Raw genomic sequence first — 61,378 nt, 5'->3', positions numbered from 1 at the left:
GAGAGGGAAAAAGAAAGAGAGCGGGAGAGAGAGAGAGAGAGAGAGAGAGAGAGAGAGAGAGAGAGAGAGAGTCACGAGTAGCTCTGCAAAATGCGAGCAACCCTTGGTGACTGAGAGAGAGAGAGAGAGAGAGAGAGAGAGAGAGAGAGAGAAAAAGGGAGAGCCACAGGATTATTAAAAATAATCATAATATCGTTAAGAATAACAATGTTGAAATAAAACCGGATCAATCGCAGATTTTGCCAAAAGAGAAACAAAAAAGGTAATTTCTTCTTATTAAATATTTTCGTACTTGTATAATTATATTCCTTTTATGCTACTAATGCAGAAATATGTACACGAGCATAAATTTAATATAGTTTTTTATGTTTCGAAATTGGGAACATGAAATGAACTTATATGACATGAAGCTCAATTTGTCTATTACTCTACTCTATCCTTGGATTTTCAAAAATTCTTCTAAATTATTGATTATATCGAAAGGAACATATGGTAGGAGACAACATGACGGAACATGTATAGATGTTAAAAAAATGGATACGTATAAGATTGGAAAATAAATATTTTTTGGAAGTTTAAACGTGATTAATCTTGATTATCATAAAATAAAATCTATATATATATATATATATATATATATATATATATATATATATAGATTATATATTAATAATATTATTAATAATATTTATAATAATTATTTTTGTACATATACATATACATATAAATGTATATGTATATTCATAAACACATTTGCGTTTGTTTTCAGGTTCAATTTATGTCTGAAGTTATATACTCTGTTGTTCATCATAATGGGAATAAATTTGTTCACACTGATAGTCTATGTGTACAATTTAATGGATTTTCTACTATATTTATTTTTTTTGACGGAGACTGCAAAATATCTGCTTCTTTATTATCTTGGTCTCAAATTTTATTTTTGCCAAAAAAGAAAAAATTTTAAGAAAAAACTATTTTCAAAAATGTTTATATTACACATATATATAATATATATATATATATATATATATATATATATATATATATATATATATATATATATATATATATATATATATATATATATAATATTTAAATAATTCAATGACAATGATAATAGTAAAAGTAAAGGGTAAATCCCACGCAATGATCGCATAAAACACTTTTCTTTTTTTTTTTGTTGTCTTACGTTTCTTTGTAACGAACTGAATTGTCTGAAAAACACAATTTACACATCATAATTAGCCACAAATAAATAAAATAGATAAAATCACAATGTAAATGCACATTAAAATGTTAAAATGTTTGCTTTTAAGCTTTTCTCAAAAGTCCACTTTATAAAAATAAATTTACATTTTACATAATACGACAAAATACACGATTAAACTATCATGAAAAATATTTTAATATTTAATATTCAGAAATTATCATATATTTAATACATACCATTATGTACAGATACGATAATAGCAATCTAAATATTAATTTAATTGCAAAATATTAATTTCTGATAAAAAATATTAAAATTTAATTATTCTATAAAATTTATAGCGTGTTATATTATAGCGTGCCTTATTGTTATATATGACAAAAAGATAAAATATTAGGTTCATATAACGTTCAAAAAAAAATTTTAGGGAAAATCAATAATAACAGCAATAGATGCAAAGTTATTGACAATAAGTAGAAATACTGGCAGATATGAGCCAACGCGCGAGTTTTGGTGCGCCTATTTATTATTGTTAAATTTTATAAACAATGTGTATTAAAAATATACGTTTTGAAACGTTTTTTGGTGCATTTTTAATAAAAATGTAAAATATGTAAAATTTGGTATAAAAATGTAAAAATTAGATTCGAGGTTTAAAACAACATGCACATTTGTTGTTGCAGTCCAATTTCAAAGATCGTCATTATATTGTAAATCATCGATATGTACGACATGTGGCGATGGCGTTTGGACGTTGTTCACTAATGAAAATTCTACATAGATTTTAATGAGCTTTCCTTTCAATTATTAATTTTAATTTGAAATTTGACTGCAACAACAAATGTTGTGCATACCAAATTAAAAAAAAAAATTCCAATTCAATTTACATGTAAATCAATGATATAAAGGTTAGTTAAGATAAGACAAATTAAAGATAACATAGATAAAGTAAATGACAGCTTACCTAAATGTCCACCACATGTTGATACTCATCATAATTAACCAGAAGTGACTCACCGAAAGAAATAAGCCATATATGACTAAAAACGAAATAAATAACATATTAATCATTGAATGCGCGTTAAAATGTACAAAAAAGGTTTATAGTTACCATTATGTTTTTCTGTTTAATAATATATTTATTCTAACTATGTGCATTATAATTATATAAAAAAAATGATATATTTCATAAATATATGCTAATAGTAAATTAAGTAAGATGTCGATTCGAGATCTAATTCTAAAAATTCAAAAACACAACGAAATATATTTATTCGGACAAATTTAGATTAGTTTATATGTTAAAGTGTATCTAAGATTTATCATGCATTAAGTTTTAATTTTTGCATTTTCAACAAAACGTATATTCAAGTTATTAAAAGTAATACGCGAATATATACATTACTATGAAATATATGTACAGTATAATGATATCATAGTTATATAATAAATAAAATAAATACATAATATACATATAAATAAATAAATACACTGTACCGTCTAAAATACATTCCAAATAACTATCTGTTTCGATTTGAATATACACAATGTAAAATGTGTACGCGACAGACATTGTACCGCAATAATTGCGCAACATGAAACCGTGTACATTCCGGAACTCAGGCAATACACCAGAAATATTGACATCAAAAGTAATATAAACACTATCATTCCTATACTATCAGATCCTATATATGACAAGAAAATCATTATCAATTATAATTAAACCCTTGTCAGCAACTTCTAAGCAAATTCATTTTATACTCATTCCAGTCTATGGCAAGGTAATATGATGTCGATATATTAAAATCATAATAAGGTAAATATATAGAACCATTGGAAAAAAATATGTAATTTTTCTCATACATAATGTGAGCTTTAATCTTGCATTGTTCGTAGACGATCAGCTGAGATAATTCATTCAATATTTTATTTATACTCTGCAATAAATCGTTTATGTATTTGTGTACGTCCGGAAAAAAGTATTCATATTCTTCAGAAAAGCATTTATTATCAACCAGACGGTCGCCTAAAGAACAACAAAGCTGAAGTCAGGTACTATTGTAACACATTTTGTATGGAATAATATTACATATATTGTTATTTTTACTGGAGTGTTTTCATAGAATTCGTGCGAATCATTTTTGTCTTCAATGTTTATCAAGTTTTCATAAATTTCGGATAACGTGAAGTTGCTTTTATGATTGCCATTTGTTGAATTCATGCGCGGTTCTATCAGTATTTGCTCATCATCCACATAATCCTGTATAGTTTGCATGCCAAACTCAGACTGTATCTCATCATTCTCACGATCATTGTTCATGATGATGATGCGAGATTCATAATGCATACTGTCATTATACTGTGTATTGTTGATAGACTGTTCGTACAAATGATATTGCAGTGTTTTCATTTCGTTGTCATAGTTTGTCGTAGATTCTGCATCTGGTTCGTATTGTTCTGTCAAATTATCATTTTTCTCTTCATTATTCATGGAATTTTGCTGAGATTTTGTCAATAAAACGGCGAACAAAAAAAGCATACAAAATGTGAAATTGTTTCTACGCATCGTCGATCTTGGACGTGCGGATTTGTATCTGAAAAATAAGTATTTGATTTATTTTTACGGTAATTTCATATTTAGACATTTAATCGTGACGTATGCAAACTGTGGCTTGAAAATTATACTTGTATTGTTAATTTGCGATGATTTGATGATGAATTTTTTGTCGATAGAATAGCACCTGGATAAAATGAGTTACGGAATGGTCAAAAACATATGGTGATGTGATAGAGGTGGTCATTACGCGGTTTGAATGGTATTGTTTTATTTTTTTTTTTATAATATATATGTTATATAATATATATAATATATATAATACATAATATATATAATAAATATGTATAATAAATTTATATATATATATATATATATAAATTTTGTCTCGTGATAATCATTAATTATTTCGCTTAAACTTTTAAAAAATATTTATTTTTTGCTCTTATATGTATCCATTTTTTAAAATCTTCCACATATGTCCCTTTCAATAATCAACAATTTACGAACAATTTTTGAAAAAGGATATGCAACGTAATAAACAAACGAGCTTCGTCACATAAGTTTATTTTATATCCCAAATTTTGAAACATTAAAAATTTTTGTCAAATTTGTGCGCGCGTACATTTGTTTTTGTATTAGTTTCATAAAAGAAACATAAATACAAATATACAAATATTTAATAAGAAGAAATTACCTTTTTCCTTATTTTTTGGAAAAATCTCTTAAGAATGATCCGGTTTTATTCCAGCACTGTTATCATTGACGATATTATGATCAATTTTATCTTGCTAGATTCAATAAAATTTTACTACTGGTTTCAACTTCTTTTCTCAGTCAAACGAGAAAAGAACGCGGACGAAACATGCCCGCACAAATGAGATGATGCGACTACCGAGGATAGCGAGTTGTTGATAGTTTTGAGAATACATTCTATCTACTACTATAAAACTATACACACATAACAATTACACATACAAGATAAAATTCCATTAGCAAATTTCCACACACGCATAGCCTAATCAAGCAATGGAATAAAGTAAACTGATGATTGTTTTTTTTTTAATATTTAATGCTTGAATAAAATAAAAAGCCATTGTATTTTTAAGAATATGTAGTGCGCCCAATTATAGGCCATGTAATGCAGGTTTGCTATTGAGCTCATCTCAATGGAAAACATAGAAAAATCGGAGGGAACAGCAAGAGAAAAAAAAACATAAATGCGGCAATGAGATTAACTGAGAGACTAATGAAATATTTAATAATTAAGTAAACATTGTGCATATTATCTTCCGATTATAACGAGCGTGCTACAAATACCACTAAAATGGAAAATATAATAATACAGCAGTAATAGCGAAATAATGTTTTTTTTAGCTATACCCTATTTTATAAATTTATATTATATTAGATTTTAGTTATTTAAATATTTAATTGGAAAATTTCTATTGGAAAGCATTTATAATCGAGAACACATCCTTAAGTTAAATTTTACTTGTATCACTAACAAATTTATATTTTATCTTTAAACTACACAAATATTCGTCATTAAATAACAAAATATTTTGAATATACCAGAAAAAAAAAGAAAAAGAAAGAAAAACAGAGAGCTTATCGCCATAATTCGTATTCCATTCCGCTAAGTATGGTGGTGGTTACTAGTATAAAAACCGGTTTGGACGCCAAGTTCTTATTTTAAAAAGTAACATGATGAATATTTATTTGATGGGAAATTAAAAACATTTATAGGTCACACGGTGTTGATATAATTTAATTTTATATTCGATTCTGATTATTGACGACAAAATTTTCCGCAAAAAATTGCATTGAATTCTTCGAAATAACATGAAACTAATATTATAATATAATAGTATATTATAATATAATATTATAAATTGTCTCAGAGAAAGTCTATTTGATTTTTGCAGTATTGTTAATCTCAAAGATAAGAAAATTTTAATTTATCTGCTTTAATAATATCTGCTGAAAATTCTTTTTTCGTACAAAGATAATAAAGAAGTAGAGATCGTGCAGATTTTGCATGAAAGCATAAAAATGTATGAAAATAAAATTCATTATATTGCCAATTAACAATTTCGCTAATATTACTGTCAAGAAATTTATTCTCATTATGATAAATAACAGGATATATAACTTTAGATATAAATTGAATACATGTATATATATATATATATATATATATATATATATATATATATACATACACACACATATATGCTTATATGTGCAAAATAATAATCATAAATATTATTAATATTAATCAAGTTATCTTAAAAAGTAATGGAGTAGATATAGAATTATAATCTTAAGGAAAAAGAAAGAGGTAGCTGTAAACTTATTTTAAGAAATTTTTCAAAAATATAATTTTTTTATAAAACAAATTTATTCTTGCTATTAGCCACATTTCAAAAATTGTAGATTTTCCCAAAAGAACATGCAAGATTAAAGTAACAACAATACACTATTTAAAAAAATAGCAAAAATTTTTTATACTATAAAAATTGAGTTATTTTTAAACCGCTAAAATTCTACGAAATATCATTGTAGACAAAAAATTTAGAAAAAACAGTTATTTGCTTGAAGTTTTAACTTGAATTTTTTATTAATAGTTCTAAAAAAATTTTTTATCTTTTGTATTTTAAAAAAGATCCCATTTTTTTGTATCCTAAATTACGTACGTTTGACGTGCACTTTGTAGATCAATAAAAAAATTTCTGAGAAATTTAAGTCAAGTATCTTTCTATTTTCTTAAATTTTCATACAATTTTTGTTTTTTATTAAGTTTGATGACTTTGAAACAAAGCATGTATTTTCCAGTCACCAAGGGTCGCTCGCATTTTGCAGGGCTACCATTCCAGCCACCTTCCACCTACCACCACTACCACTCAGCCATTCCTCCATTCCTCAAGTCCAGTGTCCATTCCATTCTCCATTGATTCAATCTCTTTGTGGATTCCATTCTCACATAATTCATTCCTATAATCCTCAAATGCATATATAATAAACTAATATAAATTAATACATATTACATCGAATAAAAACCTATCAGAAAAATATAAGATCGAGTATTTAATCTAAAGTCTAACGATTAAAATAGTGAATAATACTATGCAAGACTAAAATTATTTTCTCTTCTTTAAACAAATCCCAAGAATTATTTCGGATTTCCTTATATCGCCAAACCGTTTTTTTTTATTTTATTATTATTATATCCTCCCTCAGTGGAAGGAGTAACCCGAAAGCGATCCTCCCGTGCGTCGGCAAAACGCGCGCGTAACCGTCGGAATAGACGGCTTAGGAAGAAATTGGCTCAGGCTCAAGCGGAACCACTTGAAATTAACATTACAACGACACTAACGTTAACATTAACGTTAATATATCTACAGTTGACACTCCTCACTCCCCGATCCCTGCTACTTCTCCTCCACCTTCCCCTACCCGCTTAAGATCAGAGTCACCCACCCCCTCTATTATCATTTTAAGCGACTCCCTCTATTCTTCCCCTCATCGTCCTCTTTACCAAGAGGACCCCCTCGAAGAACTACGAGACACCAACAACGAAGGCGAATTACTTCTCTCCCCGGCTTCCCGATTCAACCCAAAGGAAGTATCCTCAGAGACCGAGGACACGTCTCGATTCGAACCGGAACCGCAACCCAACCAACAAAGGTTGTCCGAGGATTCCAGTTCCGCTTTTGGATATTGGGCCAGTTTCCTCCGATCTACGACCCACTTCCAGACGAAATCGTCCGCATAGGATCAGGCCCGGTGGATCTCAAAGAGTTGCGGACCGCATTGATGGAGGGCCTACCCGACAGCGTAATCCTGTGGTTCGTCCCGGGGTGTAAATATCTCGTCGCCGTCCCTATGGAGGTCCTTTGGAAACAATTTCCCCCTTTTACATGCATTATAGAAGAAATTCCATAAAAGACACACAAAAAAAATACATAAATAAGAAATAATTAATAAGTAGTACATACTAAGTAATGACGTTAACCTAGATAATCCATATAATTTTGTTTTTTCTTATTTCTTTTATTAAATAAATATAAAAATTTGATGTCTTTAAAATTATAAATAATTTTCTTTTTCTTGCATTACAGGTTCTCTACCTCATATCCCGAGATCGCACAAAGTCCCATCCTGTATAATCAGGATTTAGTTCCTTACCTACCGAAAAGAGGACCATCGAACCAACGACCTACTGACAGAGTAAAAGCGACCCTCCCGGTCGTTGACCTGTCTCAGGCCCCGGTCAATTCGTTCATCTCCGAGAGACTCGTTGTCTAGCGTTCGTCTAGCGGAATTAGATAGGTTACGCCCTCCCGCTGGCTCTGACTTTAAAGAGTGTGGACATAACACATGCAATTTTAAAGTTTCACAGTTTTAATGTATTTTCTGTTATAAAATAAAGAAAAATAAGGTTTGTTTACGTTGTATTTGTGTAGAGTGGAAAAGGTGTCTGTTTACAGTTTCAGAGACAAAGCTTTTTGAGTTTTTCCACTTTCCACGCAAAGCGACATCCAACGCAAACAAATGTGTCTAATTTTTTGATAGTGGAGCCCCCTCGCAAAAGGAGGGGCAAAACATACTGCTTCCACTGATATACTTTTTAATGCAAAGTGAGATTCTACATGGGTTTACAAATTTCCATGCAACTTTCCATGCAAATAAAGGTTTAATTCAAATCTTTATATTGATAAATTCTGTGTTATATAATTTTTCGGTAAATATGCATAAAATGGAAAATTGTAAACCAATGTAAAACCTTATTTGGCATTAAAAAGTATATGCGTGGAGCCAGTATGTTCCTGGCTCTGACTTTAAAGAGTCTAGACGTAACAGCGGCATCCTGCGGGTAAACTCTCGCCAGCATTTTATTTGGTACGTAATGCGTGCCCTCGAATTTATAAAAATAACGACCTATTTCGCCATTATCGATCTATCTCGGAGTTGTTAAAGTTATAGCATCTAAAATAAAAAATGCAAATATAGAAAAATCATTAAAAATATTACAAGCTAATATTTCTAAAACTGTACGAGATCCTTATTTTAAATCCTTAATTTAAGATTCTGAAATTCTTGTTTTACAATTTCGCATATTACAATTTTGTTAAGTGTAGTGCAAAGTTCCATTTTTACGTCGAACGTCCGTTTCATTATCAATTGCGAGAAAATAGGAGTTTCGTAAGTTAAGTTTTAAAAGTATTAGCTTGTAACATCTTTTTAATTCATCCTATAATGCAAAATATTACAAGATAGAGCATGTAGCTCAATGCTCAATGTATTAAATAATCTTTTATTAGAGTAAAAAAAAAGATAATTGATTCAGATATAGGATGCAACATACACACATATAGTACACACACACACACACACACACACACACACACACACACACACACACACACACACACACACACACGAACACACACAGAGCTTTAAAATCAGCTTTAAATCTCTGTAAACTTTATAACATCAGACAACATCAAAAATTAACATTATAATTAGAATATATATATATATATATATATATATATATATATATATATATATATATATACTATGTGTATATAATCTTTTGGATTGCAAAAGAGATTAAAAAAGGCCTATAAATAACTTTTGAGAAATAAAAATATTTCATAACGAAATAATAAAACATGCTTTCCCTTTGTAAAGATTTGAAAAATTATCAATTCAATCACCAGGAAGTCCAGACACAGAGATAAACGCAGAAATTATTATATATTAGAAATCTAATATTAATTTTTAAATAAAAAATTTAATTATAATATTATAACTCAATCACTGATTTCTTATTTAGATAGAATCTGTTTGTTGCGTATATTACAATATAAATTTATTAATCGAACTAACTGTTTGTGTAAGTTTGTTTGCCTGCAAGAATTTATATTATTTTAACATAATAACGCAGATATTCGAAGATATGGTAACTTTTGCCTGCTGAGTTTCTGGAAAGGCAACGAAATTTTGATCTACCGGTCCCTGCTGAGTCGCAAACGTTTCTACTATAAAAATATTCTAAGAATATTTTGGCCGTACAATAGCAGCAAACTATCAAAATTTAAGAAAAGAAATATATATTTCTTATGTTTATATTGTTTGAAAAATCAAATAAATAAATTTGGATTATAAAGAAAATGAAAGTATCACAAAATAATATGGTTTTCAACGTTTTCGTAAAAAAAATATTTGTAATTAATATTTTTCTTACTTTATGACAAAAACTTTTAATCATGAATACTTTCTCAAATCAATCAGCAAGAAACGAATAAAAAGGAATAATTTGCATAAAGAAAGAAAGAAAGAGATAAAATTTTTCCACAATTTTTGGTATATAACTTTTAAGTGATCAAGTGAATCTAATTGTAAATCAAGTTTTGCACAAACACTTATTAGAGTTTTCTTAATATATTTTTATTTCGTTGACAATATTTTTTCTTTGTTAAATTTGACTGTGTTCCAATTTACTGCCAACAAATTAAATTCTGTAAAAAAAACGTTACAAAGGGGAAAAGAAAAATACATTAAGTACTTGCTTCACGCATTTAGCAATAAAATGTTACGATAAATCATAATTTCTAAATAATTATTCTATCTGCGTAATATATACTTGAAAATATATATCTGTGTATCTATTCTATATATTTATTATATACATTTAATATTTTTGAATACAATTAAAAGCATTAAAGATGAGAAATTTAATGTCACATACAAGTAATTAATAATAGTTATATATGTGTTTTATCTAGAGTTGGTTAAGATTAAAATTGTCAGTCACAATATTTTTATGATATCATTGATAATAACTTATAATAATTATTATACAAAAATAAAATTGATACACTTAAATCTGAGATATAACATAAGATATAACAATTGATACATACGCTTAATACAATATGTTTTTATTACATTACTAACACGCGAATATAAAATAATTCAATAATATTACTACGTCTGTGTAAATCAATTCAATTTATCAAAAGTTTTTTATAATGTTAATGAAAAATGTCACAAATTAAGAACTACATCATAAAAAATTATAAAAAGAAATCTAAAAAAGTATATCATTAAAGCATAAAAATTGAAGGATAAGAAAACAGACGATAAAAAAATAAAGAAAAATATTTAGTTCTCGAAGATGCATCAATAGTATTGCAACGTTTCAGTTATATTTCAATGTTGCAGTTATAGCGGCGTCCTGCGGGTAAAGTCTCGCCAGCATTTTATTTGGTACGTAATGCGTGCCCTCGAATTTACAAAAATAACGACCTATTTCGCTATTGTCGATCCATCTCGGCGCTGTTAAAGTTATAGTATCTAAAATAAAAAATGCAAATAAAAAATAAATTTATGATAATTAAAATGAACAAAATAAAAGAAATGAAATAAAATAATAAGTAAAATAATTAATTTTAAAGAGCAACAAAAATATACCAAAATAAATCAACGTAAAATAAAATAATATTTTATTTTGTGTGCAAAAACATCGATACGTTTGCAGAACAAACAGAATATAATTTTAAATAGAAATAGATCAGCTGATATACATACCTTCTTCTACGTAACACATTTTATTATTTTCGGTAAGAATTATGTAATTTGTTTGTTTCTTTATAAAATCAGTATTACGATAGTGAGTCAATTCACACATGTGCATACAAGAAGGACCGGGCAGACACTTTATTGAGATCGTAACACGATGTCTATCAAGATGTTGATGCCATCCTACTATCACGCCGGCACAATTTGCAGGTTGATGTACCACTATCATACCAACTGCAAATTTTACGTCTTCTGGTCTTGTATATAGCTTTGTTTTTTCAACGCTAAGTTTTAACTGAAGAATTTAAAATCAGAATTTAATTGATATTTCTTATCAAATAATTCCTACATAGATTTTCGTAACAAATTAAATTGCAGCTAGTTAAATAATAAATAATTATAATTTATATGTGATTGTGCATACGTGTTATCGGAGAAACTTTAAAAATTTTTTTATGTTATCATTTTTTATATTAATATGATGTATATATATATATATATATATATATATATATATATATATACATATACATTGCTAACATACCGCATTTGTCTTGTTGTTTTCAATCAAATGAATCGATCCATCTAGCATAAACCCAAAATCTAACCATAATAATTGTTTCCAAAACTGAAAAAGAGGAATTAAACATGAGCGAAGATTAAACGCGTGAACAGAGCTCTGATTACAAATAAGAAAAAAATGAAATATTATGTAGTTTTTTCTATCTACGAAGCATAATTTAATAGCATAGTTTAATTGATTTATCTTTGCCAAGATTACAAGTTTATTGATTGGTATTAAAATTAATGAAAATTATGTATGAGTAGTTGCCAACCTGTCCAGTTCTTAATTCATCGATGTATACAAAATTTGATTGTATCGATGTAGGTTCTTCATCACGATATTTGATACCATGATAAAAAGGACAAATTTCCTTAGAACTTATGTTAAAACATCTCATATTTTTTATACTAGACGTGATACTGTAAACAATAAAAATTTATATACATATAATGCCAAATGTTTCAAATATAATTTTAAATTTAATATCACACTTACTAGTTTGGTTTCCAAAGAATAAAGAAGTGAGAAAAATAATAACCCAGACGTATTACATCACAACGTAGACCAAGTTTTCTGGCCACACTGTGATAAATTATTAATAAAATTAATTCATGACCACATTTATTTTTTAATACCTATTATAACAGAGAAATTAATTAGATCAAAAGTATTTTTTTAAGTTATAAAAAATATATGATTCATGTTCACAGCCTATAATTGGCCACGATTAATTAATTTATTATATAATTTATTATATAATTTATTATATTATTATTTATTATATAATTTATTATAATAATCTATAATAACTCACATTATCTATACACATGTTTTCCAACTTTGCGTTGGAAGACATTTTCCATCTCCTTAGTTGAAATTTGCTAAATATGTATTCCTTGAGTATGTCCATAATTTGTATTCTTTCTGCTTCGTTCCAATAATTATTAATAATATTGCAATTTTCCCAATATGAAAGAATTTTAGGGGATGTCGAGAATATCGAATGGTTGGGATGTTTTATCCTGAGACAACGCAATACGTCTAATTTGATGTCATCTAGCGACTTTTTTATGTTTGAATAAAAGATATCTTTTTCAGGTTGAAACAGTTGTGCTACCAAAGTAGCAGTCCGTTCCAAAAGATGAGTTTCATAAGGTTGAGATATGTATCTAATCAACTTCTTTTTTACGAAACATTGCCTCATAAAGTAAAATAATTTTATATTGCAATATCTTTTGGTTAGATCACAACCAGTTATTCTGAAAAAATTACTGATAAATTTATTAACTGTGCAATAAGTACATTATTTTATGAAATTAATTGCACTATAATTTACATTGAGAATCTTACCGTGGAGATTGTGTAAGCAAGTTCTTAATCTCATCAATGAAGAAAGAATATTTAATAAAACTTTTATGCTGATAGACTATATCAACAATGTCATTTATTAAATATGGATTTTCATTAAATATGTAATCAAATTTTATTAAATTATCGATTGTTTTATTCATACCGTAATGTGAGTTAACTATTTTAGATACATAATTCTGTAATTCTCTTGCATAAAATAATCCTATTTTAATAAAGTCTTTTTTATTTTTTTGTTCATTCTCTTTAGACATTTCCTGCTCATTTCCTTTAGATTTTCTCTGCTCATTTTCTTTACAGTACTTGTCAAAAGATTTCTTCGCAGAAGGCCATCTAAAATTGAAATATAAAATATTTTAAGTTTTGCATTTTTATTTAACTTAATAAAATAAAACTGCAAAACTTCTACTTTATATTCTACATATCTTCTTATTTTATTCTTTTTTATTATATTACAAATTTTATATATTATATTTATATTATATTATATTCTTTTATTGTAAGATAAAAATGTGTAGACCAACGGGCGAAAGAGCCAAAGCATAAAAAAAGGAGCGAATAATTATTTAAAAAAAATTTTTTTAATTATTAAAGGGAATAAGCTTAATAATTGTAAAGAAAATTTTTTGAAGATAATTGCTCGCACTTTGTTTTCTGTATCTTTCGGTAGCCTCTTTTCCTACCCGATTTTATATTGATTATTAGAACCTTTTCATTTGTTTGTTATATTATATTATATTTTTAATATTTTTTATTAATTTTATTTTTATAAAATATATTTTTTACAGAAATGATATATTGTGTACATGATAGATTATTGAAATAAAATTAGAAAAAAATACCTCTGAAGAAACTTTTTTTCCTTATATTTCTCAAATTTGCCTACCCACTGGAATTGCTTGCACACACATCTAAAATTGATAATGTCTTCAACGGTGATATCGTTGTACCCGAGAATGATGGTAATCACCTCTTCAGGTAAGCACATTATCGTAGCCATTATCAAAAAAATTCAATAAAACACAAAAGAATAATGTTATTTAAGATATGTTTACAACAAAGTGATGTATTAATAATAATTTCCTGCTTTTAAAAGCACACTTATTTATTTTGATTCTGTTCCTATGTGTCTGATGAGTGACTGAGCACAAATGCTTGTTTCATGTATACTACAGAAGTCTTCGACACTCTCTGTCGCTTCTTATTCTGAAATTACCCCTCTTGTCTAAAACCTTAAAAGGTGCATTATATTAGTTGTCACGTGACAATACGTCCAATAGGAAAACTTGAGTTAAGATTTGTGTGCCTTTCAGGCAGAAAAAAAAGAAATAGAGGTTTAGAGAAGCAGTATGTTACGGTCTCAAATTCTAAAAAAATAAAAAAGTATTCTATTGTAATTCAATAATGTTATAAATCTTCTTATAAATCTTGCTTGCTGTGCGCTATAGCATCAGTAAAGATGTTCTTATATTTTTGTTTATACATAAAAAATATCGTTAAATAATCCATATGAAAAAAAAAATTGTTAGACAAATAATTTGAAAACTTTTATTTACATACTATTATTAAGTTATGATATAATAAATATTGTAATTATTTATTTTTTTATCTGGTAAACGCATATTAATAATTTTTAATAAATTATCCATTTCAGTTTTTCTACAAAGTTTAATAAATAAATTCTACTGCTACATATGTAAAGTGTTAAAGGAATATTAAAGAATTTGGATTTTTTGGTAGATATTGTTTACAAAATTGATTAAAAAACTGCTTGGCAAATATTAAATTTTTGTCAGAGTTAGAAACAATTTAAAAAAAAAATATTTAAAATGTATATTATTTTTATCATTAAATAGAAAAATCGGAAAAATATTTATTATTTATCATTTATTATTTATTATTTATCTTTAGAAGTAATTACAATTTCTTATTTGTAAATTATTTAATTAATAGAATTAAAAATAGCAAAAGAATAATATATTTTATTAATCGTCGATTTTCTTCCGATTGTATAAAATTGTAGAAAATTATTATTTTTTTATCAATATTTGATTATAGATTTTTTTTCAACATTATTTATCTTTAAAGTTTCACGCAACTTTATAAATAGTAAGAGAATTTAATTTTTTTAAATAATATATATATATATATATATATATATATATATATATGTAATATATATATGTATATATATATATATATATATATATGTATATATATATATATATATATATATTTATATACATATATATATATGTAATATAAACATTTTTGAAAATAGTTTTTTCTTAAAATTTTTTCTTTTTTGGCAAAAATAAAATTTCTTTGAAATTTCTTCTCAAAGAGACTTTCATAAGTAATGCATTTCTGTGTAAAATATTTTCCGGTTTTGAAGAATTATTATTGTTTGTGAAACAAAAAGAATTTTTTTAAGAAAAATCTGTTGCATACCTGCCTATTAAAGGTCACACATGTTCTTAACGGAGAAAGTAGAAAAGAAAAGGTACAGTGGAAAAGGTCATAAGATTACAGTAAGATTAATATCTGTTCTTTCTTAATTTTTACGATGATGTAAAAATAATGATCTATTTTTTAGACACTAAAATCTTGCTTACTATTTGTAGAAATTGAAAAATTGATAAATAAATTAAAATATTACTTAAACTTAATTATTTTAATTGTTTATTTCACCGAAAATAGCAATAGATTAGATACAATATCACTTTATTTTGTATTTAATTTTGATTTTTGTTACTAAAAAAATCACTTGATTGTCTTAAATTTTTTGAAATGTCACAAAACAAATATTATTGCATTTAATTATTTTAATTATTTATTTCACCGAAAATAGCAATAAATTAGATAGGATATCACAAAACAAGTATTATTGATATAAGTGATTTAATCAGAAGATTATATTAGAAGATATAGTTATAATTGCACTGCTAATCATAGAAATATAAAAGGCATCTGTGCCAAAAAATCATACATACTAATTTATGATTTATATTTGATATTAAAAGTTAGTAAGTTAGCACGTCCCATTGCCACGTGTACCATTTATGGTACACGCTTCAAACTTGACCATCAGGCCACGTGTTCCATAAATGGTACAAGTAGTATAGGGGCAACTATAGCGAGACAGGAATGTCCCCCTTTTCCCCTTGGCGCCAGCCCCCGCTGTGATCCCTTCCCCCTGTCCCCTGGGCAGGTACCTGAGAAAAAAGAGTGGGGACTCGTGGACGTCCACGAGGCGATTTTTAATTTTAAAATTTTTTTAAGAGTGGGGGAGTCGTGGACGTGCACGAGGCAGTTTTTTATTTTTATTTTTTCCTGGGCTGGAAATACTCGGGCTGGAACCTGGGTCTTCTGCTTTTCTGGTCGGGGTCCTAGTGCGGTGGGCTAACTGAAATCTTACAAGAGTGAGAGTTAGATGGGGCATTTAAGCGAAGAGTAGGTCTCTCCGGCCCGGCGACCGAGCGCTCCGATTGGATTGTCCTATAGTTGCCGGCTGTTTGATTGGTTCCGACGAGCTGGAAAAACGAGAGAGAAAATAGAGTGAGAGAGAGAAAGTGGACAAGATGTCCGAGGTGTCAGAAGCCGGTAAAATATCGGCCGCCGAAGACAGCAGAGATGTCCCATTGCATTCCCCTCCTCCTCCTCCTCCTTCTCCCCAGCCCTGTGGAAAATCGAAAAATATCGCATGACATACGGTATCTCTCGCCTTCGAGCGTCCTTACGGAAAAACTTCGAACTGCAGCGAGCGCGTCGCCCGCGTCTCTCCTTCTTGCTGAAAAAAGAAAAATCACCTAGTGCGGAATTATCAGTTATCAAGATATACAAACGTAATACGAAGCGTTCATGATCGGACATGATTGTCCGCGCCGGTCGAGTCATGCAACGCAGGTAGACGCGATGTCGTCATCGGAGGCGATACGCTATCGGAGATTGAAAGAGCTATGGCGCCGCAGAGTCTAGGAAGGAAAGAAGGAAGGAGAGAAAAGGAAAAATTGAACGTTTTCAGGTAATATTTAAAATTAATATTTTAACATTTACATTAAATTTAACATTTTTATTTACGCTACAGAAATGTTTTGTACAATTTTCTTACATTTAAATATAATATTTATAACATTTACAAAAAGATGTTAACTCTTAATGGATGGAAAATATGGGAATTCGTTGTTTTTCAATTATTTAGCTGCATATTTTTCCCACTCTTTTCCTTATATTTCAGTATATAAGTAAGGCGAGAAAACGCGGAACTTTATTCATTTGAGTTTGCTCGAAATCTTCATTTCGGCTTCGGTACAAGTATTCGTCGTTGTTGTGACCAGTGTTCAACTAGTTCTCGGTAAAAAGTGATAAAAATGGCCGCCGCAAAAAGTATCCAGTGAACGGAAAAGCTAACCGATTTTGTTAAATCTACTCACGTTTGTGATATTAACAAATCGGGCCTCAAGACCGACTTCGATAGAAGAAACGATCAGCGATATTTATTATTATCGACGACGTACGGGCTTAACGCATCGTATACTAAGAAGATTCACGTGGGATTGCAGGCGACGAGTGAAAATTGCTTTGTACCGATTGTAAAATTAACAGGCAATTATGCAGATGGAATATGTCTCGACACCGACACCTGGCAGCAATTTCAAATCAGCATGGAGCAGATGAAGCAGTATTTGTGCGAGAATCAAAAATCCAAACCAAGTCCGATTATTATCAACAATATTTCCATCGGCTTCACAACCGCTTACGGAACAAGGGCAGTGATAGTGAGTTATAAGGAAAATGCGGGACAACCGGCGAATAATAACGAGACGGAGGAGCAGCCCCGTTGAAGAAGCAAAAACGTACAGCGTCGCCATTGTGATGCAGAAAACTACTTTTGTCGGCCTGGAAGATATCGCAAGATGTGTGGACGCTCATTTGGCACGGTTAATTCCCATTACCGACACCGTCAACGAGTGCTCCAAATACCTGATTAACGAAATAGAATTAAAACTTCCCTCGTCTTACGTAGATTGTGAAATTATAAAACTTACAATTAGAGGTAATTTTGAAGAAATCGAGCGTGATGTACGAACACAAATAAATAATTTACCATTTTTAGACGTATATTTTAATATTGTATTCGAAGAATTGCTTTCGCTAGGTTTTAATGAAATTGTACGTATAATTTTACTAAAGCGCAATTGTTAGTTTTATAAAAAGAAAAATTTTATTTTCAATAAATAGAATGTTTTAACCTTAAAAACTTAAATATATTTTCTTTTACCCTACTTCTTTCCTATTAATCACCTCTCCCTCTTCCTCCCTCTTCTTTACTATTAACATAAAAATTTTATCGCCTAGTAATATTGCGCGATAGCCGCGCGTTAGACGAACATCTTATTTTTAGCATAAGCATGCATAGAGCACCGCGTACAAGCTCGTAAGCAGCGGTGCTCAAAAACGCTGACGCGAGCTCACCTCCGCGAATACGCTTACTCGCGTCGATTCCGCGGCTGCTTATCAGCTAATTGGCCGCGGTACTTTTCGCTCGTTCGCCGACCGGAAACGCTAGCGCGAGCATGCGGCCGCCGCGGTGGGCCCCGGAGCGCGGATAAGCTTATTATTCCTCGCATACACGAGCAATATTAAAGCAATATTCGAATGTACATATTTTTACGTAACATTAAGTATCATCGGCTACTTGAAAAAATCAAACAATTTAAGTATAAATCTCACATTTATTTTTATAATTATTTTACATATAATTAAAATATGACACTACTGTATTTTTTATAACATTACAATTTGAATTACATTCTTAAACGTAACAGCGCATAGTATACAATGTTTCATTTGTTTCTTTTTGCAAAGAAAAATTTTACGAAATAACTGTACAATTAAACGATCGTTATGTTCGCAATCTTCGGTAAAAAGACTAAGAAATCGATTAAGATCATAACCATTGCACATATAATATAAAAATACGCAACTATAGTGTCCGCATGTTTGCGAAAAAATTCCTTGCAATTGTCGAGTATTCCAGTGATGAATAATGGAGTTTCGGCGGAGACGAAGGAGAAATCCAGGGTGCAAGGGGGTATTCCGTAGCTGTCAAAGTAGGTGGCTGTGCCATGCTCATCGAGGAAGAAGGCGACCCAATGTTCTCCAGGTCGATTGTGCTCGTCTGTATTAGCGACGATAGCTGTCGACCGTGTCCACACCCTCGGGACTCTGTCGGCTGGATAAACTCCCGCGTGTCTGGCATTGATGTGTCGTAATGCTTGTAAAATTTCGCGTGAGTTCATTTTTTGATTCGACGGCAAGCGTACGAGTGGTATTATATATTCGATAACTTCAGTATTTACCTCTTTCGGTTTCTCGTTTTGATCATCTTGTATCGTCGAGTCTTCAATGCCTGCTTGCACGGAGATCGTAGTTGTTTCGATTTTGTTCTTGTCCATCATCGACGATAATTCAAATTTTTCTTCTTCTTCTTCTTCCTTTTTTCTTCTTTAATCGGGCTCAAAAATTTTCTTTTTCTCTATTTCGCTATTTGACAGCGTTTTAATATTTTCATTTATGATATAAGAAATATCATCTGCATTACTGATTTCCTCGTTTTTGTCATAGGATGTTTCACATTTATCCGGAGTGTGGCAAGTTGGAGTACTATTGTTCCTAATGCCGCCGACAAAATTATTTTGCTCGAGTATCCAGCATTTTAATTTGTTCGCGTTGCGTAATGCACAATGAAAGATTCCGAATTTTCGAAATCCGTGATAACCACAATATCGTCCTCGTCCTTCTCTCGACGTTAGATTTTTAAATGCAGGGGAAATATCTTCCAAATTATATATCTCTCTGGAGAGTAAATTTCTCAAATAGATTGCTTTTTCACATCCTCTGACATAAATATAGCGGGCATGTCTTGTTATTTCGCGTAGATGCGTTGTAAAATATTTCGGATTAGCTTCGCCGTCGAACCATTCAATACCATGATAATTTCGCGTGAGCCAATTATTTTGTCGTCTTACATTTTCCGGTAATTCGCCAAACGAATGCGGTGGCATCATAATCCAATGTCCGACAATTGGCGCGTCAACGGCGACAACGGCAACTTCTTTAGGGATAAATTTCTCGCGAGCATCACGGAAACCCTGTATGTCGACGATTATATCCATAATGCGAAAACCTGTGTGCTCTGGAGTTAGTTTTAAACTCTTCGCGAAGCGTCGATACTCGTGTCTCGAATGAAACTGAAATCTTTTTACCGTACTGCATGTTTTTGATACGTAGCACGTTGATGTTTGCGATTTTGATCGTTTGTGGTGGAGGGGAAAATTGGGAGAAAATTTTTGAGTATTACGTTATAGAGAACGACGGAAATCTAACCGGCAAAATCGACAATGACTTGCCGGGATGAGTCAATTTCTATGACATTATCAAACTCTGCGTAAATAATACAGTTAACGGTCTCGGTGAGCGCCTTCTCAAATCGTACTTCTAATCGTAAACTACCATGTTTCACAAGATTCCAATGTCCTGCATAATTAGCCGATAAGTCGGGCGTAAGATCAAAAGCGAATAGCGTATAGCCCTTTGAATAATCATCTCTGCTTATAGAATTTCCTTCATTCAAAAATGAATACCTGTTCCCGTGAAGAGCGTTTGATAAGCCTCGACGTAAAGCGATTCTTCTGTCGAGAAAGAGGGTTGTAACGGTCTACTGGGAATTTGCATGCCGTCGACGTACAGCGAGAAGAAATTTATGCCGTAATTTTTGAAATTAAACGGATTTAATTTTCTATCGCCGTTAAATGCTTTATTATTGACAAAACCGACTATTATTCTTTTCGGAAGTTGACCAAGTATTACATTATCTAACGATTCGCCCACAACACCGCTATGGATCGTGAATGTTTTAACCTCGACCCTCGTGAGCGGATATTTGGCCGTAACTTTACTCAGCATTCTTGCATGTGCGAGCAATAATCCGGCGCTTATCTTCGCTCTTCTCACTAGCAGACTCGCATCCAGTATATGAATTTTCGACGACGCACCGTTACTATCCATAAGACAGAACGAATCTTTCGAACGAACGAGCCTCAAACGTACTTCTACACCGTTAATTAAAAATTTGTCCTGATTGAAAACATCACAATGGAGATGTCCTATAAGATCTAGAGCCCGTCCTCCTCGTATGTAATGAGCGCGTCTCACGAGAGCGGAATTTGCCGTTTTGATTCCACCGGTTCGTCCATTCGTCCGGGAGTATCCGCGTCCCATAGACATGAGGTTAGATGGGAAGTTTTGCCGGTGAAGAATAATTTAACAACGCCTCGATGTAGGCGCGGTACGCGTAAGCGTTGTTTGGCGGCGATACGAGCTTTTGATTGAAATACACGTCGATCTGATTGAAGATGGAATGAAGTAAATGATTTACGGGGCCTACATTGTCCGTCGTTGCGCTGCCGCCTACTCCCGTAACGTGTCCTGTGGAATCGCCTGACGTTTCTACGCGTACGCGAAGACTCAGCATGGTGTGCGTGAGATCTAAATATTCTTCTCCGTGACCGGGAATGACGAATTCTATCGGCGAGTCGTCCGAGAGCGAAGTCACGGGTTTGTAATGAATCCATTGTGAACTCTCGATACTAGTTTGCGTGGGTGGTAAGGAGAAGAGGTCGAGTTCACTCTTTAAACACTCGCTCGAATGCGTATGAAGAAAGGACATGTCTTTTAATTAGCGTAAATTTTACTTTCTCGTCGCTGTAATTTCCGCTTTCAAAGATTATATTTATACGAGCGTTTAAGAAAATATGTCGGATACGGTGCGCTTTTTACCGATTTTTCGGCGTTTCGTGGATGTCTTAAGCCTTTTCACTGCTTTTTTCCTCCCCCTCCTCTTATTGCCCGATGACCGCGTATTGGTTTTTTTCTTTCCGCGAGTCTTGACCTTCGACGAATTTTTCTTATACGTCCCGCGACGTTTACGCGAACCCGCAGATTTAGCGATGCACGTATCGAGCCCGACGAAAGGAAACTGAGCTACATGCATTTTCGCATCCGTCTTATATCCCGAACCTTTCATTAGACTGCTTATTTTTTCTTTAGCTTTTCTCTTAAGATTGTCGCGCGATTCTTCGAATCGATGTTTGGCCGCTACCTTAAACGGCATATTATTTTCAACATCGTCGATTATATTAACGCCGGCGCGCAAAGCTTCTTTCCCCACAGCCCGTATGCCTCTACTAAAATAGGGTAGTACGCGTCTGAATAATCCTCCGAGAAAACTGCCGATGCCATGACCGCGTTGATAGGACGAACCAACGAAAACTCGCGGAATTCCGCCACCCCAACTACCACCATTTTGTAATTCATCGTGATACATCGAATAATAATCCATTAACGTTCGAAATTTTTTTCTTCCGTTGTCGTGGATATAAATTTTTTTTTGTAATATTTACTCGATACGTCTAAAGTGCAATGTCACCGTTAACGTTCCAAATTCGAATGGTATACTCTGCCCCAGCTGATCTCTTATATCTATTTCTATTGTACGAAAGCACGTTTGACGCAGAGCTATGTATTGCGCGGGTGAGAAATGCTTTATCTGCGTGGATGCAAACGCGTAATCGTTTCGAGCATCGTGCGTGACTATTCGCAGAAGAGGAGATTGTACATCGCCTGTAATGTAAGGTTCGCAAATATCACAATAGACAAAGAGTTTGTCGGGAATACCGCGCAACAAACTAGCCGGTTCGTCAGCTATTATCATGCGACTGTGTGGGAGTACAAAAAATAGCAAATTATAAACTTCATCGTAAACCCATTCGGGTAAAACGTCAGATAGAACGGAACTACTTTCTAGTTTAATGAGTTCATTCGTATTTTTGTTTACATCGATGCCGATTTCATTGTAAAACCATGTTGGAAATGTTGGTGGAATAGGATCGCTATCGAGCTGAATCAGATCTCTATGCTTAACACGCGTGTCAAAACCGAGTATTCGTTGAAGTTTGTCGGAGAAATTTACATAATGAGTTATAGCGCATTTCTCTTCTTCACAGGAAAGTTTCATAACAATTTTACCACCAATGACAGTCTCGAATCGCCAAACGATATGCGAAGCCACGGATTCGGCTGTATAATTCACAGCATCTATAATATCTCGCACGGTCGAGTAAATACCCGAAGGTACTTGCGCTTTCATAGCGTTAATTGTCTTATCGCGCTCTGTAATATCGATGAATCTCATTAATCCTTCTCCGGACCGTATATGTAAAAAACTACACGGAAATTGAATCTCCGTGAGCGCTACTTCCCACCGACCGTGCAAATCTACACGCTGAGGTAATTCTGTGGTGAAACAGGTGGTTTTATTTTCCGGAAAGTAGCGCATGCTGCTATTGCTCGGAAGAACCATATAAAATTCATCCTCCCTCATTTTTATCCAAAATCTTTAAGCTCTCAGCGGGTATCCAAGAATCGAATTTTGAAGGATATCCTTGCCAGCTAACTAATAATTGTTTTTTATTTCCACGACCCTTGCTTTTTATCACACGCTCGACGATAAATTCTTCCCCCTGCAAGTCTTTAATAACCGGCGCTAATTCTTGTTCGTAAAAAAGCCCGTCTATAACTTCACCCGCTAAATCGCTTAGTTCGTATACGCGCGGTTTTCTCCATTCGAGAACACGGTGAATTCGAAATATTTCTTCGCTCCACTTTGTTTCGTATCCTTTCTCAAAGGCTATCTTTGCTCTACTGACCCGTACAAAATCACCCGCGTTATATTTAGCCTTTTGTCTACGACCGCGATTCTTTTTCTGCTTGATGTCATTCCAACGACGAATCATATTTTTACGCGCTACACGTGCATTTTCTAGCGTAACGACTGCAGGCTGCATTTTGATGGTGGAGTGACGCGTGTGATTGTAAGCGCGAACGATATCCTGTAAAACATCTATGTAACGCCTCATATTTTTATGTGTAAAATAACGCCACATCCGTTCCTTGAGCGTTCTATTAAATCGTTCCACTATAGCTGCTTTGATATCGGGATTACGCGTTACGCGAAAACGAATATCTTTTTCTTTTAAGAAATTTTGTACATGACGAGCGATAAATTCTTTACCTTTGTCGGTTTGCAGGTATACGGGTAAACGGTCATTGTTTCTCGAGAATATGCGTTGAAAGGCTTTTACTACACAGCTACCTGTCTTATCACGTAAAGGTTCTACCCAAACAAATTTACTAAGGGCGTCGATAACCGTCAATAAATATGAATAGCCGTCATTGTAGCTTTTAAGATTACGTAGATCGATCAAATCAGCCTCCCATAAGTCATCGATGTTTGTCACATTATAATGTAAACGCGGAAATTTTCGGCGCACTGGACGATGCAGCGTGTACGCATCTTGCGATTTAAGCCAGTCGATGACTTCGTTACGCGTGAAATTCGGTTTAGCAGCTCGCGACAAATTGGCCGTCGCTGAATATCCAGCATAATGCGAGGGATTGTAATAGAATTTTTCGAGTTCCGTCATTCGAGTTTGCTCCAGTCGAGTAAACCTTTTCTCTTCTTTGTCGGCGACAGCTCTACGTAATCTGTTAATGTTTTGTCACCCTCGTCCTCGCCGGCCGATATAAACGCCGTATCACCTTCGATTTCGCTAGATTCGTGCACCTTACGTCTACACGACTTTGAGCACGATAATGAAGTATTCGGAGTGGAACTTCCACGCGGTAACGTGCTTTTAATACGATGAGATCGTGCGGCCGTATGTAATAAATCGCGATTTCCAATGAGATTGGAAGGTGTGCCTATGTCATGTAATAAACGCGCAAATTGAATTCTTCCGGTTGCTTTTACTGTTTTCCTTTCGCGTATCGCATCATTTATAAGTTCGGTGATATTCGAATCCATTATGACGTCACCGTCTATAGTTACGAGTCCTCGCCTATCCCAGCTAATCTTCGATGGAGGAATATCGATCAAATATTTTAATAGGGCGCGCGCTTTATCGCGATAAGTTTTCGGTACGTTGCTGACTATTTCTTTAATCATTTCAGCCGATTGTACGCGCTTTTTTCCGAAACTACTGCTACTACTACTACTATCGACGCCATCGCCACGCACGCTATCGATTAAATTTGACGTTTCCATAAGCTCATTATCATCGGCGTCATCTAAATTCGTTTCTTCGTTCTGCTCGACGTTATCGTCCTCTTCGTTAGCCCTTGTATTATCGCGTAAACGTTTTTCTGCCTCGCGAACAAAGTGAAGATAACGTTGAAGTACTTCTTTATACAATTTCCATTTTTTGTCCTCATCTATAGGAGTTGCGAGATTCAAAATACGCCACATCTCAGCGTCAAGTCGCGACAAAGGTGTTCCCGGTGTCCGTACCGTATTATTAATAACATTTTCCGTATTTGATATTTCCATATTTTTCTTCGTCGGATTGTCAGTTGGTATAACGGGTGACACTTCCGGTTGCATACGCTGCATTCTCTCGAGATTTTCGGTAGAAATCAAAACCATTTTTTTAGCTCTCTCCATTATTCAAAGTTCTATTGATAATTTGTATCTTTTTTATTTTTTTCCGGAAAAAACACGATATAGACAGGAATTTTTCTCTTTAGTCACCGATAATCCTCGATAATACAGCTGTAAGTATAGGGCCGATAAGATATGGTAAAAACCCACCTCGTTGTATCAACAATTTTCTTTTAGCCTTCCAATTACCCTCTTTTGCCGCTACACGCCGTAAAATCGTTTTATGTTTGCCTAAATGCTTCTTATCGCTACAACGAAGCGGCACGTTGCCTTTGAGTGTATTGAAAATGCATTCTTGAATACACTTTACGAGATTAATATCGGCCGTACGTAAGAATGCTGTTCTTTGATTTTTTTTCAAATGACACAAAGTTTTCAAAAGACATAAGTTTCTCTCACCGATAGAGCGTCTAGCATTCTTTATTGCTTTATCCGATGTCGAAGACGTCGAATTTTTATTACTCGCGTCTTTTTTCACCATTACGCTGCAATTACACGACTGACAAGCTGCGAACGCGAATATTGTCCTTTATACACCCCCTCCACTTCTATTATTCGATCTACGCGGAATGTAAGCGTAATGCAGAGTATCGTTGGGAAAGATACACGTGCGAAAACGATATTCGTCTGGAGTCGATTGTTTCAAATCGAGCAATAAATACCCGTGAGGTCTCGATGTAGCGTCGTAGTACGCTTCTTCCATAAATTTTGGATCATCGGGATATACTTGACGCGCTAGATGACGAATTTGTGCGCGATCGCGTGGATTTTTAAAACTACTATATAATTCGCGTTTAGAGATATGTCGCGTTGTCCACGTCCTTGATGAAAGAGATTTTGCGAGATGAGTATAACACTGAGATTCTTATGATGACTTCCTTTGGTAAATAGATCTACGATAGCGTCGCACGACGATGATTCTCTCATAAGATCGTCAATTATTATTAATTTTGGCGAGAGCGGATCGTTGGAATAATCTTCCGGACGCGGTAATCCTTCGCGAAATTCAATTATATTTTTCTTCGATTTTATCAAAACATTATTAACGTAATCCGTCTTTCGTGCTCTTTCCTCCTCCTCCTCCTCCTCCTCTTCTTTTGACGCACTTGCGGCGTACTGTAAACGCTGATACGCGTCTTGCCATTCTGCGTAATAAAATAAAATTCTCTCGAATCTAACATCGGACATGTCGGATAAATATTGAAGAAACGTTTTTACGAAAATTGTTTTTCCACATCCCGTAGGACCGCAGACGATCGACGTCCATGGATGTTTCCACCGTACGTCCATTTTGCGAAATGAACGATTTGGCATTTGCGCGCGCTTTCATAAATATAAAAAAGTAGCCGATGATACTTAATACTACGTAAAAAATATGTACATTCGAATATTGCTTTAATATTGCTCGTGTATGTGAGGAATAATAAGCTTATCCGCGCTCCGGGGGCCCCACCGCGGCGGCCGCATGCTCGCGCTAGCGTTTCCGGTCGGCGTACGAGCGAAAAGTACCGCGGCCAATTAGCTGATAAGCAGCCGCGGAATCGACGCGAGTAAGCGTATTCGCGGAGGTGAGCTCGCGTCAGCGTTTTTTGAGCACCGCGGCTTACGAGCCTGCACGCGGTGCTCTATGCATGCTTATGCTAAAAATAAGATGTTCGTCTAACGCGCGGCTATCGTGCAATATTACTATGCGATAAAAATTTTTATGTTAATAGTAAAGAAGCGAGGAAGAGGGGGGTGATTGATAGGAAAGAAGTGGGGTAAAAGAAAATATATTTAAGTTTTTAAGGTTAAAACATTCTATTTATTGAAAATAAAATTTTTCTTTTTTATAAAACTAACAATTGCGCTTTAGTAAAATTATACGTACAATTTCATTAAAACCTAGCGAAAGCAATTCTTCGAATACTATATTAAAATATACGTCTAAAAATGGTAAATTATTTATTTGTGTTCGTACATGGCGCTCGATTTCTTCAAAATTACCTCTAACTGTAAGTTTTATAATTTCGCAATCTATGTAAGACGAGGGAAATTTTAATTCTATTTCGCTAATCAGGTATTTGGAGCACGCGTTGACGGTGTCGGTAATGGGAATTAACCGTGCCAAATGAGCGTCCACACATCTTGCGATATCTTCCAGGCCGACAAAAGTAGTTTTCTGCATCACAATGGCGACGCTGTACGTTTTTTGCTTCTTCAACGGGGGCTGCTCCTCCGTCTCGTTATTATTCGCCGGTTGTCCCGCATTTTCCTTATAACTCACTATCACTGCCCTTGTTCCGTAAGCGGTTGTGAAGCCGATGGAAATATTGTTGATAATAATCGGACTTGGTTTGGATTTTTGATTCTCGCACAAATACTGCTTCATCTGCTCCATGCTGATTTGAAATTGCTGCCAGGTGTCGGTGTCGAGACATATTCCATCTGCATAATTGCCTGTTAATTTTACAATCGGTACAAAGCAATTTTCGCTCGTCGCCTGCAATCCCACGTGAATCTTCTTAGTATACGATGCGTTAAGCCCGTACGTCGTCGATAATAATAAATATCGCTGATCGTTTCTTCTATCGAAGTCGGTCTTGAGGCCCGATTTGTTAATATCACAAACGTGAGTAGATTTAACAAAATCGGTTAGCTTTTTCCGTTCACTGGATACTTTTTTTGCGCCGGCCATTTTTATCACTTTTTTACCGAGAACTAGTTGAACACTGGTCACAACAACGACGAATACTTGTACCGAAGCCGAAATGAAGATTTCGAGCAAACTCAAATGAATAAAGTTTCACGTTTTCTCGCGTTGCTTATATACTGAAATATAAAGAAAAGAGGGGGAAAAATATGCAGCTAAATAATTAAAAAACAACGAATTCCCATATTTTCCATCCATTAACCCTTTCACTACTACGGGTGACTATAGTCACCCGCCACGAAACGACACGCATACCCGACGGGTGACTTTAGTCACCCGCTCGAAAATGGAACCAAATGTTAACACATCTTGCGCGGGTACTTTGCCACCGAACTCTCATCGGGTAGCGGGCGATTTTTACAATTCGTACGCAAAATGACTTCACAAAATAGTTGTAGTTTTTGAAACTTTAGGTTTTTCGCAATAGACATTGTGGCAGCTTTATGCACCCGTTACTATGCTCCCGATCTATGTATTTCGTCTACATTTCGTTTTTGAGAAAAAGTCTTGGCCCCGAATGCTAAAGACTGCGCGCGCTTAATGTTCCCACTTTCGGCACGGCGCTCCGTTCTAGACGAGGCACTCCGCGGCAAGGCCCGCCGTAGCGAAAGGGTTAAGAGTTAACATCTTTTTGTAAATGTTATAAATATTATATTTAAATGTAAGAAAATTGTACAAAACATTTCTGTAGCGTAAATAAAAATGTTAAATTTAATGTAAATGTTAAAATATTAATTTTAAATATTACCTGAAAACGTTCAATTTTTTCCTTTTCTCTCCTTCCTTCTTTCCTTCCTAGACTCTGCGGCGCCATAGCTCTTTCAATCTCCGATAGCGTATCGCCTCCGATGACGACATCGCGTCTACCTGCGTTGCATGACTCGACCGGACAATCATGTCCGATCATGAACGCTTCGTATTTCGTTTATATACCTTGATAACTGATAATTCCGCACTAGGTGATTTTTCTTTTTCAGCAAGAAGGAGAGACGCGGGCGACGCGCTCGCTGCAGTTCGAAGTTTTTCCGTAAGGACGCTCGAAGGCGAGAGATACCGTATGTCATGCGATATTTTTCGATTTTCCACAGGGCTGGGGGGAGAAGGAGGAGGAGGAGGAGGGGAATGCAATGGGACATCTCTGCTGTCTTCGGCGGCCGATATTTTACCGGCTTCTGACACCTCGGACATCTTGTCCACTTTCTCTCTCTCTCACTCTATTTTCTCTCTCGTTTTTCCAGCTCGTCGGAACCAATCAAACAGCCGGCCACTATAGGACAAACCAATCGGAGCGCTCGGTCCCCGGGCCGGAGAGACCTACTCTTCGCTTAAATGCCACATCTAACTCTCACTCTTGTAAGATTTCAGTTAGCCCACCGCACTAGGACCCCGACCAGAAAAGCAGAGGACCCAGGTTCCAGCCCGAGTATTTCCAGCCCAGAAAAACATAAAAAATAAAAAAACTGCCTCGTGCACGTCCACTCCCCCCACTCTTAAAAAAATTTTAAAATTAAAAAATCGCCTTGTGGACGTCCACGAGTCCCCACTCTTTTTCTCAGGTACCTGCCCAGGGGGACAGGGGGGGAAGGGATCACAGCGGGGGGCTGGCGCCAAGGGGGAAAAGGGGGACATTCCTGTCTCGCTATAGTTGCCCTTATACTACTAAGAGACCTACTCTTTCAGCTTAAATGCCCCATCTAACTCTCACTCTTGTAAGATTTCAGTTAGCCCACCGCACTAGGACCCCGACCAGAAAAGCAGAAGACCCAGGTTCCAGCCCGAGTATTTCCAGCCCAGGAAAAAATAAAAAATAAAAAAAACTGCCTCGTGCACGTCCACGACTCCCCCCACTCTTAAAAAAATTTTAAAATTAAAAAATCGCCTCGTGGACGTCCACGAGTCCCCACTCTTTTTTTCTCAGGTACCTGCCCAGGGGGACAGGGGGGGAAGGGATCACAGCGGGGGGCTGGCGCCAAGGGGGAAAAGGGGGACATTCCTGTCTCGCTATAGTTGCCCTTATACTACTGGTACACGATGTGGCAACCACACAAAACAAGCTAAATACTCTATCGACTTATGATATAATGAAATATTATGGGATAATATACCAATCTTTAGACTTCAAATGGCCTGGTACGACAAGTTGGGCAAAACGGCTTGGCAGGGAACGTGTTGTAAGAGAAATAGATATGTCTTTTACGATATTATATCTATTTATTATAACTATATGTTATATTTTTTGTATATATATACAGTGAATCAAAATGTTGCAGACTAATATTTTTAAAACTGAGCGAGATATGAAATTCTTATTTTAAAATCATTAATTTGGCATGTTAAGTTCAAAGTTCAGCAAAGTTTCATTTTTACGTCGAATGTCTGGTTTGATATCAAACATAGCTGGAAAATAAGAATTTCATATCTCATTCAGTTTCAAAAATATTAGCTTGCAACATCTTTAATGATTCACTTTGTATAATGCAATATATTACATAATAGAGTATGTAACTTAATGTATAGTTAATCTTTTATTACAATAAAAATAAAGATAATTGATTCAGCTATAGAATGCAACGTACACATATATAATATATATACACACACACACATATGACAATTTTAAAACTTTGTAAACTCTATAACATCAGATAACATTAAATTAACAATATTATAAAAGTAAGTATATCAAAAACTATGTGTATATAATATCTCTTTTAGACTGCAAAGAAGATTAAAGGAAGACATTAATAATTTTTGGGGAATAAAAATCTCTTCTAAAGAAAGAAACGAGAAAAATCATGCTTTTCCTGTGTAAAGATTTGAAAAATAAAATCTAACATTAATTTAATTTAAAATTAATTTAAAATTAATTTTTAAATTTTTATTTACGATAGAATCTATGAAGAATGTCTACGAGATGATCGCACGGGCAAACAATACCGAGTTCAGGTATCTTCACGTATCAAGAATATCAACAGGTCGCTCAGCGGGGTTTGCGAAAAAAAAAGGATCGAGACTTTGTATTCATCAACAAGACGCATGTGGTAGCTCCTTTTGAATGGCTTCAAGACGTCAGGAAAGGACAAGAGACATTTAAGAGTATCTTGAAAATAAAAATGATCACCGCCGAGTACTAACAATTATAATAATCATTTTCCATGTGTTTGTTGTAACGTAATATTTTAGATATATATGTTAATGACTATGCGATTTGTATGAAAATCTACAAAATATGCCTATAATAATAATGTCGAATATTATTTCCGTTAGGTCTCTGAAACTTTACCATTTCCTACTTACATTAAAAAAATTATGGAACATTTACATTTGCGTGTAATCGTTTATCTTTTTCATGATACGTATTTCAATCATTTATTCAAATAAAGTATTAGCACTTGCATTCTTATCATTCTTTTTCTCTGTTTTTATATGTATGTGTTTTTATACGTCTTATTTATTAGCGTTGACAAAATTTATTTGCAATACAATTGTACGTTACACTAATTATCCGCTTTAATTATCTTTCAAATAAACATATTGCAACATCTTGCAATATGTTAAAAATATGTGTGCGAGTAATCATACACATGCAATTGACAGTAATATCGCGACGTCAAGATAAAGAGCGAGAGGGAAAAAGAAAGAGAACGGGAGAAAGAAAGAGAGAGCAGGAGAGAGAGAGAGAGAGAGAGAGAGAGAGAGAGAGAGAGAGAGAGAGAGAGCAGGAGAGAGAGCAGGAGAAGAGCAGGAGAGAGAGAGAAAGAAAGAGAGAGCAGGAGAGAGAGAAAGAAAGAGAGAGAGAGAGAGAGAGAGAGAGAGAGAAAGAGAGAGCCACAGGATTATTAAAAATAATCATAATATCGTTAAGGATAACAATGTTGAAATAAAACCGGATCAATCGCAGATTTTGCCAAAAGAGAAACAAAAAAGGTAATTTCTTTTTATTAAATATTTTCATACTTGTATAATTATATTTCTTTTATGCTACTAATGCAGAAATATGTACACAAGCATAAATTTAATATAGTTTTTTATGTTTCAAAATTTGGAACATGAAATGAACTTATATGACATGAAGCTCAATTTGTCTATTACTCTACTCTATCCTTGGATTTTCAAAAATTCTTTGTAAATTATTGATTATATCGAAAGGAACATATGGTAGGAGACAACATGACGGAACATGTATAGATGTTAAAAAAATGGATACGTATAAGATTGGAAAATAAATATTTTTTGGAAGTTTAAACGTGATTAATCTTGATTATCATAAAATAAAATCTATATATATATATATATATATATATATATATATATATATATATATAATATTAATAATATTATTAATAATATTTATAATAATTATTTTGTACATATACATATACATATAAATATATATGTATATTCATAAATACATTTGCGTTTGTTTTCAGGTTCAATTGATGTCTGAAGTTATATACTCTGTTGTTCATCATAACGGGAATAAATTTGTTCACACTGATAGTCTATGTGTACAATTTAATGGATTTTCTACTATATTTATTTTTTTTGACGGAGATTCTGCTTCTTTATTATCTTGGTCTCAAATTTTATTTTTGCCAAAAAAGAAAAAATTTTAAGAAAAAACTATTTTCAAAAATGTTTATATTACATATATATATATATATATATATATATATATATATATATATATGTATATAAATATATATATATAATATTTAAATAATTCAATGACAATGATAATAGTAAAAGTAAAGGGTAAACCCCACGCAATGATCACATAAAACACTTTTCTTTTTTTTCGTTGTCTTACGTTTCTTTGTAACGAACTGAATTGTCTGAAAAACACAATTTATACATCATAATTAGCCACAAATAAATAAAATAGATAAAATCACAATGTAAATGCACATTAAAATGTTAAAATGTTTGCTTTTAAGTTTTTCTCAAAAGTCCATTTTATAAAAATAAATTTACATTTTACATAATACGACAAAATACACGATTAAACTATCATGAAAAATATTTTAATATTTAATATTCAGAAATTATAATATATTTAATACATACCATTATGTACAGATACGATAATAGCAATCTAAATATTAATTTAATTGCAAAATGATAATTTCTGATAAAAAATATTAAAATTTAATTATTGTATAAAATTTATAGCGTGTTATATAATAGCGTGCCTTATTGTTATATATGACAAAAAGATAAAATATTAGGTTCATATAACGTTCAAAAAAAAATTTTAGGGAAAATCAATAATAACAGCAACAGATGCAAAGTTATTGACAATAAGTAGAAATACTGGCAGATATGAGCCAACGCGCGAGTTTTGGTGCGGCTATTTATTATTGTTAAATTTTATAAACAATGTGTATTAAAAATATACGTTTTGGAACGTTTTTTGGTGCTTTTCTAATAAAAATGTAAAATATGTAAAATTTGGTATAAAAATGTAAAAATTAGATTCGAGGTTTAAAACAACATGCACAACATTTGTTGTTGCAGTCCAATTTCAAAGATCGTCATTATATTGTAAATCATCGATATGTACGATATGTGGCGATGGCGTTTGGACGTTGTTCACTAATGAAAATTCTACATAGATTTTAATGAGCTTTCCTTTCAATTATTAATTTTAATTTGAAATTTGACTGAAACAACAAATGTTGTGCATGTCAAATTAAAAAAAAAATTCCAATTCAATTTACATGTAAATCAATGATATAAAGGTTAGTTAAGATAAGACAAATTAAAGATAACATAGATAAAGTAAATGACAGCTTACCTAAATGTCCACCACATGTTGATACTCATCATAATTAACCAGAAGTGACTCACCGAAAGAAATAAGCCATATATGACTAAAAACGAAATAAATAACATATTAATCATTGAATGCGCGTTAAAATGTACAAAAAAGGTTTATAGTTACCATTATGTTTTTCTGTTTAATAATATATTTATTTTAACTATGTGCATTATAATTATATAAAAAAAATGATATATTTCATAAATATATGCTAATAGTAAATTAAGTAAGATGTCGATTCGAGATCTAATTCTAAAAATTCAAAAACACAACGAAATATATTTATTCGGACAAATTTAGATTAGTTTATATGTTAAAGTGTATCTAAGATTTATCATGCATTAAGTTTTAATTTTTGCATTTTCAACAAAACGTATATTCAAGTTATTAAAAGTAATACGCGAATATATACATTACTATGAAATATATGTACAGTATAATGATATCATAGTTATATAATAAATAAAATAAATACATAATATACATATAAATAAATAAATACACTGTACCGTCTAAAATACATTCCAAATAACTATCTGTTTCGATTTGAATATACACAATGTAAAATGTGTACGCGACAGACATTGTACCGCAATAATTGCGCAACATGAAACCGTGTACATTCCGGAACTCAGGCAATACACCAGAAATATTGACATCAAAAGTAATATAAACACTATCATTCCTATACTATAGATCTTATATATGACAAGAAAATCATTATCAATTATAATTAAAACCTTGTCAGCAACTTCTGAGCAAATTCATTTTATACTCATTCCAGTCTATAATGGCAAGGTAATATGATGTCTATATATTAAAATCATAATAAGGTAAATATATAGAACCATTGGAAAAGAATATGTAATTTTTCTCATACATAATGTGAGCTTTAATCTTGCATTGTTCGTAGACGATCAGCTGAGATAATTCATTCAATATTTTATTTATACTCTGCAATGAATCGTTTATGTATTTGTGTACGTCCGAGAAAAAGTATTCATATTCTTCAGAAAAGCATTTATTATCAACCAGACGGTCGCCTAAAGGACAACAAAGCTAAAGTCAAGTACTATTGTAACACATTTTGTATGGAATAATATTACATATATTATTATTTTTACTGGAGTTTTCATAGAATTCGTGCGAATCATTTTTGTCTTCAATGTTTATCAAGTTTTCATAAATTTCGGATAACGTGAAGTTGCTTTTATGATTGCCATTTGTTGAATTCATGCGCGGTTCTATCAGTATTTGCTCATCATCCACATAATTCTGTACAGTTTGCATGCCAAACTCGTACTGTATCTCATCATTCTCACGATCATTGTTCATGATGATGATGCGAGATTCATAATGCATACTGTCATTATACTGTGTATTGTTGATAGACTGTTCGTACAAATGATATTGCACTGTTTTCATTTCGTTGTCATAGTTTGTCGTAGATTCTGCATCTGGTTCGTATTGTTCTGTCAAATTATCATTTTTCTCTTCATTATTCATGGAATTTTGCTGAGATTTTGTCAATAAAACGGCGAACAAAAAAAGCATACAAAATGTGAAATTGTTTCTACGCATCGTCGATCTTTGACGTGCGGATTTGTATCTGAAAAATAAGTATTTGATTTATTTTTACGGTAATTTCATATTTAGACATTTAATCGTGACGATATGCGAACTGTGGCTTGAAAATTATTCTCATATTGTTAATTTGCGATGATTTAATGATGAATTTTTTGTCGATAGAATAACACCTGGATAAAATGAGTTACGGAATGGTCAAAAACATATGGTGATGTGATAGAGGTGGTCATTACGCGGTTTGAATGGTATTGTTTTATTTTTTTTATAATATATATATGTTATATAATATATATAATATATATAATAAATATGTATAATAAATATGTATAATAAATTTATATATATATATATATATATATATATATATATATATATATATATATATATATATGTGACGTTGCCGTCCCGCGCATAAGTTCATTTTATATCCCAAGTTTTGAAACATTAAAAATTTTTGTCAAATTTGTGCGCGCGTACATTTGTTTTTGTATTACTTGCATAAAAGAAACATAAATACAAGTATACAAATATTTAATAAGAAAAAATTACCTTTTTCCTTATTTTTGGAAAAATCTCTTAAGAATGATCCGGTTTTATTCCAGCACTGTTATCATTGACGATATTATGATCAAATTTATCTTGCTAGATTCAATAAAATTTTACTACTGGTTTCAACTTCTTTTCTCACTCAAACGAGAAAAGAACGCGAACGAAACATGCCCGCACAGATGAGATGATGCGACTACCGAGAAGAGCGAGTTGTTGATAGTTTTGAGAATACATTCTATCTACTACTATAAAACTATATTGTGACATTGCCGTCCCGCGCACGTCCGCCGGATCCCTCACCGATCGCTGAACGCGGAAAACGCATCCGCGCCAGTCTCAAAACATTAGAGCCGTACCGAAATCTCCAGAGGGGCGTTATTTGTCGGATATATTTCATTTTTTTAATTATGATATTATTTCCTTATTTCGATACGATACGGGAGCCTTACCGGAAAAGCGAACACGGCCGCAGCAAAAACAAAGATAACAACAACTTGGAAGAGGACCTTCGGGAGGACGAAAGAAAAACAGCAAAGGAATTATCAACCACCGAATTGAGCAGCATTGCGAGAAGCGCGAGAGGACGAGAGGGGATCCTCGCGCCTCGACGCAGGACCGTGCAAAGACGTATCCCGAAGGATCCCGAAGGAGCTTCACCGCCGCGAGACACGGCGGGAAAAAGAGGAGGTCGGCGAGGGACACCGTTGCCTTCCTCGTTTCCGAGATCCCGGCGGAACTCGCCAAGGCCCTCTCCAGAGAGCCCCATGGAAAATATATTGATCGCGATCTTGGGGGTGCGCGCGCCCCCAGTACGATCATGAGCGTGCCGTCAGGCAGCGGCCTCGCGTGTTATCGCGTGACTGGCCGTGATAACACGCACCCCGGTTGCGCATTCCCGGCTGGCCCGGCGTTACCGATTCTAGATCGCGGTGTTCCCGGGTCAGACTGGCGCGAGCGTGAGAAGACGTGAGACGTATCGAGGTGAAAAAAAGTCGAGAGTGATTCTGTGAAGCGTGAGCAAGAGAGCGAGGAGGGATCCCGGCCGAGAGATAAGCGGGTGCGAGGGATAGCGGCAGGACCTCGAGGGGCCGAACAGGGAGAAGCTGCCGAACCCCCGAAGGAAGATCATCGTTACCGGTGAGGTTATCCCGCCATAAAGTAGCCACGCGCGATCGCGTTCGGAATCCTTCGTTCTGCCGTCGTGGCCGCGATTTCGCGTTATTTGTGCGTTCGAGCTCGGCTCGAAATTATTGGTGTTTATCGCGTTCGCATTAGCGAAAGTGCGATTGTGACACGGCCATGTCTGCAAGCGAAGCGAGCCCCGAAGCGTCTGGATCATTGGTTTCGCGGATTCGATTTATATCGTGCGGTAGAGTCAGCGTAAGTCGTCTCTCTGGAGATCGCGGTTCGATAATACGGCGTAATCTGATAGTCGCAAAATCTGTCGATAATCATTATCATTAATAATTATCTTCTGATTATAAAAAGGGCAAAGAGGAAAACGTCAGAGAAGTGCATACAAAAAATTTTTGCTCAATATGCTCAATCTTCTGTATTTATGTATCATTAATTTAATGAGTTCGTATTGTAAAAAAAGAACGAAAAAGAAGAACAATCGCATGAACATTAATTTGATTTTTTAAGCCGTTTATGTGAATTTACAAGGGATAAAATATCTATGGGAATATTAGATGAATTAGAGCGCATCAACGAAGATAATGATACATCGCTCAAACAACAATGTTTATCGGTTTTCGTATATTTTAATTTTGAAAATGAACATTTACATAAATACGTAGAGCCCACATAGAAAAAATTCGAAGACTTCCAAGAATTTTATAAGTTTGGTATACTTTGATGTCAATCAAATTAATGTTTATGCGATTGTTTTCTTTTTTCGTTCTTTTATTTCTTAATCTTTAATATAATTTTTCCTTTATATATATATGTACGCAAACGGATTATTCTTCTTTAGTGGAATAGGCCTACTGGGAAAACCACTTTAAAAAAAACGCATTAACAATAGTATCTCATTGGTGATATGGAAATCTATTGTCTCAAAATTATAATTATATTATAACTATATTGCAATTGTCCTATATTATAATTATTATTATAATATAGGACAATTGCAATTATATATAATTATAATTATAAATAAATATAATTATAATTGTAAAGCGGGTTAAGAAAAAACTTTAAATAAAGTATCAAAAATATGTAAATTATGTAAACAGATTAAATAATTTATTATATTGATGTAATAATTTAAAAGAAAAAAATATAATAATATTTTATATTAATGAAATATAAAACATTAAAGAAAAAATTTTAATTTCGAGAATTTTCACGGTATTTTTAGAAAAATATTATCTTATATTTAGGCATTCTTACGAACACTTCTGAGACATAGCGTCGCGCTTCTTAGTTACGCGTTTCAAGCGACTCGTTGCTAACGCGCGAGCGAGAGTGGGTGACAAAGGCGTGAGCCACAGAATCGGACCGAAATGTGAAAATAAATCCTAGCACTGTCCTATCTGATTTATTTTTGGTAAAATATATGCTCAAAATAATTAAATAAAATTTTAATTTATTTATCAATTCTTATATTTTAACAAATAATAAGCAAGATTTTAGTGAATCTGTCCACAAAATAAATCATTATTTTTGTCGTCATAAGAATTAAGAAATGTTAATAAATCAATAGATCTTATGGTTGTCAGCTTATCTTCTTTTCTATTGTATTTTCTATACTACACGTATAATGAACAATAGGCAGGTACGTAATTGTTTCCTCTTAAAAGAATTTTTTTTCTGAGAAACAATAACATTTCTTCGAAACTAGAAAATCTCTTACACAGAAATTCGTTATTTGAAAGTCTTTTTAAAGAAATGTTATTTTCAAAAAAGAAAACATTTTTTTAAGAAATACTAGTTTCAAAATTTATATTACATATATGTATATATTCTGTTAAAAAAAATTTAATTTTCTTACATTAGAATTTTTAATGTGTTGCATGCAAATTTTACAGATAAGCAATGTCAAAAAAATTAATAATCAAATATTGCAAAATAATAATGATTTTTATTATACAATCGAGAGAAAATCAACGATAAATATATTTTTCTGTTATTTTCAATTGTATTAATCAAATAATATATACAATCAAATAAGAAATTGCTTCTACGGATACTTATAGAAGATAAATATTCTTTGATTTTTCTATTTAATAACGAAAATGATATACATTTTTCACTACTTTATTATTTTGCAAGTTTCTAAATTAATATATAATTTTGCAAGGTTTTCTAATCGCCACTATTATATTAAACTCTTATAAAATTCAATTTATTTTCTCTCTCTTTTAATAGTTTTTTAATCGTTCGAATATCAGATTTTGTATCAATGATAATACGATGAGTGATTGGAAATATTTCTTCTACTTTCTTTTACTTTCTGTTCTGATAATATTTTAGAATAGCATTGTCATCTAGAATAACATTGTAATATTTATTGAAAGTCTATGTAAATCATTCGATTTCCAATACTCATTCAGGAAAATTTCTCATTTGATTATTAGAACATAAAGGTAGTTTTGAAATAGATAGACTATAATAAAGTGTTAGTGTTACATTTCTAGTTTGAAAAACTAATATATTGCGAAAAAGATTATGTAGCTACAAAATTTCTTAACATATCGAGAGCTATAATAAATAATGCTTCAAAATCAAAACTAAAATAAGCAACATATATCTTAATAAACAAAAATATATCCATACGTAAAAATTGTTTTATAAAATGAAGCGAGTATTGTCGATTGTCATCTATCAATTGGCATATCGCATTGTTATCTTTATCTATTACAATATATTCTACTAATAATATAGTAATTTATTAATAAAAGAAATATAGTTTTGTTTAGTGATTTAACATACTTTTGTGTTGATTATTTATTTTAGTCAATTTTAAGTGAAAAATAATTTCTAATTCTGACAGGAATTCAATATTAATTTATCAAGCAGTTTTTTACTCAATTTTGTGAATCTACCAAAAAAATCCAAATTTTTAAATATTCCTTTAACACTCTGTATACGTATCAATAAAATTTATAAACTTTGCAGAAGAATTTATAAAACTGAAATAGATAATTTATTATTCATCCAAAGTAACTAAAGATAAGCATCTACTATAGATAAAAAAAGAAAATAAATAATTAAATAAATAATTATTGTATCAAATTTTTATAATAACATATATATATATATATATATATATATATATATATATATATATATATATATACAGGGTGTTCCGAAACAAAATTGGACGTAATTTTAAGACATTTTCTTCTTTACCAAAATTTTATTTAAAGCATTATTTTATGTTATAAGATAAAATAGTTAGCGACTCATGCGATAATCACATATCAGATCGTCAGCTGTGTCGGGCGCTCGCGGCGCGCCGCGACGCGACTGCCTGCCTTCTGTACTCGATGCGTGATTTGCTAACTATTATTGCTTGTAACTCAAAAATTATGCTTTAATTCAAATTTTGGTAAAGGAAAAATTGTCTTAGAATTGTATCAGAATACGTTATTTTACGGACGGAAGGTTGTTCCGGAACACCCTGTGTATATATATATATATATATATATATATATATATATATATGTATATATATATGTAAATTTTTGTACTATTTATTTAACAATAATTATTCCTTTCACGTGATTTAACAACATTTTCGATTAAATGTTTATATGCAAAAATACAACAATTTTTATGCAAAAGTAAGAACATTTTTAATGATATCGCGCACAACATGCAGGACAATTTTTTTTGTCTAGCTCTATTGTCTGGATTACAATAGAACACCTTTTAATTTTAGAATTTAGAACATAACATATTGCTACACTATAATCCTCTATTTCTAGTTTTCTGCCTTAAAGGGCAAATAGAATGGAAATATTGTATTCTCAGCCAGAGGCGTAGCCAAGATTTGATTTCGGGAGGAGATATTTAAAAAAAATAAAATCACAAAACAACACATAATTTTTTATTAAATAATACATATTAAGCTAGAAGCATGCGTTTAGGTTTTTTAGATATTTGTCTAGTACCTCTTCTATATTAATCGACGAAATCAAATTTTTATGAATGTACATTTTCAAACCGTTCAGTCTTACTCCACTTATTGTATTTCTTAAGTAGTTTTTAAGAATTCTTAATGTTGAAAATGAACATTCTGCAGAGGCTGTAATTCAATTTTATTTCTCTTTCCGTTTTCAATTTTTCATTTTCCTATTTGATTCTGAAACTTCGAGAGATTTATTTCCCTAATCCCTCTCCCTGGTACGCCATTGTTCTCAGCTTTGTTTCCCTTTATTGTCATGTGTCAAAGAATATAGTAACAGAAATCTTTAGGTTTTTAAATAAGAATGGTTATTTCGAAATAAGAGGGGATATAGAGACTTCTGAGTGTATAAATATTCACTTGTGCTCTCTGATGCAAACACATAACATAGAAACAGTATTGCAGTATGATGTGCTTGTAAAATCAGTGAATTTTTAATTATACGCAAATAGTTTATTGCTGAATTTAAATATATCTTCAATTATATTATTGTTTTGTTTTATTAAATTTTTTTCGTGATGGCTACCATAATGTGCTTACCTGAGGAGGTGATTAATATTATTCTCAGCTACAATGACATAAGCATCGAAGATATAATAAATTTTCGATGTGTGTGCAAGCAATTCCAGTGGGCAGGCAAATATGACAAGTATATGGAAAAGAAGTTTTCTCAGAGGTAAGTTATTGTAATTTTATTTTAATAATATATCACGTACAATGCATCACTTCTGTAAAAAATATATTTTATAAAAATAAAATAAATAAAAAGTATTATAAAATTATAATATAAAATAAAACAAACAGATAATAAAATTCTAGTAATCAATATAAAAACGAATAAAAAAATGGGCTAATGAGAGATACAGAAAACAGATCGCGAGCTATCTTATTTTCAAAAAATTTCCTTTAAAATTGTTAAATTTATTTCCTTTAATAATTAAAAAAATTTTTTAAAGATGCTCGCTCCGCTCTTTTTTACGTTTTGACTCTTTGGTTCCTTGTTCTAATTATTTTTATTTTATAATAAAAAATATATTATAATATCAATATAATGTATGTAATAAACATAATAAAAAAGAAATAAATATTAAAAAAATAAAAATTTTAAATTTTTATTTTACTAACTAATTATTTGATTTTATTATTTGTTTTATTAATTATTTTGCTGTAATACTGTTACATAAATATAGAATATGTGTAAAAGTTAAATAATTTATTATAGATACGTAATAAGACTATAATATAATTACAGCTTTATTTATTATATTTATTATTCTATTTTCTTATTTATTGTTAGTATAAAATTTAATTACAATTAAAAATTACAGATAATATATTTTAAAATTACAGATTTTATATTTTCTGTCTTATAAAACAAATATTGATTGATATTTTGAATAATATTACGGATATTATGCGTTTAAAAAAATTTATTTCTGTGAATATTTATTACTAATGCAATAGCACCATTATTAATTATTTTTTATTAATATATATTGTGAAATTATATTGAAACGATCGAGATTTCGATACATGGAGTTCTCGTTCTCTTGTGACTTTTGCTTCCTCGCATTCGTTAAATTTCTATGTTTTTAATTTAAGTAAAAATTGTCTGAAGCAGAGATTTTTTATTAATTTACAATTAAAAAAATGATGTCCTTGAAGAATGTGAATGCGCATAATTCAATTTGCTCAGTTACTTATTATATTGTATTAATTATTACACTTTAATATAATTTTGAAGAATTTATTAAAATATTTTTTGTTTCAATTTCAGATGGCCTTCGGCAAAAAAAATTTACGATAAACAATGTAAGAAAAATAAGCAAGAAAAATGTAAAAAGTGTGGGCAAAAAAGTACAAAAGACTTTATTAAAACAGGAATAAATTGTGTGAGACAATTACAAAATTGTATATCTCACATACTTCATGAGCATTACCATAACAATGAGGCAATAGATAATTTGATCCAATTCCATCGCATATTTAATTTAGATAAATGTTTCATAAATAATATTATTAACATAATTTATGAAGAGGGTGAAAATTTCATTACATATTCCGTTTTCATTGATGAGTTTAAAAACTTGCTCACACAATCTTCACGGTAGATCCTTCTCGATATAAATAATAGTGCTATTAATTTTATAAAGTAATTAGCACTTATCGCACAGTTAATATATAAATTTTTCAGAAGAACTGATTGCGATCTTACCGAAAGATATTGCCATATAAAGATGTTTTACTTTATGAGGCAATGTTTGGTAAGAAAAAAATTATACAGATACACCAATCAATGTTACAAAAATCAGCTTTTGGAAAGAATTGTGACTATGGCGGCACAATGGTTGCAACCCGAAAAGGACATCTTTTACTCGAGAGTAAAAGCATCGCTAGATAATATCGCATTAGAGGTATTGGATTGCCTCAGGGAAAAATATCCCAATCATTCGATATGCTCGACTCCCGCTTTTTCACAATTTTTTTCATACTGAAAAGAGAACAATATCGAAGATAATTACTGGGACGAAGAGGAGGGAACGCAGATTATAGAGACGCTCCGGGAATATATGTTTGATGAATTTCAATTGACCGAATGGGGAATGTCTTCCAACACAATGTTGGAATACATGTGTATAGATAATGTAAGTTATTATAGATTATTTTATATAATAACTTATTCAATTATTGTTATGTCAATAATTATTATTATTTTATATCTTAAAAAAAATATTCTTGCTCTTATCAATTTCTTTGTTATAATTTCTGTCATAGGTATTAGAAAATAGATATGGTGAAGAATTAATTTTATTAGTAATTTATCACAGCGTGGCTAGAAGACTTGGTCTACGATGCGATGTAGTACGTAGTAGTTCTCACTTCTTTCTCTCTTGGAAACCGTACTAGTAAGTATAAAATTAGATTTGGAATTATATCTGAATCTTTCGGTATTTAAATTCTTATCATGTGCACAAATACACACACATACATAAGTATATAATTTTTTGTTATTTTATTGTTTCAGTTTCATGAATAATTCAAGAAATGGAAGATTTTTAACATAAGTTCTAAAAGTTATATACCACATCGTACAAATTTTATATACTTTGATGAATTAAGAGCTTCACGGGTTGGCAATTACTCCTATAATTTTTATTATTTTTAGCACTAACCAATAAATTTATAATTAATTTAATATAATAACAAAATAACTAATTTTTTTTTATTTGTAAGAACTCTGTTCATACCTTTAATCTTTGCTTATTTTTAATGCTTTTTTTCAGTTTTGGCAAGAATTAATATATTCTACATTGGAAAATAGTAATCTGTATAACGACACTTTTGGGATTATGTCGGATGGATCGATTCAATTGATTAGATATGACAGAATAAATGTGGAAAGAAGAAGAATAAATGTGGTATGTAAGCACTACTCAAAAGAAAATAGAGAACACTTTTCATACCTTAAAAATTGGGCTATTTTCAAATCGCTAAAACTCAACGAAAAATCATCGTAGACATAAAATTGAAAAAAACATTTTTAAAGCTTGAAGTTTCAACTTTAATAATAACTTTAATAATACTATTGATAAATTTTTTTTAATATTTTTGTTTTCCTTGTTCTATGCTTTAAAAAGGAACACATTGTTTTGTTCCTTAAAATTAACATTTCTTTGATTGATCTGCAACTCGATAAAAAAATTTCTCTCGAAAAAATCAACTCAAGTTCCATAAACTACAACATTTCGCCTATAAAATGCTATTTTTAAAATTTTTCTACGATTTTTTTTGACCGAGTTACATGAGTTTGAATCTAAACCTGTATTTTTTTAAACGAGAAAATAATAAAATTTTGTAAAATTACCGATATCACATTAAAGTTGAATTTTTAAGCTTCAAAATGCTTTTTTAATTTTTTGTTTAATTTTTTGTCTATTATTTGTCTTAGATGGTACTAATATAGAAAATAATAATAGAAAATAATTCTCTAAAATTTCTCTGATGACACATGCACAATCACATATAAATTATAATAATTTATGATCTAACTCTCTGTAATTTAATTTGCTACAAAAATCTATTTAGAAATTATTTGATAAGATATCAATTAAAGTCTGATTTTACACTTTCCAGCTCAGCCTTAGTGTTAAAAAAACAAAGCGACATACAAGACCAAAGGACGTGAAATTTGCGGTTGGTATGATAGTGACACATCAGCCTGCCGATTGCGTCGGTGTGATAATAGGATGGCATCAACATCTTGATAGACATATTGTTGAATTCTCCGCGAATAATGTGCCGAATTCTTATATGCACTTATGTGAATTGCCGTTGTATCATTGTCGTAATTGTAATTTTAAAAAGGAACAAACAAATTACATAATTCTTACCGAAAATAATAAAATGTGTTACGTGGAAGAAGGTATGTATATTAGCTGATCTATCTTTATTTAAAATTATATTTGTTTGTTCTGCGAACTTATCTATCTTTTTGCACACAAAATAAAATAATATTTTATTTTACGTTGATTTATTTGGTATATTTTTCTTCCTCTTTAGAATTAATTATTTTACTTATTATTTTATTTCATTTCTTTTATTTTGTTCATTTTAATTATCATAAATTTATTTTTTATTTGCATTTTTTATTTTAGATGCTATAACTTTAACAACTCCGAGATGGATCTACAATAGCGAAATAGGTCGCTATTTTTATAAATTCGAAGGTACGCATTACGTACCAAATAAAATGCTGGCGAGATTTTACCCGCAGGACGCCGCTTTAACTGCACAGCAAGATTACAACAATATTACAATAACATCGCAACATTGCGACAATATTGATACATCTTTACATATTGAATATTTTTCTTTATATTTCCTCATCTGTTTTTTTATCCTTCAATTTAATCTTTATTTATAAATCTTTGTTTATAATTTTTTTGTAATTTCTAGTTTAATTTTTTGTAATTTAAAATATTTTTAAATTACATATCAATTTTATCTTAACCAACTCTAAATAAAACACATGTATAATTATATTATATGTTTCCTGTGACATTAAATCTTTCATCGTCTTTAATGTTTTTAATTATATTCAAAATACTGAATGTACATGGTAAATATACATAATAGATACATAGATATATATTTTTAAATATATTTACGTAGATAGAATAATTTAAGAGGCCATATGTCGTATTCATCGTAACAATTATTGCTAAATACGCGACACAATCTAATAATAGTGTCAAATCGCGCACTCTTTCTAAAATAATGTTTTGAAAGAATATGAATTATTTTTGTAACATGTGCATAGAGTGATTTGTTTATAAACAGTCAAATATTTATTTAAATTAAACTTCTTTATTCTGAGATAGTTAAAAGCATTTGACAGTAAATATAAATTCTTGTTTTAAATCGTTTTTTAAATATATGTTTATATATTTGCCTTTTGATCACGAGTGCATAAAATGAAATTGTTGATATATAAATGAATTTAAGAATATTTATATTGAGTGTGTATGATTTGTTTTAAAATATGGAAAAATCAAATAAATGAATAAAATTTAAAAAAGGAATTAAGAATAAAAAATTTGCTTAGTTTTACGAGATTGTAAAACGAATGTAACAATATATAGAACAGTTTATATTATAAAAATTCATGCTAGTTTTAATTTTGCATTATCTCTTATCAAATTAATATATTTGTTAAACATCTGGAATATGATAGATTTATGAGTGCGTTGGTGAACAAAATGAAAGTGAATATTGCTTAACATCGAAATAATTCTTTCTCTGCATTTAGTCGATTATATTTCCTCATAATTCTAAGAATTTATCGAAATAAATATTTCGGCGCAATTATACACAAAAGAGATGTCAAAATTAAATAAGATTTAATTTAAATTAGCCAAAAAATAAGATACCTTTATGCATCTTTCAACCTCGTTTTCTTCTTCAATTAATCCAATCACAATTTAAAAACTATTTATGCCTCGATACTTTTGCTCAGATAAAATCCTTTCGGCCCGAAAGCTGCTGAGACAGAAAGTTACCAAGAAATGTAGCCTCCAGCTATCAAAAAGCGTTACGTAAAAATGGCGAATTAGGCCAGTCTTAATTTTAGAATTAGCTGGAATCACTTTATTGCGATGGCAGATAACTTCGATTGACATTGTTTTTTGCTGGTGTGATACCTTCTGGAAGTCTGATGGGATGTCCCGTTTCCCCGATTGCAGCAGCGCCAAGCCTAAATCCGGCCCGGTATCCGTTCTCATCAGCAATATAGCTAGCGAATGCAAAGATTGCATTATGCAGATTATGTTATGCTTTCTTATCTCTTTCTTAAAAAATCATATGCTTTTACGTTTTCTCTTTCTTAAAAAAAAATATATTTTTCTGCGTTTTTAATTAAAACATTATTAAAATTAGACGTAAACACTATTTTATTCTTCAAATTAAAAAAATTACAAATGCCAAACAACAACAAAAATTTGAACAATTAATTGGCTTACATTTAAATATTTTAAAATTTATATTAAATATTTATTATTTTTAAAAATTTTTGACATGTCTAAATCCAAATCAAGCTCCAATTTTTAAATTTAAATAATGGTCAAATGTCCGAAGAAAACTCACAATCAGAAATACTTAGGAACACGCTCAGGAACATTTAGGAACATATTCAGAAACACTTATTGTTAGATATATAAATAATAAAAACAATTAAATAATTAAATGCAACATATCAATGACGCTCAAAATATTGGCTCCAAAAACTAGGCAAAATATTTACATTACGATAAAATATATGAATCATATACTGAACAAATAATTATGAATTATAAATGCCAAATAACAACAAGAATCTGAACAATTAATCGGCTTACATTTGAATATTATTTTTAAAAAACTTTTGACATGTCTAAATCCAAATCCAAGCTCCAATTTTTTAAATTTAAATAACAGTCAAATGTCCGAAGAAAACTGACAATCAAGAACACTTAAGAACACGCTCAGGAACATTTAGGAACATACTCAGAAACACTTATTGTTAGATATATTAATAATAAAAACAATTAAATAATTAAATGCAACATATTGACGCTCAAAATATTGACTCCAAAAACTAGACAAAATGCTTACATTAAGTATATAAAACATATACTGAACAAAAAGTTGAATTATAAATGCCATATAACAACAAGAATTTGAACAATTAATAAAAATGTCCAAAGAAAACTCATAATCAGAAACATTTAAGACTACACTCAGGAACACTTAGGAACACACTTAGAAAAACTTAGATATATAAAATCTGATTTATATAAATAATTAAAACAATTAAATAATTAAACGCATCATATCAATGGCGTTTAAAATAATGGCCCTAAAAAATCTTGGCGAATCGCTTACATTACGATAAAATATATAGAACATATACTCACTGAACGGAAACGGGGATCCCTTCGGGACTCTTGTAGGAAAAAGATCCCTCCACTACTCGGACCAATTCACCATCCACGAGTTTGAAGGTGGCGGATTCCTGCCTCTCGACGCCGTCTTCATTAATGACATTAGTGGAAACCGATGGACTCACGGCGACTTTTGGCTCGCCTTCGAAGGGCGGTCTCAGAATCAAACCGCCGGATCCGCGCGCAAACAGTGGCGCCTTCTGATCCGGGGACAACTTGTCGGTAAAGCACATCGGGAATGACAGCAAACACCAAATCTGTAAGAGAGAATTTAATTTTACTTTCATTTCATTTTAATTAAAAATAAAATATATAAACGTTAATTCTGCATATTTCAATAAATAATATTATATACCTACATTTTTTCCTCTTTATAATATTATACAAGGTATTTATTTAAATTTTATAAAAAATTTGTAAAGAATTTTGTAAAGAATTTGATCTTCAAGAATTTGATCTCTAATTTTGTTAAAAAAAAGTTTAGGTAAAAAAATTATTTTAAAAATTTTTAGGTGCAACTTTTTAAAATAAGTTTATTTATTGTATGCATTTGCTAATGTTTTTCATTCATACAAAAAAAAACACTGAGCCATTTAATTAAATCTCAAGTGCTAGATTTGCAATGTATCGAAAAAAAACTTAAGTTTTCATGAGAGCCTCATTTTCAATGAGACATTTTTTACATGCACATTTTTTTATTTGTATAACATTTTTCTTTTTTTACTAAAAATTACATCAAATACTAATATTGTATATTCAAATTTTCTTAAAACAATAAATATATAAACAGAAAGAGAGAGAAAGAAAGAGAGAGAGAGAGAGAAAGAGAAAGAGAGAGAGAGAGAGAGAGAGAGAGAGAGAGAGAGAGAGAGAGAGAGAGAGAGACAGTATATTTATAATATATTTTAAACACATAATTCACTTGACAGATAGATGGCTGCTTATAATATAAGAACATAATTATTAAAGAGAGAATTTAACAAAAAAATTCTTTGAGTACCAATAAAATTCCACAAAAATTTCCCGACCTTTTTCAGGTATAAAAAAATCCCTAAGAACATTTTAGGGATTTTAGAGAAATTCTAGATTTTTTGGGTTTCTAGGAAGTAGATATCCCGTTGTAATTATATAAATAAATAATAATCAAAATATAAATTATAAATAAAATAAACAATCAAAAGAGCAGTGCATAGTGTGAATCCTATTACAAGAAAAAATAAGTTTTTAAATTGCAGGATAAATTTCTTTTCATCTTCTTAAAATTTCTTCTCGAGAAAATCGATTTCGGGAATCGACGAACTAATAACACCTTTCCTCTTTGAGCGCTTGGATAATTAATGAACTGATCTATCTAAGAATGATCGAGGAATTGCCGAGGATGACCCCGCGACCGATGCGGCGCGTCGCGTTGGATAATCAGCAATCGCCGTTCATCGCGCCCGATGATGATGATAGTTGTGGTGGTGGATCCCTCTGAAAAAGGACACTTTCTACTTAATCGATGACCGGCCTGGTCCGCGTTTTGAACGCTTCGGGGCCCGATAACCGGCCGCGCGATTATGAAGACGCAATCGCGGGCCCCGCGTCTGAAAGGAACGGTGTCGGGAATGGCGCATCATTTCGACGAAGATAAACTCTCAACCCCAGACGCTGTATATTATAAGAGGCAACCGATATTTAACGGTGTCTTTTATCTAAAAAAGATGTAACTGGTTCCCAAAGGGATCGAGCACCTGAATTATTAATTCAATGGCTGTTATTAATCAGTTTTCCGAGTATGAAAATATAAATATGAAAAGGAAATTTAAATGCAAAGGTTAATAGCGGAAAGAATGCCGCTTATGTTACGTCATTAAAGATTCGTAGAAATAGTTACGACATTAGCTCTCAGATTAGACGGCGATTAGTACAATATTAGAAGAGAGAGAAAGAAAGAAAAAAGGGAACGCATCTGTAAATTGACATATAAAAGTAATTTATGTAGAGATTAAACTAGCATGCGCATTGTTAGCTAGGTTAAGTTAGGTATTGTTAATTTATGCGCTCGGAAGAAAATTAAGAAAATTCTAAATTAAATATGTAGAAAGATTAATAAGAGATTCATTAAATAATTAAAAAGATTAATGAAGCTCAAACGCTTCGATGCAATTTGAAAAATAAAATCGCACATGCGACTTTGGAGAAGCATCGATTTATCAAAGTTTTTCTATTTTTTTCATACTGTCGTACTTATTCGGCTTATACGGCCCATATTACGCGATGCAAAAGATTCAGTTAATGCCGTTGTACATTTTCCCACAAAGATGCAAATGCAAAGCGCGTTGTCAATGCAACGAGGTTGAGCGGCAAACGCGAAATTTACGAGCGATTCGCGCCGTTTGCGTTCGTGTAATCAGCTGTGAATGGCATGCAATATCCACGGGAATTCTGGTAGCGGTACGAAGAACTTCGTCTAGGTGTAATTTACAGCAACACACGCATATCGTGACACGTTCTCTTATCTTTTTTGCTGGAACGCAGTGGATCTCATACCTCACTTTTTTCCACAAAAATATAATGAAAAGTTGAAGCATTATATTTTAAAAGTAACAATTGACAATGACAGTTGAAACAATATGAACACGCAATATTAAAATTAATTAAAAATTAATATAATATATAACTTATAATTAAAAAGAAATTATTATTGCAAAATGTTATAAAAATTATCATCATTTTTCATTATATTTTTAAATAACTTGTTTTCAATTAACTTGTGATAAAAATTATCTTTTAGAATGATATACATAACGATAATTAAAATTTCTAAAATTGTTTACTTTGCATATTAAATGCAAATTAAAATATATGAATAAAATAAAATACAAATATATATGCTAATAAATAAAATAATATATTTTAATAAATAAATATATATATATATATATATATATATATATATATATAGTATATATATTCTTAAAAAAATTATTTATTAATACTTGCAAATTTTTAAATACGTGTAAATTGATTATTTTAATCAAACAACAAATATATATATTTGAATTAATAAAATATATATAAAATAAAATAATGTAAAATAAAAGCAAAGTATGCTTTTATTTCTAAATAAATAAAAAAGTCTGTTTTTTATTTTTATCATACTAAATTACTTTTTTTAAAAAACATTTTAAAATTTTTGGCTCTTTATTTGGCTTCAAAAACACAGAATTTTTATTTTTAATAAATAATTTTTTATCTTCAAATAAATATTTTTTTATATTAAAGTTTTAAATAATTTATTTTAGAAATTATAATTTTTATTACATGTAAATAATAATTTATTTAATATAACAAACCATTTTGGAAACAAAGTATATCTTTATTTAAATAAAAAAAAATCAGAATTAACACAATGTATTTATTCGATTTAAAAAAATTTTATTTTTGATACATATATAAAATATGCATTAAATTGCAAAGTGAACAACAATTTTTTTCACGCACAAACGTTGAAATTTTTCTCTGCAAAACATACCAACGAGTGAATAATCCCGCGACGAGCCATCGTAGCCGTCAGTTATGACAACGATAACGATGACGAAAATGAAGAGGACACTTCGCACTGCATCACCCAGGACAATATCTCGCACAGACACAACCTGTGTTACACCGGGACTATATACAGAATCCTGTCGGCGGATCCGTGCTCCTGCGACTCCCCGGTCTTATATACCCGATGAAAACGATGAGGGGCGCTCTTCCCCCTCTAATCGCTACCTCGGAGGAAACGGCTATTTGCGATTCGCATCGTGAGCGATCGTCACTGATTGTTCATTCTGTACACTGTATGCATGTGTATTTACAAGCTGGAGAACATTGTTTGAAAATTGTAAACAAACCGACGAATTGAAAGATCATCAAGATAATATCGACTCTTTGACAGGAGTGAAATGTCATTTAGCAGTCTCGTTGCACGTATCAGTGAAAGAGAGTATTTTGTCAATAATAAGTGACAGATCCTACTTTTTATGAAGGGAGATTAACATTTATCCGTATTAACTCCTCATGTGAGTGTTATTTTTTGTTTTTTTGCTGTTTGCTTTCGTGGAAGCGTCAAGTAATATCCATTAGGTAATAACCCATATATATAATCGCAAGAATCTCGCATTGATGGTAAGGTTTGAGACCTGCCGTGATATTTTTGTTGAAGAGAAATCGGTTTCGAAGTCAATAGATTACCACCACGCGGACCACACAAGAATTATGAACACCCTTGTATAAGTGTCGTAACGTAAAAGAGGCGAAGCAAGATTGAAGCTCTTGCGGATCCAAAAATTAATAAATGAACAAACTGCACACACAAATCTAGAAGATGTAAATTTTCAATAAATATTATTCCATCAATAAATAATATCAATTTTCATATTCAATTAATGATAGATATGTTTGAAAAGCGCAAAAGCCATTTTACATGGTATCATTAACTCACTCGTATTTGTATTTAAATCTTTATTTATTTTCAATGGAATTTTTCTTTTTAAATTCGAAATCTCTCTTAACCGTGAGAAATAATTTATTTATCTTTGCTACTTATCTTGAAATGAAGTAACATTACGAGGATGAATAGATATGCGAGTTTAAGTGCATCCAGAAGACACGCATGGATTTATTGTCGCCGATTTAAAGGCCACCGTTGTCACGACGATCTGGCTCGTTTTAAGGGCACGCGGACGAACAATGCGATCTCTGAACCTTTAATAGGATACGTTCGCTCTTAATAGGATGCGCCGCCGTTTCTGCTGACATTTTATTTCTGTCAAGACGCCACCGATAGCGAAACGATTGTCAAACCCACTGCATTCCAATAACAGTAGCAGGGACCGATTCTGTGGATTGAACCGAGAATGAAGGGAGTTCAAGAAAGAAATGTAAAAAAAACAGATAAAAAAATATGTTTTTTCTCACTGAAAACAAAAACCAAAAATTTGTTTTTTCTTCTTTTTCATTATTTTTTTTTTAATATAATATTTTTCTTTATATTTTTTTGTTAATATAATAAAAAAGATTAAAATTTTTATATTTTTAATTTATTTTTTTCGAAAGTAATTTTAATGGATTAATGAGACTTTTGCGCCAAATTATATTAAACTTGATTCAGACATGATTCAGACAGATTTCAATTAGATGCATAATTATATATTATACATATAGCCAATTAAAATGCGAGCTACATTTAAAGTAATAATTGTTAATTAAAATTTATCATCTAAAAAGTTAAAAATAATGAAAAATCAATTTGCATTAATCAAAATATAAAAATATTAAATATTAAATATTAAATATTAAATATTAAATATTAAATATTAAATATTAAATATTAAATATTAAATATTAAATGTTAAATATTAAATATTAAATGTTAAATATTAAATATTAAATATTAAATATTAAATATTAAATATTAAATGTTAAATGTTAAATATTAAATATTAAATATTAAATATTAAATATTAAATATTAAATGTTAAATGTTAAATATTAAATATTAAATATTAAATATTAAATATTAAATATAAAAATAATAAATATTAAATATGGAAAAAAATATGGACAAAAAAACAAAATTTTGAAAAAAAAGATTTGTTTTTTTCATAAAATTATTTTTTTTATAAAAAAATTTTTTCTTTACATCTTTAGTTCGAATAATGTTACACACACACATGTTGAATTGTATTATGAAAGATACATTCTTAGCGGAAAGACCTTGCTGTTTAAACCATACTAAATTCCTCATTCAAACTCAGATGCGTAATAATCTATTGATACAATAGGTCAAGATTTTTTTTCTTCACGAATCGATCGAAGTATCGATAAATCATGAGATTATATCCGAAGGGAAGTCGAAGGGTCGAAAAATTAAAGAAAGTCAAGGGTGCATGGCGAAATCCTATTCTTCCACGATTAGACCTAATCGTGGAACGCGAATATTCGACTGAAATGTTGCAACTAAGAAGATAGTGGGTTTTAGATTGTTCAATGTACCGGGAGAAACGCGACGCCATCACTCTCGGAGTTGCATAACTTTGGCAAAAGGTTCGATACACCTCCTCTCGTTGAAGAGCATTCTCGTGGTAATGTACAAAAATATTCTTACGCAACGCGAGCACGGCGTACGCGCAAAATTATAGTCTGACGTTCACGCAACGATGCGTGATGCGATAAATAGAATATTATTTATCGGGAATTTTTGTGCCACGAAAAGTGACGGATCGTGATCGTCGTACTACACTCTGATTTATCTCTCAATGCAAAGCGATAAAATTTAACGAGGACAAATTCTCCGAGATCGAGAGTGCATGGCTTCACGGATTAAACGCTAATTAATTTGCATATCGTCTTGATTTATCTGTTTATCTCCTTTTATTCGCAAAAATTGATAGACGAGATATATTGCTCAAAAAATCTCGAAAAAATTAAGTTTTATTTTTTTATTTTTTTTTTTTTTTGCCTAAAATATATAAAAACTTATCTTTTTTAAAAAAAGGAAAAAAAGGCGCCAAGTACGTGACAGAAAAACTATATGTATTTATTTATATGTATTTATAAAATAATTATTTTAATTTAATTTGTACAAAATAATGTCATTTTAAATTAAAAATTTTAAATAAAAATAAAAACTTATAAAAATATTTTAACCAAAAGGAGTCTTAAAAATAATTGTTTTAATTTCCTATATATATCCTACAAAAATAATGGTATCAAAAAATTGCAGCAATCAAAAATAAAAAATTATACAAATATTTTAATCAAAAATAATTGCACAAAATAGTTGTTTTAATTTCTTATAAAAATAATGATATTACAAACTTGCGCTACCTAAATAAAAATTTATATATAAAATTTATTTTCAATATTAAAAAAAATATAATATATTTATTATTCTCTTTCGTAAAATATATGTGACGTAAATAATTAGATCGAGTCGAATCACGAGATAAATTCTGATTTATATATCACTCATGTGCAATTTCTTAATCATAATAGCTAACAAAATTTGTTTAAAATTTCTCAATCTCAGGAGAGTGAAAAAACCGGAGATGATTTATGATCTTCTCTTATCTTCATCGTAGGCGCCACAATGTGTCGGAAATTGTTCAAATCGAATTAATCGAATTATCATAATTTATGTTTGTGCAAGAATTTGAAAGCATCTTTATACAGACACTGACCATTTCGCATTCGATCATCGATTCATAATAATTTCATAATTTCATCTGTTCCTTCCCACGACGTATAGCTCAAATGTCAATGTTTTAAAGATATGTATGTATACGTGTGCGAAAATAAGAACTGGAGAATATATATATATATATATATATATATATATATATATATATTAATTTTAATAAATTCTAATTATATCACGTATTTTAATGCAATACAATTCCGATCATTAAAAATTGCACGATTCTGGGTAAAGTTTAATTTGTAACAATAGGGGATTAAGATCTTATCGCGTCATCCTTATGAGAAATTTTATTATAGTGAAAGTTGAGACCGTAGGTTTCTATTCTCTACGTTATATAGTATGTATTAATCGAATTAATTAATAAGTATTTAAAAGGAACTATATCTCGTTACAAAGTTTTTTCTTTTCGAAAAAAGCAAAATTTCATCGTGTAAGTGATTTCATAAAAATGACAGCAGTTATATAAATTTCTATTATTTAAATTGTCTAACAAAAAATTTGAATCATTTATCAACAATAATTTAAATAAAATAGCCATATTAAAGATTATGGCTTCAGACTATTCTGACTTCAATTAAGGCTGGCTTCATTTAAGAACAAAGATTAAAAGAATCAAGTTTTTTGAAAAAGGGAAACGAAATAAAAAACCGATATTTTGGGATAACAAATTGTTTTTTTCAGTAGTTTTGAAAGATAATGCCAATTTTCTTTGAACAAAAGATGGCATGGGAATTAATTAATTTTATTTACTGGGTCAGTAATCAATTTTAACAGTTGCAGAGCTGATTACTACTTCGCATTTTTTTAATCTGACGAGTTCGAATATTTAAAAATTGGTTAATTTAATTTTTATAATTTAATTGTTATTTTTTGATATTCTTCTTGATTTTTAAAGTTTTATAAAAGTTAAAAGAAAATTCTTTCAAGCATAGTTAAATTAGTTATTTTTGTTATTTTGTGGACCAGAAGTTAAAATATCACAGAACACGAATATGACATCTAATTTTAATAAATTTGATGCTCATTTTTCAAAACAGTGCATGAAAAAATTAATAAATAAGCATCAAATTACTATATAAGCATCAAAATTAGATTTTTGTTATAAATTTTCAAAAATAGCATTCTGAGCAATTAATGAGACAAAAAGCCCATTTTTGAAAGTGTAAAAAACAATTTTTTATCAATTTTTTTAGTTCAATGTTTCTGTTTCTTTACTACTCTTTTAATCTCTACTTAAGAGGGACTACATCTCATTACAAAATTTCTTCTCAAAAAGACAAATCTTCATCTTGTAAGTGATCTTATAAAATCAACAGCAGTTATAAATTTCTATTATTCAATCTGTCTGATGAAAAATTTGAAGAATTTATCAACAATAATTTAAATAAAATAGCCTTATTAAAGATTGTGGGTCAAACTATTCTGGGTGCATTTCGTGCGGTCTGATAATTGCGTTTATTCGTCGTTTATTTTTAACTATCACTACGACGTTGGAGAAACATCACGAGGATGGCCGAGGGGATCGTGAATGAAACGAGCAATGGCGCGTATTGGAGCACGCGTACGACATGAGTTATCGCGAGACTGTGATTATAGCTGACATACATTCGTGTATCGATCCTAAAATAGGTAGCCAACTCCCTGCAAACCAATAATGGATAAACTGCGCGTTTATTTAACGATAATTAATACGCGAGAGAGCGTAGTTATTATTACTTTAAAAAAAGATATTTGAAAAAAAAAATTAATAATACAACATTCACCTAAATGTCATAAAATAATAATAATAATTAAAAAATATATACAAAATTCATAACGTAATAATTGATTAAAAATTATGCAATAATAATAATGAAAAAAAAATCGAAATTTTACATAACATGAATAATGAGAAGAATATCGAATAGCTATTATTTTTCCTAAATAATATATAAAATAAAATAAATAAACTTGTATCACGAAAAAAGACTATATATAGTAATAAGAAACATAAAGAGGTCGTCGCACGGACAAATCAATCTGACGAGACGTCAAAAAAAGCCGGTTAATGTCCGTAGATAAGAACACCCTATAGTAATTTTGAGACAAACCTGGATCTCGTAAAGATGTGTGCATATCACCATATGCACACCGTGTTTGCAGTATCGATTAACATAATCCATTAGCTGTCTTCAGGATTTCGTCACTTGGCGTTCGTCGGCGAAAGGATCGCAGTGAATCCGCGTTTATAATGGATGCGTAGAAACTTGCATAGATAAGGCAGCGAAAGATATAAAAACTACACTACATTTTGTAATTTAATTTCTTGCGTCGCGATCCAATTTTAAATCATACCATCCATCAATTTAACGCTCGATTATAATTACGTAAAAATGATAAAATATGTGTAGCTACACAAAACAATATAATTTTAATAATTACATCATTTTAACTTCGCATAATTATTAATAATCAAAAGATGTCGTTTTCTTTATCAGCTGTCCTATTGAACTCAAATTTTCAATGTAAAACTTTTATATGAAAAGATTTGGAAATTATTTTTTTTCTAGTATTTTCAGATATGAAATTTCTTGAAACACTAAAAGAATTCCTCTTCTTGGTAAAAAGCGAGTCAACAACGCGTGATATTTACAAGCGAGTCGCCGTAATGTATTAATGTATGTCGTTGCAACTTCGTGTGATGGATGGTGTCGAGATGTATGTCGAATTAATCAGCTGTTTCGCATGCTCAATAAATAATACACCTTTCGTAATTTAAACACTTTAAGCGGCATCGTGTGAGTCATTTATGAGCAATATAATAGTATTATAATTCTTACAGCTCGTTTCTCTTTCCGAATTTCTATTTTCTCTTCGTAATTTATTATTTCGTATTTTGGGGAAGGAAATTCTTGAATGCCGAGAGGATGGGCGGTGATTTATTGGAAGTTGTCGGCCTACAAAATAAGATCCGAAGAATCACAAATTCATAAATTTTTACATATTATGCAACAAATTATAATTATGACAGTAATTTCGACAACTGAGGTACTTTAAATTTGTGTTATTTCGGATCCATCTTTGCAGGCTTCGTATCAATAGTCGCAATATGTTCTTCATACGTCATTTTTTTTTTTTTTTTAACAAGACATTTAATATTCGTTTAATATCTGTAAGCTCAGCAGAGTCAACATTTTGCGTGGGAACAGACGTTAAGAGGTTCTCGTGTGTAGGTATGCGCGTTACAGATCTCTCTCGTTTGCATTGCGCTGCGCAAACTGCGCTCGATCGGCTCTTCGCGGCACGCGAAATATCGAATATTTCCGGATCTACCAGAAACATCCGGAGAATCCTTTCGAGGATTAACACAAGCTGTGAGAAAGCACGTTGTAAAAAAGAAGCAGATAAAAGAATGGGAAAAGTAAAGATACTGTTGCATACTATTTTCTCTATGAGACTAAAATTGAATTATTTTATAATATCATTTAATATAAATTATTAATATCGCAATAGTTTTTAAAAACAAGCACATATTTTACAATTCAAAATAAAAAAGTCCAGCAGATTTAGTATCATACTCCGCGTGCAACGACGCAATATCCTTTTTCTCTTGATATTATGTTGCGCAACTATTTAAAACAACTATAATATATAAAAGATAAAAAGATATTTTTTTTTTAATCGCCGCCACGAAGAGTTAACACCTCCCGATACCTTCGACTAGTTCGCACAATAAATTGTTTTTCGTCCATTAAAAATCGCCATTGCAGAAGCAGGGAGGCGCCGAGATTTCCCCCTCGAGCGGCTCGTTAATTAGGAAAATAGTATCTTCGACACCGTTCAAACAATCCGATTTCTCTCCCCGGCACCTCACGCACTTCCGCTTCGCCGTCGATCAGGGCGAGCCGAATGATAATGACTAAAGTGTCTCGATTTTAATGACAGATTCTGTGATCAATATAAAGTCGATTCTTCTCTTTATTGTATCTTTAAATAGCAAATTTAAATTGTATAATTATAATTGTATAAGTATAATCGTCAGAATGTAAATTTTAAATCGATTCACCCTGAATGCGGAACTCATTAACGCAGGTACACAAAAATCATGGGCGTCGTGAAAAAAGTGCAAGAAAAGATATTTGCACTCATTCGAGTTTCCGAAAATGACGAAAGCGACGAACAAACGCATATTAATTAATATTATAAAATACTGTATTGATGATATTCAAGTATAAATAAAAGACTAAAAGTAGAATCTTCGCAAATTCTTTTCAATTCAACAAAACGCACACTTCAATATATGTATAAAAGAATCCTGACCAAAAGATTTTATATTTCAGAAGACAGCTAACAATGATCCTGCATATGCGAGCCCCGATCAAAAATTCAAGCGGCGCCCATGATGATAATTAACGAAATGCACTTGGGTACTCGGTCAGACATAACGAAGTTTCAAGATCGAATCCTTGGCATGTTTAAAAAGACGCAATTCTGTTCATCATGATCGTAAGAAAAGAGAAATAATTCTTTCTCTCTTTTTTTCTCAAATTCGCTCCTAAAAAATGCGGTATCGCAATAAAATCTAAAAATTTGTATAATCTTATAATAAGAAATTTACATACGTTAATTGTTGTAAAAAAATTCTAGATTAATTTCGTAGCAAATTAATTTTCTAGCAAACAAAACTGAGGGCTGACTCATCAATTTAAGAGCAACCATCTGATTCAACGACATGTTTTGAAAGAGACATCGTAGAAGGATCTAAAAAAATTAATTTATTTAGAACCACACTATTTAACACGTTAAACACCATTTGTATCGCAAATTTGTAGCGCAAAAATAATCTTCTCTTTAGGATTTCGTAGATAAAATTAAAAATACTACCAACAAGCTGCCTTACATCACTAAATAGTAGTTGCGGAATCAGCATCAACCTTCACGAATGTGAAAAATTTATCATATTTCAAAATCTTACAATACGCATTTTCCAGAAATGCAGTAAAAGCAAAAGCGCGAACTAATAAGAGTAATAATTCTTCGGAAAAAAATTGTGAA

At 31.2% G+C, this 61,378-nt stretch overlaps 7 protein-coding genes and 1 long non-coding RNA gene across 9 annotated transcripts in view; 2 read left to right on the top strand and 6 right to left on the bottom strand.

Moving 5' to 3' along the window:
• Positions 1-10,743: 10,743 nt before the first annotated feature.
• LOC126849884 (uncharacterized) lies at positions 10,744-14,545 on the bottom strand. The gene is made up of 8 exons (XM_050592231.1): positions 14,136-14,545; positions 13,276-13,626; positions 12,740-13,184; positions 12,421-12,560; positions 12,197-12,344; positions 11,905-11,988; positions 11,370-11,655; positions 10,744-11,135 (listed from the first exon to the last, which is right to left on the bottom strand). Exons 1-8 carry the CDS (start codon positions 14,291-14,293, stop codon positions 10,981-10,983), a joined length of 1,767 nt encoding a protein of 588 aa, XP_050448188.1. The 5' UTR covers positions 14,294-14,545; the 3' UTR covers positions 10,744-10,980.
• Positions 14,546-21,586: 7,041 nt separating this feature from the next.
• Positions 21,587-22,024, bottom strand: LOC126849599 (uncharacterized protein F54H12.2-like). The gene has a single exon (XM_050591562.1). It carries the CDS (start codon positions 22,022-22,024, stop codon positions 21,587-21,589), a length of 438 nt encoding a protein of 145 aa, XP_050447519.1.
• Positions 22,025-23,723: 1,699 nt separating this feature from the next.
• LOC126849598 (uncharacterized) lies at positions 23,724-24,839 on the bottom strand. Its single transcript, XM_050591561.1, has one exon. The coding sequence runs from the start codon at positions 24,837-24,839 to the stop codon at positions 23,724-23,726; it is 1,116 nt and encodes a 371-aa protein (XP_050447518.1).
• Positions 24,840-26,587: 1,748 nt separating this feature from the next.
• Positions 26,588-29,430, bottom strand: LOC126849597 (uncharacterized). The gene is made up of 3 exons (XM_050591560.1): positions 29,293-29,430; positions 27,839-28,663; positions 26,588-26,997 (listed from the first exon to the last, which is right to left on the bottom strand). Exons 2-3 carry the CDS (start codon positions 28,527-28,529, stop codon positions 26,588-26,590), a joined length of 1,101 nt encoding a protein of 366 aa, XP_050447517.1. The 5' UTR covers positions 28,530-28,663; positions 29,293-29,430.
• Positions 29,431-29,527: 97 nt separating this feature from the next.
• On the top strand, positions 29,528-30,452 carry LOC126849916 (uncharacterized). Its single transcript, XR_007687470.1, has 2 exons — positions 29,528-29,955; positions 30,312-30,452. It is a non-coding gene; the product is annotated as an uncharacterized LOC126849916 (long non-coding RNA).
• An 11,701-nt stretch (positions 30,453-42,153) lies between these two features.
• On the top strand, positions 42,154-46,564 carry LOC126849596 (F-box only protein 21-like). Its single transcript, XM_050591558.1, is given in 8 exon segments — positions 42,154-42,311; positions 43,413-43,742; positions 43,830-44,280; positions 44,411-44,541; positions 44,696-44,765; positions 44,920-45,054; positions 45,770-46,058; positions 46,291-46,564. Coding segments are annotated over 8 exon segments (1,833 nt in total). The 3' UTR covers positions 46,560-46,564.
• Positions 46,565-46,703: 139 nt separating this feature from the next.
• On the bottom strand, positions 46,704-52,790 carry LOC126849910 (larval cuticle protein LCP-22-like). The gene is made up of 3 exons (XM_050592294.1): positions 52,631-52,790; positions 49,087-49,370; positions 46,704-47,927 (listed from the first exon to the last, which is right to left on the bottom strand). The coding sequence occupies exons 1-3, from the start codon at positions 52,658-52,660 to the stop codon at positions 47,783-47,785; spliced, it is 459 nt and encodes a 152-aa protein (XP_050448251.1). The 5' UTR covers positions 52,661-52,790; the 3' UTR covers positions 46,704-47,782.
• A 6,643-nt stretch (positions 52,791-59,433) lies between these two features.
• The window catches only part of LOC126849894 (uncharacterized), a 93,050-nt gene continuing 91,105 nt past the window's right edge, over positions 59,434-61,378 (bottom strand). For both annotated transcript variants that reach the window (XM_050592259.1, XM_050592260.1), the window contains exon 7: positions 59,434-61,378. This exon is cut by the window's right edge. The gene's annotated coding sequence lies outside the window, so the exon portion shown is untranslated.

Source organism: Cataglyphis hispanica, chromosome 5, assembly GCF_021464435.1.
Source record: "Cataglyphis hispanica isolate Lineage 1 chromosome 5, ULB_Chis1_1.0, whole genome shotgun sequence".
Lineage (NCBI taxonomy): Eukaryota > Metazoa > Arthropoda > Insecta > Hymenoptera > Formicidae > Cataglyphis > Cataglyphis hispanica.
The sequence above is the reverse complement of the archived record's forward strand: the minus strand, read 5'-3'. Positions and strand labels throughout refer to the sequence as shown.

Bases quoted from the DNA above. Each gene is read 5' to 3' on its own strand.
- LOC126849598 (XM_050591561.1), bottom strand. From the start codon at position 24,839: ATGACGGAACTCGAAAAATTCTATTACAATCCCTCGCATTATGCTGGA.
- LOC126849884 (XM_050592231.1), bottom strand. From the start codon at position 14,293: ATGGCTACGATAATGTGCTTACCTGAAGAGGTGATTACCATCATTCTC. The intron at 12,561-12,739 runs GTGAGTTATTAT...CTGTTATAATAG, and splicing joins AAAACATGTGTATAGATAAT to GTATTAAAAAATAAATGTGG. The intron at 11,989-12,196 runs GTTGGCAACTAC...CCTCTTTTTCAG, and splicing joins ATGAATTAAGAACTGGACAG to TTTTGGAAACAATTATTATG.
- LOC126849597 (XM_050591560.1), bottom strand. From the start codon at position 28,529: ATGGCCGGCGCAAAAAAAGTATCCAGTGAACGGAAAAAGCTAACCGAT. The intron at 26,998-27,838 runs GTAATTTTGAAG...TTTATTACGCAG, and splicing joins TATAAAACTTACAGTTAGAG to AATGGCAAGACGCGTATCAG.
- LOC126849910 (XM_050592294.1), bottom strand. From the start codon at position 52,660: ATGGCTCGTCGCGGGATTATTCACTCGTTG. The intron at 49,371-52,630 runs GTATGTTTTGCA...TCTCTCTTACAG, and splicing joins GCGGGATTATTCACTCGTTG to ATTTGGTGTTTGCTGTCATT. The intron at 47,928-49,086 runs GTGAGTATATGT...TGCATTCGCTAG, and splicing joins GGGATCCCCGTTTCCGTTCA to CTATATTGCTGATGAGAACG.
- LOC126849599 (XM_050591562.1), bottom strand. From the start codon at position 22,024: ATGTCCTTTCTTCATACGCATTCGAGCGAGTGTTTAAAGAGTGAACTC.